This window comes from Lichenostomus cassidix, chromosome 2 (assembly GCF_008360975.1).
Source record: "Lichenostomus cassidix isolate B80296 chromosome 2, HeHo_3.0, whole genome shotgun sequence".
NCBI lineage: Eukaryota > Metazoa > Chordata > Aves > Passeriformes > Meliphagidae > Lichenostomus > Lichenostomus cassidix.
In genome coordinates, this window is record NC_139482.1 from 57,209,076 (window position 1) to 57,277,582 (window position 68,507).

Here is a 68,507-nt window from a genome sequence, read left to right on the forward strand (position 1 = left end):
CAAAAACGCCTCATCTTTCAATTGTACTATTCTAGACTTCAGATTTGACTTCAAGTCAAAAGACATTCTGTGGTTAAAACTGTAATACAATAGATAACACTAGAATGTGACCAGTGCTATCTGTGGGGGAAAAACCAAACAAACAAACAAAAAAAACCCTACACAATGAGAAGTGTGGGGTTTTCAACACAGAATTGACTGCATTATTGTCTCTGGAATACACATTACTTAAGTTCCACTATGTTTTATAAATTTTGCTTAATTAGCTGTGTTTGGTCTCTCAAATTTAATGTTGTTAAAACTTCTGAAACCCAGGACAATTAATCACAGCAATCCACACCAGGGCAAAAACATTTGACAGACTCAAATCAAACACTGTTTACCTTTAGGATACTTCAGCAGCTGATGCAGATCTGGGTCTTTGCTTTTGCAAGCATTCATCTAACTCTTTACCAGGGTTGGGGTTTGTTTATTTTTTAATGAAATCTCAACTGGCGTCATAAACTATTGTATTGGATGCTTTATGTATCTAAGCAAATACTGTAATGTTGATTTTTCCTCAGCAAAACCCTCCTGTTTCATTAGGACACTTTTGCAGCATTAGAAATGTGACCTATTGCTGTCCCTTATTCCTATTTCTAAACTGTTACCCTCAGGTATACATTGACAAGACTGCATATTACACAAAACACCATATCTCTCATTTTATAATCTACCAAAGGATGTAGCCAGAGCTAGAAGCATTCCCCTTCACCTTTTCAGCTAAATAAAAATTATTTTGTAATTATTTCAGATTATATAGAGCATGCAGATGGAAAAGATCCAGTAATCTATCACCACATCTGAAGTACTGAAATTATGCTTATTGGTTTGACTTTCTTTTGCTCTTTTCAGGAAAACTAAGTGGATGTGGTAGATTTATCAGAGTATTTTGTGTTAAGTATTAAAACTTCAGTTACTAGAAAGGACTGCCAGTTCTGCTACTATGCTCAAGAAAGTACTCCTAAAACATATTATTTTTGCTAGCAGTACTAAATTGTTGAAAGACAGAAAAAAATGGATAGTCTGCAGATATTTTCCAGTGTGATTGTCAAATATTGGTGTTTCTCCAAATGTTTTAAAAAGTAGTTTTAATGCCCAGATTAATTCCTAAAAAGGGCAACATTTACTGGCAGAGCTCTTCACTTTAAAATAAACTGGGACAAATTAGGCAGTCCAAAAGAACTGGGATTCACTCTCTGCTGACAGGAAAATTCATTGCAACCACCTCATAAATGTTATACTCCAAGCAAATATCCCTCCTTAGAGACTCAATCTCTTGGGAATGCATTTATTCAAAATCCCAGCATGGGGATCCCAGTGCACAGGTCTCTAAGATGCTGATCCTATAAAGTTTCTATAAACTGTGACCTCAATACTAATAGTTACTCTTAAAAATTATTCCCTTTGTCAAAACACGGTGAACTCGAGTCTTACCAGGTGAGGCATTTCAGTCAGCAGAGTAACTCTGGATAGCACCAAGCACTCCAACTACAGTGCTCCACCAGAACTAAGAAGGTTTCCTTTATAATCTGACTCAGCTATTCCCTCAGGTCTGCTGGCTCAGACCATGACCCTGACACAAATGTGCCCTGTATTTTCATCAAAAATAAAACAGAAAACAAGGCACCTACACTTCCAAAGTGGTCTATGTTGATATCATCATGCCTTTGAAATAGTATCCATGCTGACGTTAAAGAAAGTAATGTACTTTTATAAAAATAAAAATTGCTAAATAAACCCAAGTAATAAAAAATAAATAATTTATTTAAATAAATTAGCAAAATTCTTGATACTTCATAGAATAATTTTGCATTTCTATTTTTCTTCCTTACCCTTCTCTCTTCATTCAGGTTAAAATTCATGCAAAGGGTACAGACCAACTTGAAAATTAATGTGTAACTTTGCACACATTATTTTATCTAGAAGTAAATATTTAGATTGATTAGATTTCTACAGCTCACTCAAATCCAAGCCTCATTACAGAAATAAGAATGACTGAATGTGCTGTTGCTTTCAAATTTATTTCCTATCCAAGATCCTAACACAACAACCTCTTTTTTTTTAAATTCTCATAAGATTAACTGACCAAACATAAAAACATGACTGACCAAATGTAAAAATCCTAACAGCCCTCTTCAACTCTGTCAAAATCTGAATGTTTTGGTGTTGCAGACACAGGCATGCTCCAAGACTGTATCAGTTGGTCTCCCCAAGTGTCTTGGTTCTAATGAAGCTTGGCTCTGTGCTCTTGCTAAGGGCTGAAATGTGCTGAAATGGCATATGAGCCTCCAATGGCTTCTCACACACATGAACCAGTGGGATTTCCTCTTTGCGGTGACAGGCACACACGTAACTTTTTCTATTTTATGCTGAATGCCTTTATGCATCAAATGTTGAGCAGATATACCACTCACACACAGTCATGGAGTCTCCATAAGGTATACAAAAACATATTAGCTGGAAAATAGCAGCACATCCCCTTGCAGTTATGTTACAGTCCTGTTGAAGAGTAGGGAGAAATAAGATATATATTTATATATACAATTATATTCTCTACAGTTGTTTTAGAATGACAAGCTGAGGTTATTTTGACAAGGTGAGCAATTAAATGTACCATGATTTCCTAGGATTTAAAGTGATTTGTGCCAGTCGAATTATCCGTGTTCTTACTCATTGTCTATTCACTTATGTAGTTCCCTGATGTGCTCTCCAAAAGTAGTTTAGTTAGTTTCCAAGTCATTCAACATATTTTACTTTTAAGCAGCCTTGTGCTAAAAAGCTTCCACTGTTGTCATTCTGAATCTTTATTGGTATTGGAACTGTCAGGCAAAAATTGAATTCTCCTGCTGTTCTGAGCAGCATGAGAATGAAGATGACAAAAGACCTGTGTTAATGTTAATCATAGATGAGAAATACAATGGCATTTTTCAAAAACTTAGGGCTCTGCTTCAACAGGCACTGGCTCCTTATTTCTCTCTTCTAGTCTATTAATTTTAAAAAAGAATAACTGCAAATAAAAAAGTAACAACAAAGAAAAACAATTAGCCAAATGCACCGAATCTGGAAAATTCTCCCTGCATGTGTTTCCCATTGGATTTTTGATTGCTGTTGTTTCCAATCATTAGATTGTTTTCAGTATGTTCTATAACTCAGTATTAAACTTTAAGTAACTTGTGATCATTCACTTCCTTCTCCCCATAGCATTCTTCCAAGATTATTCCCTACTCAGACAGGGCACTGAAGAACAGAGGTCTAAGGTGCCTGGGAGCATGATTAACATCCTCCATAATTTAGATATTGACTCTGTAGCTGAGGCTACAGTGAAACTCACTCAGATCCATTTGATGGTTCCCACAGAGCATTTCTGACCATTAATCTCACCAAGTGTCTCCCTTAGAGTGTGATGAAAACGAGGTAAGAGAGCCTACTCTCACGTAGACATCTACACTCTAGATATAAAATCTTAAAAAGAAAAACTGCCCCACTCTGAAGGATTTAGACAGAATTCAGTTATATCTGAATGGTAAATCTTGAGGAGTAATTCCAGCTATGATGCTGCCAGCCTTGCAGGTTCCAAAAAACAAAATTAGTAATGTGCCTGGTAGTGTGGTCTCTATACACACACTCCCAGGAAACTCTACAAAGGCACATCTTTCACAAACCCATTTCAAGCTGTCTCCATTCCAGCAGTCAAGCCATCATATTAGTGAGGTTTTCTGTATAAGGCAAAAAAGGCACATCCCTCAAAGTCGAGTATGGCGCCATTTTGATGTGTCTCCAGACACTTCCAAGCAGAGTTAGCTCTCACAGCCAACTCTAAGCAGAGCAGTATCTCTATACTGCCTGTGACCACCTGGCTCTGCCTCCACTCTCTGAGTGTCTTGGCACAGTTGGTGCTGACAGATTATGCCCATTATGCACCATTACTATTTGTCTCCTTTCAAAATGTTCCGCTGAGAGTTTAGCCAAAGACAAGGTAGCAGCCTCAATGCTCCTTAGATTTCCTACTATGCAGAAAATTTGCTTTTCTTATCAAATCCACAGTTATTTGAGAGTCTCAGCTTAATATTTCAAAGTTCTGTTAGAGTAGCAGAAACACAGAATCTTTAAATTCAAGAGCTTTTTCTATGTCCTGAAGTACTTCTGAGTATTAAGACACCACTGCATGCTCTTAGGTATTTCTGTCAAAGCACATACAAAGCTCCATTCTTCTTCTTTTCAGAAGCAATGACAGTCATCAATTGTCCTTATTCTTCCAACACACCCATGAGATAAAAAAATACAATGTTTTCTTTATTTTTTCCCATGGAACTCAGACTCTGTAAATACAGGTCAGGACCTTTCATTTTCTATGACTGAAATACCCTCATACCTTTCATGATTGAAGCTTAAGCAAAATAATGTCCAGCACTGCAGCATTACATCTTGCTGCCTCGCAAAATTCCTACTTTGCTTCAGTTTCCAAAAGATCCAAACAATGTACTGGAGCAGGTAGGCACCTGCTGCCAGGATCCTACCATGACATTTAGACAGGAAGAGACACCACCTACACCAGTCAAAAAAGGAACCTGCTGAGTGTTCCTGTAAATTCATCAGGATGCCCAGTGTAGAAGGGCATTTACACCACTTACATTCATTTAATTGTGGGGATGCCAGAATTGAAAATGGCTGTTGATTCCCTCTGCATGAACTTTGGACAGAGGCAGAGAGCATGCAGGGTTTCCTCTCCATTCCTAACTAATGCACCAAGGAACATTTGCTACTAACCTGCTTATGGTGAGGTCATACTCTTGGAAGAAGTCGCAAATTATTTTGTGCTCTTGACCATCTTTTTCCTTGCCTTGCAGCTTTTTTCCTCCTTTGGCCTCCACTCCTGCTATCTTTCTTGAAAGAGATGACAGCCCTCTCTGCCTCCGTCTTGGTCCTGCCAGTCATAATATTCTGTCAACTCTTTGCTGAAGCTTTTATACCCCATGGAAATTCACACTTCCCCAGTTGATCCTGAATGCAAAAAACCCCACAACTCACGGCAATTAGCAATGTCAGTTAGCTGTCACTTTTTTTTTGGCCTAAACATTGCGGGGGCTCAACCATTTTACCAGTTCTAGGAAGGATTTTGAACAAGTAATTTTCTTTCTCTTTGAATATCTATTTTCTTGAGACTTTGTTGTAACATCAAATTAATTTGCAATTAATAAATGAACCACATTTTTGGTACCAAATGTGATTTTCTTGCCAATGGAAACATGCTTTGGGGGAGACGTAGCAAGGTCAATGCAGCAGACAATAACCACTAACTCTCATTAAACACATAGTACAACCTATGTCAAAAGATTCAACGATTATCATTTTGGGTCCCTAATAATGTACACAACTGGTAAGACTGAATACCTCAGCTGCTTTTTTCCTTAAAACACTATTTCTCAGATTTAAACCAGTAAGACTACACTCCAGTGTCATCTCCTATGCACTGTTTCAACATCTCTGCCCTTCCTCAGGTATATAAAAAGTAATGGAAGACCACACTTGGATGAGGAAGACACACAACAATGATTAAATTTTCACTTGCAAAGCACAGACCAGTGACAGCATCCTCTAACCCTACTCCAAAGCACATGAAGTAAAAGCTACTACTTCTATTTATTTTGATCTTACATTTCTTAGGAGTCTTTGAACTAGAGATTTTAAACATGGCATTCTTTTAAAGACAAAGTACACATCCCCTGGTATGAAGTCATCAAGCTTTCTTCTTCACTTAGTACCCAGGCCAATCTGTTTTATAAATTAAGTTTATGAATAAAGCTGACTACTGTTTCTCAGTAGATCTCTGCTGATCAGGTGAACACAATTTCAACTGAGTCAGAAATAGTCAGGAATTTGTCTCAAACACAGCAATTAGGTTGAAATGAATGTGTTTTTTTAAAAGTCAAAATTTCTGCTATGTGGTGTTATGATCCAAATATTAAGGTTCTTTAGAAATACCTCTGCCTCTGAATTATGGTGCAAATGGGACCATAGTATTAGTTTGACTCATAAATGAGTCAATAGTATGGGTTTTATTTGATAGCAAATATGGGAGAGAGAAAAGAGGGAGAAAAGGAGAAGTAGGAAAAGAGGTGGGGGGGACAGAAAGAGGGGGACAGAGACAGAATAAAGAAAATATAACTATCCATGGATCCCAACAATGTTGCATTGATCCTCTCCAGCTGGTCTTCTCAGTGATGATGGTCCCCCCAGAAGCATAGAATCCCATGGGTTAATATACCCTCAGGCCAGGGGCAATGTCCAGGCATGTCCCCCCGGGGGAGGGGCCGTCTCTTGCAGCAGACTCTGGATCTGTTGCATCACATGCAGTCCTGTCGTGTAAGGCCTCTGGGGAGTGCTCTGGGGAGTCTGTGATGGAATGTGACTCCCCCTCAGCTGCCTCTCACGTGAAAGTCCCATGGGTGTGGCCTGTGAAAGTCCCATGGATGTGGCTTGTGGGGTTGGGGGTTCCACAGCTGCGCTGGTTTGTGTAATGGAGGATGGGTTTTTATTGCATCTCACCAGAGGTTATACCACATCCCCAAACCTCATCCTCCCCCCCTCAGCAGAGGAGAAAGTCTGTGTAAACCTGGCTTCTGCAAGCTGTGCTCTCCCCTCACTCCAAACTCAGCCAGAGATGATGCTCAGTGCACCTGGTGGCTTTGGCCTTTGTGTATGCACACCTTTCCCTCAGCCTGAGGTGACTGAACAATAGGTTTCCCTTTATCTAATCTCAGCAGTTTGACTTCCAGTCCGAAGTCCCAGTCAGACATCTTCAAGGGAGGTTTCTTTGATTGTAGCTTCTCTATACAGTTTTTGTTATAATGACCCAAACTTATATCAATGTTTGAGGCATGAACTATTTCAGTCTCTGATATGTGGTTTCCGAACCAAAGTTTTGAAACTTGCTTTGAAGCTTGTTGAAGCTTAAGTAAAATGAAGATTAAAATGAAACTCCATGCAGAATATAAGATTATTTGGTTTTGGCCACACAAAATGCATAACCAAACAATATTTTAGATAAAATGAATGGGTTGGGTATTTTAATTGACCACTAGTTTTGGTGGTCCAATGCACTTTAACACAGAAAATAACAGTTAAAGAGAAAATTAATCCAAAATCCTCAGTACATTATTTCACTTTTTTTTTTTAAAGGAGCAATTTCTGCTTGCATCTAGAGAATGAAAAAGAGTCTTTGGAAAAACACACAGTAAACACTTTTGAAATTGAGTCATTCTAGCATTACGGTAATGAAAAAACAAGTTGGTGGCTTCAACCCTTGTGAAAGGATGTGAAAACAAACCAGTACAGCATATGCGGGTTATTTATTTATCTACATACAATGTAATTGTATCTACATACAGTGTATGTATTTATCTACATACAATGTATGTAGATAAATAATCTAGTAAATGGAGCAGTTCTAATTTGATTCAAGCATGGAAATGCTTTTCATACTCACAGACCTAAGTCTCAAACACAAAGCCACAATCCTAAAAAGGAAAATCTAACTATAAAATATACAAAACATAATTACTTGGTCATTCAACGGTATTTTATTTGTGTGCATAAAGTATGGAAAAATGAAGAGTCACTTGTAACAGACATTGAACACTTGTAATGAAGAACATTGGACTGAAAGGTGTTTTGTGAAAGGAAGGTTTGCAGCACAGAGTTGTTCTTTTGTTTTGAGCATATGATCTTTATTTCGACTATTACATAAGAATAACTTTATAGAATAAGATTTCTGAGTTGAATTTTTTCTTTCCTCCAACATCTGTTCCAAGTTTTGATGTTCATACTTTAGCTCCCACACACTTCACGGGACAAAGAATTATTTATGTACAATACTCTGAAAGGCACCTCAATCAACATGACACCTTTACATTTATTTGTAAGATATCATTGCACAAATTGAAGTGAGAGTGGAGAGTATAGAGAATAATAATTATAAAAGAGGAAAAATAAAGAGTCTGGCATATGAAAGTTTCTTCATTACTCCTTAGTGTATTTATAGTCAACCAATTTCCTCTCACATTTGCCAGCTCTGTAAAATAAGACCTGTACATGTTCCCAGAGTCTGTTTGTAAGATATACAATTCCAAGTAGCCATGCTTAAAGGAATTTTACAAACTATTTTATAATGTCGCATGGTAATTTCCCTGTGCGGGGAGTCACTGGACACATAAACTGTTTCTTTGCCAGAACAATATTTCTAGTTGTTGATAATGATGACTTTGACTAGCTTCTAGGCAAAGCTGCCACCTGGTTACATCCATGTTCAGTTCCTTTGCCAGTGATCTCTCCAAGTCACAGGGTTCACAGATGAAAATCTCAAGTGTCCTGCACAAAACCCCAAGAGATATCTCTTCCCCCACAGTCAATATTACACCATGCATACATACACTTACATACAGCTTTGCAAAACTTTACCAGCCAGCTTTACCCGTAGGAAAGTAATTTCACCCCTTTTGCAGACAAGGGGTTCGTTTGCCTGGGAACTCTGCTGTTTCTGGAAGATGCCTGTGAATTCCATGCTGATGAGGCTCGATGGAAGTAGAGTTTTGCACCAGCAACACCCATGCCCAAGACAGAAGCAGTGACTTTCATGGGCAGCAGCAGGCAGCTTTTCGTTCACAGGAGCATAGTCCCTGTCTCAATATCTCACTGGTTCCATTTCAGCAGATCTGAAATCTTTATGACAAGTTCCTCTCATCATCCTCCTTTCTTAGCTTTTAGGGAAGAAAGAAATGAAGGAAAAGAAAGCCCAGAGGAAGAATTTACACCAGGATATCACTTCTCTTGCTGCACCATACTACCAGTGTTATCATGGCACATGTCAACATGACTGGGATCAAGATCAGTGTTATGAGAATTTCATCCGGTGGATCTTCCCAGTGAACCTTTTCTGAAGTACAGTTTGAAAAGAATTGTTTATGAATTCCAGTGATAAAACCTTCTGCAAGAGGGTTTGGCCAAAAGCAACTTGCATTGTTGGCTTCACGTTCTGTGCACTGGGTAAAGTTGTCATAATACCTGGGAGAAGAAGAAAATTAAGAGAAGTTTAAATGGAATGTATACGCATATTACACTTAAGAGAAAGGTATGGAGTGTGCCATATGACATCTCTAAGAGTGTGTTTGTCATGCAGATACTCTGCTGAAGGACCCCTCATGGAAGCTGTGAGTACCTAATAACTACAAATCACTACACAGTGAGACAAAGACCTGACTCACAGGTACTAATGCAACTGAGAGATCTTATGTGAAATTCTGAGATCTTGGATGGACAATGGCCAAACCCTTGTCTTTTGGACCTCCTAATGCCACTTAAGTAGAATTCCCTCACTAGAGATATCTACAGATTCTTTAAAAAACATGCACACATATGCACCAAGAACCAGACATTTTGAACAAAATATGGACAATTCGCGCCTCAACTGCCACTGGACATGATGTTGTGGTGAAAATTAGGATGTGACACTACATGCAGTAGGACTAAACCGTAACACGCAGTACTGTGTAAAAATTTTGATTCTGTTGCGTCCTCAAGTAGTGAAAAAATAACTGGAAAATAAACGCACAGAAAGTTAGCTTTTGACAAAATTTCTCTTCTTTCCATCTCCAGCCGGTGCCCAGAAGGGAAAAAATAAATAAATAATGTCTAATTACATGTTTGACATGCTTATGAAAGGCTGGGAACTCCTTGTAATACCTAACACTTGATTTCAATGTTGCATGTGCTGAAATTTATCTGTACAGGAATAACTTCTATTTAAAGAATTGGCTACCTCTCAGGGAAAAAAAGGAAACAATAAGCCTAAATGACTAATCACATGGGTTTTGTGGTGTTATTATAAGCCAAAGAAATTCAGGAAGTGGATGGATATGGGGGAGGAGATCGGAAATTAGGAAGGTGAACAGTGTCTGGTCAGTGCATGAACAGGGCAAGAAATAAGGAAGTTGAATTATTGTCTGTTGCATTTCTTTTAGTCCTGTGTGACTCAATAAACTCACTTCAAAGGGGAATTAAAAACAGAAAGGAGAGAGCAAGAAACCACATGACACCTCCAGAGACAGCATCCTGTATTATTATTAAAGCATCTGAAGACCATAATCTCCCTTACAGTCCAATAAATATGGTAACTCCCGACAAATGACACGTTCTGACATTAAGTCCTACAGGATACTAATATTTATTCAATCCTTTGCTGTGAAGTAGAGGAGGGAGGTCATTCAGTGTTTGGGCCAAGAATGAAGTCTATTGTCTGGTGTGTCAGGGGAAATATCTCTTTGGTCATGCTACAAGCACACAGGTTGTGAACACAGACTGAGCATCTAAATTTTCAGGGCTGTGTTCACAGAGTAAGAAAAAGCCCCACAGAAATGCCCTTCTGCAAGTTCCTTGCAGTTCTCATTCTCAAGGAGTTTGAGCCAATACTGCTTCATTCATCAGCAAATATACCGGACAAAATAACAAAGCCAAACTGTGGCCTGAAGATGCATATATGCACAATGTATGTATATTTTAAGCAAAGTGACTGGAAAGGAAGTTTTTGTGACATCAGCAGCCACAGGAAAACAGGAAATAAGCTAAAAATAAAATACAAATATCAGCTGTTTGCTATTTTAATAGTGTAATTCTTCTCCGTGACCTGGTGGCACCTATTCTTTATGTCCTGGGACTAAATTAGAAGCTGGAGATGTCTATCCGAATGTGGGAGAGACAGTCCCAGAGGACCTGAGCAGTAACACATCTAAAGGCAGCACTACAAGGTTCGGCAGGCTACAATGCATAGATGGAGGAGCATCCAGCTGCCCAGACAGTTCAGTGCACATGGCACAGACACCAGGCAAAGCTCCAGATTTCTGGACTCTGCTCCAGCCTGCTCTGGGGCCATGTTCTCATGGGTACCCTTGTGCCATCTGTGGCTGCTGTTACAGCTACCTCAGTAAGTAAACCAAGAAATCCAGTTGATTTCAGCATAAAAATACCCTAAAATCAAAGATTTGATGATACAATTTTTTTTATTATTATTTTTTTCCTTGGTGTTTAAAATCCTATAGAAAATTCACTACTGTACGAAGAATTCTGTAGCTTTTTTTTCCTTAAATGTTAGATGGCATAAACAAAAATATTTTCCCACTGATATTTGATTTCAAATACAACACAACTAGAAAAAGCTTGTTAAGTGTTGCCAAAAGGCCAGATAAAAATAACTTTGGAGATACATTGTATTTGAAATACTGAATCCCTAGGAGCCAAAGTAGAATAAAAATGTTATCTTGATAGTTGGAATTCCTTACAATTTTCCCTTAAAACCCTTTCTCATGAAAATGAAGAAAAAGGAAAAAAAGCTACCTGCACTATAACTCTTTGTTCACGCAATTGTGAGAATGTAGATAAAGGAAAATCTCAACTATCAGAGAATTGCATGTTTGCCAGTAAAGCTGAATTCACTTAAGTATTTATGTAGTTTTAATAATTTAGAGTTTATGCAATTCAACAGAAAGTTCATGAAAAAAAAACAGATCCTCTTCATGTCACTGTAGAACACCTGCCTCATAAGGGAGCAACTGCAGCCTCATTACTACAGGATGGGTGTTTTGTAGTTGGTCAATTGGTTTGCAAGCTATTAGGCTTTTTTAATAGGGAGATGGGGTTAATAGCTGACTAATTCCAGTTCAATTCTCCTATGCTCAATTCTTTTATGCCTTACATAATCCTCTTTATTCAAATGGTAAAGGCTGGAGTAGGAAACCTTTTCATTCTGTTAAATAAAATGGCTATCACAAAGATGTCCTGGCCATTGACTGGAGATACTTCAAGAGAAGTGCATTGAAGTTAGACAGCTTGTGAAAGGAAAGAACAAAAAATTAAAGTTTCTACTTATTCCCAGAAAAAGTAATTGGAGAGCACATTGGAGCTAAAGCTCCTTCACATCTTGGATTATAAGAAGGTATGGGAATGTTCTTATTCTTTGTGTTGAGTCGCATTTTCATCTCTTTCAGGCTAGCTACAAGGAACCTAGGTAGTACTCAGGAAAGGGATATTCACTGGGAGCCAGTGAAGCTTTTCAAGCTTTCAAGCTTTGTGACAAGTGGGCCAAAGAATCACTGAGCTTCAACTCAGCTAAGTAGTCCAATACAAAAAACCCCAAAATCTAAGCATAGTCTGTGCAGCAAAATTCATATAAAAATGTGCTTTACCCTGATATGCTCAGGACAACTGTATTTTCTATTGAGGAACCAACTCCTTGGTCATACCACACATTATTGAAAATACTTTGAGAAAACAAGAAACAATTCCTTTCAGAGCAATCTCTGAGCTGTAACACAATTGTCAGAAAAACAATTTTCAGTATTCTAGACCAATATTTCATTTTCAGAGCACACACACTTTTTCTCCTGTACTTTATATTTCCACTAAACCAGATAATAACAACCACGTGGCTGGTTTTTTTTGTTATGACTGTGGAAAATTTTATTTTGGGAGTATTTTACCAATGAGAAAACATATTTTATGTATTATCTATAACCAAGAACCTGGACAACAGGCAGTTATTACGGAGAATGGTAGTGGACATATTTGCCTTAATGGGACAGTGTTTCATGGAGTGTCCACTCAAACTAGTTAAATAGACAGCTCTGTTTATTACATCTCATCCATCTCATGGTACACTGTTGCCTCTCACTCAGGGCACTTCTCCATCTAAGTGGGGGCTTGAATCTCGTCCACGGTTTCCCGCATCCAGGGAAAAATGTGGTAAATTCTTGCTCTTTCTTCCTCATCATCCCTGCACAGGAAAACTGCAGAAATGAGTGGTTTACAAAAACACAAAACCCACAACTCCTTCCTTCAAATTTTCATGAGACCAAGAAAACAAATAGATAGTTTAATTAAGAGGTTTAACAAATAAACATTTTCCAAAGCAAAATTGTTATTTGAAAGAATCCCAAACAATTTTCAAACAGCCAAATACCATATATAGCCTACTTAACACAAACATTTGAGGGCATTTTCTGAATGCAGGCAGTAGACTCACTGTCAGTGCCAATACGAGAACTTTTCCACCTCACCAGCACTCATGGATAGACCACCATGCAGAGACACTCAGCACACAAGCAGTCAGGAATGTTTTGCAATTCCTTAATAGGGAGGGCCAGGAATTAAAAAATCAAAACACCACACTTTCACTACCCCATTTTAAATAAATCAGTTTCATGATTACTGATATAATTATAGAAGTGTGGTGCAAGATACACATAATGCACTGCGAGTAATTTTTGTTATTTTGAGTTCACTAAGTACTCAGATAATGCAGTGAAAATCCTCTCTAGCATAATTGAACGATCTAGAGGCACTCCAAGTCATGTGGTGCATTTTAATAAATATGCTTTAAAACTATTTGCTTTCCCCCAGATGGTTTGACCAAAAATTTCTTTGTACACAGTCATATATTAAATTGAATTATCATCCTTGTTACCTCTACCCAGTCTGGAATGCAAAATGCTGAAATAATAATAATATTAACAAGAAATATCATATGATAAGAAAGCCTTTTCTTACAGCATTTCTAGATGAAGTGGAGGCAGGAAGTACCAAACAACCTCACAAAAATAAAAAGCCTGTTTTTATGTGAGATGCAGCCAGACTGTATGGAACTTTAGGTTGTAACTGTCTGGATGAACTTCAAATAAGAATCCAAACCTTAAGATGATAATTTCCTGAGGTTTCACCATCATGTTAAAAGGATAGTTTTAGTTTTATAGTGAGTTATGAGCATACAAATATGGTGGAATATTTCTGAGATTTTCTCACTCAGCAACTCTCCAAACAGATTTGTGTCTGTATCTCACCATTCCTTTAATCACATATCTTCTGCCAAGGTAAGTATTCTCAGTCACATTTTTACCATCCTCATCAGATCAGATCTACTGTTGTGCAGCTCCAATAAAGAATTCAGCCTGAAGAAAATAAATAATGGATATTGTGACAAATTTACTCACTTGGGTTGAAGATAATAAACAGATTCTGGTATCCTTTTAAGTAATTACAGATCTCTACCTTTACTTTCACATCAACAGCTGTCTGGAAAATGCAAAATGGTTGAATAAACCTAACTGAAAACCCTAAAATGCGCAACTATTAGTAAATAGTTGTTATTTCTCTAAAGATACAGCCAGAAAATGTAAATATAAAGAGCAACTGTAGATGTAGGCAGTTATTTTATAAGTCTAATATCCATCTCTAATGAACAACAGAAACCACTACAGTAAGCAAATGTAGAACAAGGAGATAAGTGTAGCCTGACAAGTGGTACTATGTTATTAAGATCAAATATTTAGTAGCATCAGAATTTTACCAAGCCAGAAATTTCAGCTGGAAAGCAGGCTTTGCCTTCCACCACTCCTGACCTATATTTTAATGATTACTTAATTGTAAACTAGGCCTGTTTTTGGAGAACACCAGGGGAAGTAGTCTCTGAAGCCATCACTACATCATGGCTACAGAAGCCAATCCCGTAACTCCCTTAAATGAGACAAAAATCAAAAGAGTAAGTGAAAGCAAATCCTAATCCCACAAACACTTAAGCATACATATCCAACTTCTCATAAGCACAGTATCTCATAAGTGGCCATTAGTGAAGATCTGTGGAAGAAGGCATTCTTCATATCATTAACAGAATCATTACATACCTACCCCTTACAGTCAAACACATCAGGCTTGTGATTCTCTCAGGGAAACACAAATTTTAAAACCTCTTACTTATGCATCAAGTTTCAAAGTTTGTCAAGTTGATCAGCTAGTGAAAGCCCTTCATCTTCTCGGGTTTCTCACAAAAAGAGACAGCATGTTTCTGGGGGCAAGCATTGAAACACATCACACGTTTTTGTGCACATCAATAGTTGAAATGTTACAACAAAAATTTTACACCTTGCACTAGAACATGTGCAGAGAAGAAGGAAGCATTCCAAAATTCAGATCCAAATGATAAAACCATCTTTTTATTTACAGTAAACACTTCTCAGTGCTGAAAATAACAGATGCACACTCTCTACTACCTCACCTGCTTTTTCTCTATTATAGTCAGTTATTTCTCTATTCAGTTCAGATTACTTCACAACAAGACGGCAAAGGCAATACCTGACTAAGATCTGAATTTTTTTCTTTCCCATCAGCTGTGCATCTCCCCTTAGTGTCATTAAGAAAACCATTAGCATTTTCTGGCACATATCCTCCTTCAAAGGCCTAGCATGACAGAGATGAGAGCCCTGAAAAGTCAATAATATAATTTGAAAGTGCATTCCTACTATTTATCGTCATGTTAGATTTCAAATCAAACTTCTGCATGCTTAGAAATTATGTTGGCTTTACAGTCAGTGGAAACACTGGAATAACTGTAGGGCATGATGTACAAGACAGCTTCCCTCAAGCTTCCCCTGCCAAGGAAGGGCGTCCAGGACAACTAGTAGCTTGGACATAAGAGTCCCACACCTGCTCTGCCTAGCAAAAAAAACCCTCACACAAAAAAAGCAAGATAGTCGACAATTACACTCAAATCTGCCTCTGTTAGTGACGGAGAGACATGCAAGCAGTACACTAGTATCTTTTTCAGCTCAACTCCTTCCCAAAAGCATTTCCACATGAGCCACCATGGATTTGCATAATTTTCACTCCAGTCAGCCTGAGTGCAAATGCTCTTAGTACATGCAGGCATTCAGGTCAGCCACTGGCACCAGTCAAGTCTTGAGGTGGCTCTACTTTCTCCCAAACACATCAACTTGTAAAGTTCATTCAGCTTGTAAAGTTTGCTACAAATAACAGGTTATTTGTCTCCACTTTCCTCAGAATGTTCCAACTCCATGATAAAACCATCATTCCACCACTGCTTCCCAAACTACATGCTCAGCCAGCTTCAGTCTAATTATCCAACACTTTGGGAGGAGCCAGAGTCAGGAGGGTCTGTAGTTACTATTAATAGTCCAGAGCTGCTCTGAGCTACTCATTCACACCTCATGCTGCATCCCTTCAGCAGCTCAAGGCTTTTCTTTCCATCTAGATTCTTTCTAAGCTAACAGGTGAACAGAGAAAATGTGGCTCTAATCCAGACTGGTGCTCCACAGCTGAGCCTCCAGATAGCCACTCAAAACAATCACCTGTGAAGATAATTTTTCTGACCAACAGACAAAAACTCATGGGGAAAGAAATAACAGAAGAGCCCTTCTTCGATCCATCTTACATCTACAAACAACTGCTTCATATTCCATTTTTATGAGGACATTAAAGGATATTAAAGTGTCACCTGCTGAGTGGAAGCTGTTATTTAGATTCCATTTAGTTCAAAGTAGCCTTTTATAATACCACAGCACCATTTCTTCAAGTGGAATGAGGGGAGAGAAATATCTGGTGAAATCCAGCTGTGAAATAGAAATCATCAATCAGGCTTACACTTTGAGAAACACTGACTGTAGCATCACCACGGATTGAAAAAAAAATTAAAAACCCCTGCAATTAATCTGCTTCTAAGTAGAACTTTTTATTATCATTTTAATACCTCGACTTACATATTTTTATGAGCATGTAAAGAATGTACATTTTTCCTGATTATTTATGGGAAATGGGTTTTATATACACTGGAAAAATTCCTGTAATTATAAAAGACACTTGCTTTGTGAAGAGACTGGCTGTTGTGTTCTGTTCCAAGCAGAACACAAACAATTGCAGTCAAAAACCAGTCAATTAATTACAGATCTTAAGTTTCAGATTATGTCAGGTACTGGACTAGTTAAAGAATAAATTATTTTTGCAGTCTTGCACAATAAATGTATTATGTGAAGTTGCAATCTAAGCATGGACAGTTCACAAATGAGACCAAAACTGATGAAAAATTACCCATAAAATCATAGGAATGGTAACAACATTACGATTTAAAATGTAGCATAAAGACCTCTTACAGGAGAAGCCTAATACAGAAAAGTCCTGCTTATCTACTATTCAAGAACTTTATTATGTTTTAGCATGACTTTGACAGGCCAGCATGTTCACATTGAATATGGGTTTTTTCCTTTCTCATGTCTTCCCCTTTTACTTGTGGTGGTAAAGACACATTCCCTCTCCTTATGTAACTTCTTGTTGTGCTTCATGGCTTCCTGAGACTGTTCCAACAACTCATGCACACAACAGAAGCAAATGGTGGGCAAAAAGGGCCTCCCTTCCTCCTTATCCACAGTTGTGTATGAAAGATTTGAGTGTTGCAACACTCCCTGGAATAGCTCAGGAGTAAGCCAGCAGCCTCCCAAGCAGGTGCAAAAAATATTATGTCAAGGTATTCTGGACAATGTCCAGCAAGACTGTCTGCAGATCAGAGGCAGAGAGACCCAGCATCTTGAAACTGTCTCCCAGGAAAGGTAGCTGTTTCTCATCTCCTGGATCTGCTGAGTTTACTCAACTTCTTCTTGGGCCCAACTAAACTCTATCTCAGTTTGAGAAAGAACAATGTAATATGGCGCTTCACCAGTGAAAGGTTACAAACCCTTGCCCTAAGAAGGCTGTTATGGGGTCTGATAATATTTAAGCACTGTGAGTAGCCAAGTAGTAGTTTTAATTGCTGAGCCTTGACCAAATTCCCTTTTGGCTGATGAAAACAATGATTATTTTCACAGTGATAGTTAAAAACCTGTATGTTTCCCTGCACAGAAATAGCCAAAAGCAGGAACAACGTTACATTTCTGAACCTATTTTTATAAGTAGTAAAACCAATATCTTATCCCAACATACTCCAAATCAGCCTAGATACATATTAGATATATTTACTCCCCAGTAACAAGAAGCAAAAATTCATGATAGACTGAAGTACAACATGATAAATTATACATAATATAGACCATCTTAAGACCATCTTGCTTCTTAACTAACCTTCCTGCTGACAAAATTCAGACTCAGCACCTCAGTGATAACTCCCAGCCCAACAGGCAGACACAGAACCCAGTTCTAGAAGCCAGAATGCTCATTTTAACATTTCTACATTTATGTTATAATCTGATACCTTAATATGAAATGGTACATTTTAGCAGTCAGTGGATGTATGAAATACATTTGAATATCTGAGAGAAACATAAAACATCAGTGTCTTGAAAGCTACAAAGAATTGTGTTCATAATTGCTCATCCATACACTATGCCTTGGCAACCATTGTCTTTCCAATTTCAGGTCTTATATAAAATTTTCAATTTTACAAAGCTGCCATATCTCTATTTTTTATAAGCACTACAGCTATTTCATACATTGCCACCAAGTTTGTCAATGCAGCCAGCAACTTCAATGTCTGCCTTTTGCAGGTTACACAAAAGGCTGATGAAGGCGACTTATCTATCTGCTTAAGAGTGCATAAGACTGCATTTTTTGGTTTGGAACTACTTTCCAACACTGAATTACATACTATTCTGTAAAGATAACGGAATGCCAGAGCCTTGGCAATTAACCCTGTAAAACCCGGGGTTTTTTAAGCATCATTACATAATAAACTACTATAATTGAAACAAGACCCTGAATACAGAACATAGTATTAATTCATACCTCATCTAGTTGTCAACAGTTAACCACATGACTAATATCATATGTAGCCAGGAGCAAGAAAATCTATTTTTTTGTCTCTGCTGAGTTAATCTCCATTATTTTATGTTCAGGGTTGATCCATTTAGAAAACAAGAATGTAGAAACTGTTTTGCAAACCAGAAGAGAAGAAACAGAAAATTTTGTATTAACTTTTCATTTTCATAATGCATTTATCTTTTCATTTTCACTGCCTCTAAAAATATACTGTCCATTTTATATGTATTACATAATTCATACCAGTCTATCAAGTTATACCGTATAATTTTACCACAAAGCAACTTTACAAAGAAATCTTATGCATTGCTTATTTTGAAATACAGCCCTTACTAATAAGCTCCATGAAGACTGTTTTCTATTACTGATCTTATCATAGAAAAATTAAAAAAAGGTCATGAAAGCTGTTGAAAGGCATATCAGCAGGCAGTCCTGAGATTTAACAGCAGAGTGCTTTCTAACAACACCTCTAAATTGCTTACATGATTTTTTCTAAGCAACTTGGAATTACTGTATCTTTAACTACTTGTTAGTTGACTTGGAAACATAAGCAATGACACACTGATGTCATCTCATGTGTGCAAGCTACCACCATTAGTCTGAGGCATCTGCTGAAGTACACATCAATTTGACTCACTGCACCCTTGGTAAAATATTGTAACTGGGGTCTTCTGGTGACCTTGACTTCACCAATGTTGAAAACTCTTTCAGAACTTTAGGAAGAAATATAGATATTTACATCAGTGACCTCTTGGCAAATCCAGCTTTCACTCTCTTTTGGAAAAAAAAATACTCAGGACAAATACATGTAACAGGTGCTAAACCTTGCTGAAAAAAGCACTTGAAAAACTGAAATCTGATATTAAAAATGGAAAAGTTTTCAAGTCTTGATAATGAAAAGGTAATTCTTCTCCTACTTAGCAGCAGGCTCAGAAGATCATTCTCTTTTTTCATGCTAACAGAACTCTCACAAAGATTTGCACAATTATTTGTAAATTGAAGAAAGAAAGATGTGAGCCCTTGAAAACCTTGAAAATATGGGGAATGGGCTGAAAAAGCACATTATTCTGGCATGATATGTTTTAATGGATGACCCAATATGTCCTGTGGTTTAACAAACAAAGAAACAGTTATTCCTGGTGAAGAACAAACTCCAGTTGTTTTCTCCCCATTCCACTGCCCTGGTATCCCTGAATCATGGCTTTTGTAGACTATGATTACAACATGTATTGTGGTATAAATAACAAATACACAGTTTTAGTTCATCAAATCTGAGTTCTTGGTATTTTGTGTATTTAATTCAGCAGCCTCCCAAAATATTGGCAAATTTCTCCTTCTCATCTACAATAAACCCATTTGCTGGTTTCAAGTGAGCTCTTCAAAGCAAGGGGTTTCTTGCAAAAAGCAAGGTTTTTCAGTGGCTAAAATGAAAACGCAAGAAATCTCCTTAGATGAAAAATTGATAAGGCTTTGCTAGTTTGTAGCATAGCTATGTCTATACGCTAAAAATTCAACATTCATGAATGTTTTTCAACACTCTTCTGCAGCATGTAAGATGGCCACAGCAAACACAGTTTTAGAAATGCATTGCTGTAATTCTGCACTAAAGAGGGAAAAAGTATTAGAAATGAGTATCCAAAGCCTTTCCAATACCTCACCTGGAATTATCAAATATAGATTTTATTTTCACAGCCATGCATTCATTACGTCTGTGCCTCTCCTTTGTAGTAAAGGTGGAAGTCATAACTGCACTAAGAAACTGTATTTCAGCCTCTGCATCTATCAGGAAGAAAGCAGTTATAAGGGAATGAAGTATTCCTGCTTCATGTCAAACCTTGATGTCTGAATTCAAACTAACCACTTTATTCATACTCATCAGGACCTATCCGTATCTACACAATATAAACTAAAGCCAATACATTTCATATGAAAGTAACGGAGATTCACCTGAAATACAGATCTTATGAGAGATATTCTACTATAGTCCCATTCAAGGGACCAGCTGTGCCTTTGCATTAACTTCACAGCAACTAGGATGGCCCCAAACAGCACGTGAATGTACACATTCTCAGCACAGCCCTGTACCTGGCTACTCCGTGAGACTTTAACTGCAGTTTCTTTCATTCCAAATTTTTTTAATAATAGATGGCAAGTACTATTTTTTCTGCAATGAAAAATTGCTATTGTCACCTACCAGCAGGATGGAAACACAAGTGCTCAAATATGACATTCTTTTCCATTGTTCTACTTGCTCACACCTAACTGATTTATAAGCTGCTTTGCTTTTCTTTTGAAAAGAAAGGCATGAGTCACAGAAAGAAAATAGTATGTTCTTGGGGTAACTATTACCAGCCTGGTTTTGCCAGTGCTGCCACAACCTCTAGGAATTTTTAGATGGCTTTTTGTAATACAAAGCTACTGTAAGTTTTGATATGTATAGAGGTGAAAGAAATACACAGGTAAAAAAGATTAAATATCAGCATCTTCTGCATTTCACTGAGAGCTTAAAAAAAATGCAGCAACTGTATTTGTATGAGAAGCTCAAAGGAAGACAATCCTACCAAAGAAGATGAAATGCTTGGTCTTGTCCACATCACTCTTTTTCTATACCCCACCAAACACTAAATGGTAAATCAGCTACACTGTCATGACGCCACACAAGGTGCAGGTTTATTCAGCCTTCCTTCACAGAGACAAGCTGACAAAGAGTATTTTCCTCTATAAATCCAACACAAATATAGACACCCTCCTTCTACACGACACAACAGAGGAGGAGTGGGACTCCGTCTGACCAGTACTGTTCTGGATCAAAAATCACATGTGCTGGTCACTCAAACATCCAGTTTCCAGCAGCCCCAGGTTGCCTTCCATGTGAGAAAATCACACACAAAAATCCAGAACTGAAACTTTTCTGATAACGTCTGAAAAAATGAACCAAAGGTGTCAGCTTTCTAATTGTGAGAACATTACTGTGCGAACATATTAGCGCACATGAATTAGTGCCCCACCTCAGCTGCAAAACAAACCCAGTGGTTTGTCTGAGATTTTCACTAGGGATTTGTACTGAGACTTGATACCAGGGAACATGTCGATCCCATCTGGAAGGAAATGGAAGAGGTGGTTACCCAGGAAATGAGAAGGCTGAGGTACTCAATGATGATTTTGCCTTGGTCTTCATTCGCAAATGCTCCAGTCAGACCCCTCAGCTTGCAGAAGGCAAAGCAGGAATTTGGAGAATGAAGAAGTATTCACAGTAGGAGATCAGGTTCAAATCCATGTAAGGAACCTGAAGGTCCGTGGGACCTGATGAGAGGCATTTGCAGGTGCTGAAAGAACTGGCAGAGGAAGTGGCTAAGCCACTATCCATCACATCTGAGAAGTCACAGCACTTCAGTGAAGTTCCCACTGACTGCAAAAAAGGAAACATAATTCCCAATTTTATAAAGGAAAATTTAAAAGGAGCACCTCTCCTCTGAAGACTGGCTGAGAGATTTAGGGTTGTTCAGCTTGTAGAAGAGGCTTAGTGAAGACCTTATAGCACCTTACAGTAGCTGAAGGGAGCTAAAGAGAGCTGAGAGGGACAGTAGTGACAGAACAAGGGGGAACGACTTTAAACTGAGAGTAGGTTTGGATTAGATATTAGAAAGAAATTCTTTACTGTCTTGAACAAGTTGCCCGGAAAAGCTGTGTATGCTCTATCCCTGGAAGTGTTCAAGGACAGCTTGTATGAGGCTTTGAGCAATCTGGTCTGGTGGAGGATGTTCCTGTCCACAGCTTGGAACCAAATGATTTTTAAGGTTCCTTCCAACCTCAACCATTCTGCGATTGTGTGGTTTTCACAGAACGCTCCTCTTCTGTAGAAGTTTTGTCATCAGCAGCTGGATACAATCACTGATCCGTGTCTAGATCAAGCTTCCTGCAGTGGTCAGCAGAGAAGACGAAAAACTTAGATAACTGACAAAAAAAAATTGCTCAGTTTGGAGGATCTTTACATACACACTCAGCCACCAGAGGTTCTTAGCTCCAAGCTTTGGGAAGTGGGGGCATATCATTTCATTTTGGGCTGCACATGTTTCTTCCAGAGTTTGCTTTCGCATTGATCTTAATGTGATCTGGCTTTCTTTTCCATAATATTTTACTAAGTTTCTTTGAAAACTCTGCACTTTTATGATTAGCTGAGCTGGGCCAAACTGTAACAGGCAAAACTCCCACTGACTTTAAAACTGAGCAAGAGGATTACTTTTCCAGATTACCTCAAATTTGGCTTTAGTCATACAGATTTTTTTCCCCAATTCTTTTTTCAAATCCACAGCATCTGTGCAGAACACATGGGTAGACTCCATCATCTCCAATGGGACAGAAACGGTTTACAGAATTAGTATTTCATGTAAAGTGGGTAAACTACACTAAGGCTGTAGAGAAAAAAAGAATAGTTATGTACAGTGCACACAGACCTTGGACCATGCTCACAGCAAATCAGGGAATTTAATCAGGTACACACATACCTGTAATGAATGTGCTTCAAACGTACAGTTAAAGAAAAAATTCACCCTCTCCTATTCTGCTATGAACTCAAATTTAAGACATTGGAAAAAATCAGACTTTCAACATCTTCCAGGTGTAATAAAGCAATATCACATAGCCATTGCCTCACAGCAAATTAGGGAGCTGTGAAAACAAGTAAAAAGAAATTGGAGGATTGGAGGAAGAAATTTGTTACAATCAGTTATTTTCCTGAAACAGAAAATCCAGATGTAATGTGTTACATGCACTACTCTGCTAGAACTCTCTTCCAAAACACAAACTGCTCTTTCACCCCTAGACTCTAAATCCACAGTTATTCCTTGGCTGGCAAACACAGAATGACCGACTGAGAGATCTCAAAGTAGCAGGTATGCAACCCTGGACACCTGTGAGATGAGTGCTGCAACAGTAGGACTGGCTCAAAATAAGAGAATGCCTCACCTGTAACAGATGACATAATCTGTTTATAGATGCAGTGGATCAATACTAATCTTTTAAATGAAAAGTTGACAAAGTCCCATAATCTATTTACTCACTCTTACAGTTTCAAATAGTGACTACTGGGCAGATTGCATGGCCTCTATTATTCAACAGTGCAGACCAGATGGCCACAGCCATCTCTCTGGCCTCAAAATTACTGAGATGCTAGTAACTACTCAAATATTTGGAAAATGGAGACCCAGAAGAAAGGAGAAGACTGGTGCTTGTGAGCAGGCCAAAAGCTTAACAAGCCACTGAGAATCAGTACATTTTGGTCCCACATTTCCATAGGGGTTAGGCCTAGAAGATACACGCAGATTTATTTAGAAATTGTTTGTTCTAGCCAAATTGTTTCCAGGATTCAGTCAGAAGTATTTGAAAAACTCTTTCATGAGCTAAGAATAGAAAGTAACCTAGCAATTACAATACGGAACATTTTTTCAGGTTCTGGGCACTCCCATCTTCATCTGGCCACTCGATTCAGGAATTAATCATACCTGGCCTCCCAACTGTAGTCCCACACCAAGATTTAGCACAGCACAGTAAAAAAAAGTCTGACTGTTAATAATGAACTTTGGCTTGTGCACAGTAGTTGATTTTATATATTCAGCTGCAGTTGCTAAATATTAAGCTGATAATACATTAATATAATATGTATATTATCATATGCAATGCAGCACTATTAACATACACGTTACTATAAGTAGCTATAACAGAAATATTAAACATGAAAAATAAAAACCTTTCTGCAATTTCCAGTCTTCTGGCAAATGAAAAGTATATTTGCTTTTGTTAATTCCCCATATAGTTTTCACCCACATTTTAGTCTCTGCTTATTCACTTGCCACATACCATAACTTCATGTCTTTTAAACAACCTCACTGTATTTTCATCTTCAGAGCTCCCTCTGGATAATCCAAAGGCCTCAGAGAAACTGTAACTAGGCAAACTCCTCCACTTGTGTCAATGAACACCTCCAGCTGTGTTTTGAAGGTTTTTACCATTCTTGTAACCTGTTTGTGGTTGGCCTTCATATTCTGATGTCCAAGCAAGAACCACTGCAACCCACAACACCTAAATGACTTACAATATTTTAAAATCCCTCTTTGATCCCTCATCATATTTAAGCTTTCACATAACTTTGGACAATTTGACCCAGAGTACTTGTATGTTAACTGCTGTGCAAATCCTCAGAGAAAAATGCAAAAATTAATAGGAAAACTTTCTCCTGATAGTGTTTCTGTAAAACTTTACCTGAGAATTTACTGTTTATATGTGATCATTTTACATTTCCAGGAGCAAGATCAATATCAGCTATGGAGGCTAAAGTTCTCATATTGGTTTGCAGTACCAGCTGCCACACACAGGAGCCTCATGTGCTCAAAGTCAATGAAAAGGCTGCTTTTTAAAGAACACAAGTTTGTTAAGAATGTCAGAGCTGTCAGAAAATCTTACAGTTTAATTAAGCCACAGCAAATTGGAGTCACTGCAATATCTCTCACAAATGTTTGGCGAAACAGTGAAGCAGGTAATTGCTACTTACAATCCCATAACCAAAGAACAGCCATTTACATTGAAAAGCTAAAACTCCTCCATGAAACAAGGAATTTAGAAAATACGCAGATTTCTGTTAACTGTTACATTTCAATATAAATTATGAAGATTTCATAAAATCTAAGTGAAAAACATCATGCAGAAATTACTGCATGAAGAAAGAGCTTCTTTTATAAAAATTCACCATTTTAACCCACTATCTAATTCAGGTTGATTAATTGTTACGCTGGAGGCTAGATATGAAATCAGCACAAACTAATACTACCAAGTTTCAATATCTGAATTTTAAGTGCCCATGGCTAGATATATCAGTTTTTCATTAATTTGTCAGGTTACTCCAAAGAAGAAGTGTTTCTGTCCTATCTTTCAGGCCTCCTCCAATGCGCCAGAAAAAAAATCAGCCTGTATGTGTCCCTGTATATGGCAGGGGGTTGGAACTAGAGAATCTTTAAGGTCACTTCCAATCCAGGCCATTTTGACATTCCATATGCTTCTTATATAAAGCATAACATCAAATAACAATGTCTGCTCTCAAAGGAGTAAACATCTTAAATGTAGATGCACGTCTGCTGCTTCTTCAGTGCAATGAACCCTTATAATAAGCTTGTAATCGTGCTTCTAATGCTTGGTTAATCCTTGATTCAGGAGATAAATTTCAAAACAAATTCCTCCTGCTACTCTCTTCTAAAGTAGAACTTGAAACATAAAAAATAATAAGTTTTTTTATGTTTGTTTGGTTTTTGGTTGTTTTTTTTAAATGTGAATTATGTAAAAATGTAAAATATTTTTCTTCTGTAAGAGCCTTGAATTCTTCAGGTACTGCTTCTGAGGGAAAATGAGCAAAGCCTCAGACTGACCAACTTCCTCAGAAAAATCTTCTTGTACAGGGAATCAAAATGACACCAAAGGGTGAGCACAACTGTAAACTACAAAATCAAGGTGGATTCTTAATTCTAATGAAAAATCAGGAAAACTCAGAGATTCCAATCATCTCCAAACCTTGAAAACTTATTGCAACTAAATGTGTAAATTATTGAAAAACTTTTAGCACAAGTCTTGCAAAAAGCTGCCTGTTTTTTCACCTTCATAGCCTAGTACTTTGGCTCCTACAGGTGCCCTTCTCTGCTGCAAGTAATCCCATTAGCTGAGGTCATTTATCAATACAAATCAGCAAAGAATTCTTGTGATTATAATACAATTGTAATGAACATAAAATGGAGCAAAATTACAGTGCTTCCTTCAAAATAAAAAAAGCATCTTGTACCTAGATGAAGTATAAAACTAAATTTATTGCTCCAAAACATACAGATATTTATCAAATAAATGTTGCAGTACCAGCGCCACAAGGATTTTCTTTTTCTTTGTATACACACACTTCTCTGTCAGATTTTAATGCAATTTCTGCAAGCTGGTTTAGAAGAGCTAACCTTCTCTTGCTCCTCCCCACAGCTGGAGAGAGCTGCATGAGTGCATCTTTCACTCCAGTGCTGTAAGATTTATGAATCTTTTAACAGATCGCAAAATTTTAGTCATCTATGTGTGCAAATAAATGTGCTAAGAAGGAATAGCACCCAAATTGTTAATATGCTGTCAGATTATGAACCATTATCAACAGATGGGACATTTCAACACAGGTGTCAGCAGAAAGGGAGCCATGGGAAGCTGCTGCAACACAGCACTGTAGTCCAACATCTGTTGCGTCTGTCGGTGATCAGCTAGTTAAAATCTTGCATCACATGACACAACACTAACCAGGAGACAAGACCAATGATCCTATGAGACAAGAACATACCTAGGGCTCAATGACACTGTAACAGGTGTGGTGACAGCTGGCTTGAGGCTACTCTGCCTCCATAGCAGCCTCCAGAAACAGCATCAGTGTAGTTTCAAATCCAGGAAGATTTTTGTCGGGGGTTGAGAATTTCTTCCCATTCCTGTTACTAAGCAACAAATAGTTAGATGTTTAGAGTGATCAAGTCTTTTGTAAAAGAAAAAAGCTGGGCTTGGGCAGGGCAGGGTAAGGGTAGAGCCAGCCCTTGGAACTCCCTCTCGTGGTTCAGACGCTGAGGAGAGAGGCTGCTCTTTTTTTTTGCTCTTCGCCTGGGACCAGAGGGAATCCAACTGTGCCCTGTTTTTTTCTCTTCTCCTGGCTGGGTGAGCTTTGATTCAACCTTTCTCCCCACGGGGAAGGGCACGTTTTCCCCCCGGGCTGCGCTTTCCCGCAGCTGCTGCCGGGAGAGTCCCGCGGCCCCTGCTGTGTGCCCTCACCCTCTGCCGCACGAGACCGCGGCGTCTGCTGTGACTGCAGAAATCCTCGCTGCCTCGCTGGCCGGGGAGAGAGAGAGAGAGAGCCGGCGCCCGCCCCTGCTGCCCTGCTTTCTCACTGCTCCGAGCTGCTTTCGCTGCCCTGCGTGCTTCTCAGCCTGCCCGCCATTGCAGCTGCCGGACACTGACCTGACCCTGCGCCACAGCGCCACCTGCAGCCGCTCGGCAGTCATCGCACCTGCCCTGCCCGGCCGGGAGCTCAACAGCGCCCCTGCTGCTTGCAACCGTGATTACACCACACAGGAAAAGGCTCAGCAGCTCACAAGTCATCTGCTATTGGTTTTCTGGTTCTAGTTGTGGTTGCTATTATTGTTATTGTTTGTTTATAGATACTAGTAAAGAACTGATATTCCTTTTTTCCCATACCTTTGCCTGAAAGCCTTTGATTTACAAAATTAAATAATTCGGAGGGAGGGGAAAAAAAAAAATCACATTCTCTGTTATAAGGGAGGGTTCAAACTCTCTTGGCAGACACCTGTCTTTCAAACCAAGACAGATCTTGGTGCCCAACGTGGGGCTCGAGGGCATTGGAAGAAAAAGGAATAACAGTTTCTGTGAGACCTATCTTAGTGTGGTGAACATGAAAACCTCATTAAGTGGTACTATGTTGAGTATACCCTGGTTTGGTTGGCACATTATTGTGACCACATTTTTCCCCATTTGCAGCTCCCTACCTAAACATGGGTCCTATAACTAAGGTTATTGTGGCTGTCATCCAGTTTGCACAATGGGCCAATAGGGTGAAGAACTTCTGGATCTTTCAGTTCATTTTAACGGCAGGCACATGGTTACAGTTTTTTGACACCATCAGTACATGTTTTTGGAGTTTGTTTGGTAATGGTACCTTTTGTGAGGAGATAACACCAGGAGAAGGTTTTTCTCAACCTTTTATTCATTATTTGGGCCTACCCAACTAATGCTCGAAAGGTTTGGAAACTCTCTAAATGCTTATGATATCATACAGTGCCTGGTGTTGCTGTGGCTGATAGGTCTATCCTACTTTGCATTCCGGGATAAGGTGAAAATTCCCTGGGTAACCATTCCAACACCTGTGCCAGGGAATAGGGATGCAGCCACAGAGCCCAAGGCTGTCCCAGAGCCTGGGGATACCCCACAGCCTGACCCTGTCCAACAGACTGCCTCAGAAACAAACCATCCAGAATGGGTGGGGGTGCTAGTGGAGGAGATGATACACAGAACTCACCAGCTGCTGAAGGAATACATCTCCCTAGCAGGTGTAAAACCCTCTCCTCGCCCCAAAGGGAAAGAGTCTGATGGTGCAGCAGTGGAACCCACAGATGTTACGACCATCTAGGTTCCAGCTGAATCCCAAGAGCAGCCACAGCCAGCAGCAGTTGCCCCTGTGGTGTGTACAAAGTATAAGACCAAATCAGTACGCCCAGTTAATGATGATGGGGAGCCATTGCCCTCACAACCAGCAGTAGAATCTGAGCCCATAATCATCACTGAGTCCTTCCACTTCAATACTCTCCGTAATCTGTGAGATGATGTTAAGAGACGGGCGCACGAAGCTTTCCTAACCTGGTTACTTCGGGTTTGGGACCTTATGGGCCCAGGTGTGCAGCTGGATAATAATGAAGCAAGGAATTTGGGACCCTTGGCCCAAGACCCGGCTGTTGACAAAGTGTTCGCGAGGGAGACAGGGCCCCTTTCTCTCTGGGAGAGGCTTTTAATGGGTGTAAGAGAGAAGTTTGCCAACAGAGACAGAATGCAGGATCCCCACCGTAAATTGTCCTGGAAGACCATTGAGGAAAGGATCCAACGGCTGAGAGAAGCAGCCATAATGGAGGTGCTCTTTGGGAGGGATGGACAGCACGAAAATGACCCTGATAAGGTCAGGCGCACCGGGCAAATGTTGTGGAGCCTTGCAAGGCAAGGGCCAGACCATCATGCCACCTTCCTTGCAACTATTAATGCTGATGGCAATCGAGAGACGGTGGGTTCAATAGCTGACAGGCTCAGGTATTATGCAAGTGTGATCAGTGACCCAATGCAGGCTCAGGTCTCTGCTGTGGTTAAAGACCTCAGGGAGGAGATGAAAGAGGAGATGAAGGACCTGAGGGAGGAGATTAGGGACGAGATGAGGAGGATCAATGTGGCACCAGTGAGAGTCACAGGCCCCAATACCAGAGCCCGACGTCCCCCAGCTAGGGAGAGAGGGTACACCCCATGAGCTGAGTTGTGGTTTTTTCTGCATGACCATGGGGAAGACATGAGGAGGTGGGATGGGAAGCCCACTACTGCCCTGGCAGCACGGGTGCGTCAGCTTAAGGAGGGAAACGCTGGCCGAGGGGGTTCTGCTAAAGCGAAGGTAGCCTCAGCTTCCTGTGGCCAACCTGCTAGGTACAATAGAAGGGAAGATGACGGGTCAGATCCCCTTGAAGGAACCTCTAGAATGTATGACCAGGAAGGAAATGATAACCAGTGCTAGAGGGGCCCTGCCTCTAGCCAGGTAGAGGTATGGGAAAACTGTGTTTTTTGGACTGTGTGGATTCGATGGCCTGGCGCATCAGAGCCACAAAAATATGAAGCACTAGTTGATACAGGTGCGCAGTGTACCCTAATGCCATCGGGACTTGCAGGAGCAGAATCCATTTCTATTGCTGGGGTGACGGGGGGATCACAGCAGTTGACCCTGGTTGAAGCCGAGGTGAGCCTGACTGGGCAGGAGTGGCAAAAACATCCCATTGTGACTGGTCCAGAGGCTCCATGTATTCTGGGCATAGACTTCCTCCGTAACGGCTATTTCAAAGACCCAAAAGGACTCAAATGGGCTTTTGGAATAGCTGCTGTCGAGGCAGAGGGCGTGAGGCAATTGAACACCTTGCCTGGACTATCAGAGAACCCTTCTGCAGTCGGACTTTTGAAGGTGGAGGACCAAAAAGTACCAATTGCCACCTCGACAGTGCACCGCCGGCAATACAGGACTAATCGAGATGCTGTGGTTCCCATCCACAAGATGATCCGTGAGCTGGAGAGCCAAGGGGTGGTCAGCAAGGCCCACTCATCCTTTAACAGCCCCATCTGGCCTGTGCGAAAATCTGACGGAGAATGGAGATTGACTGTGGACTACCGTGCCTTGAATGAGGTGACTCCACCTCTGAGTGCTGCTGTGCCAGACATGCTGGAGCTCCAGTATGAGCTAGAGTCCAAGGCAGCAAAGTGGTATGCCACTATTGACATTGCAAATGCATTTTTCTCCATCCCTCTGGCCGCAGAGTGCAGACCTCAGTTTGCTTTCACCTGGAGGGGAGTGCAGTATACCTGGAACCGACTGCCCCAGGGGTGGAAGCACAGTCCCACCATCTGCCATGGACTGATCCAGGCTGCTCTGGAAAAGGGTGAGGCTCCGGAACATCTGCAGTACATCGACAACATCATTGTGTGGGGGAGCACAGCGGAAGAAGTGTTTGAGAAAGGAGAGAAAATCATCCAAATTCTCCTGGAAGCTGGCTTCACTATCAAAAAGAGCAAGGTCAAGGGGCCTGCCAAAGAGATCCAGTTCCTAGGAGTGAGGTGGCAAGATGGCCGACGTCAGATTCCTACCGAAGTCATCAACAAGATCACAGCGATGTCCCCACCAACCAACAAGAAGGAGACGCAAGCCTTCCTAGGCGCCATAGGTTTCTGGAGGATGCATATCCCCAAGTACAGCCAGATTGTGAGTCCTCTCTACCTGGTGACACGCAAGAAGAACGATTTCCACTGGGGCCCTGAACAGCAACAAGCCTTTGCTCAGATCAAGCAGGAGATCGCTCATGCAGTAGCCCTTGGCCCAGTCAGGACAGGACCAGAAGTGAAGAATGTGCTCTACTCTGCAGCCGGGGGAAATGGTCTGTCCTGGAGCCTGTGGCAGAAGGTGCCTGGCGAGACTCGAGGACGACCACTGGGATTCTGGAGCCGAAGTTACAGAGGGTCCGAAGCCAACTATACTCCCACCGAGAAGGAAATCCTAGCAGCCTATGAAGGAGTCGAAGCCGCCTCAGAGGTAATTGGTACGGAAGCACAACTTCTCCTTGCACCCCGACTGCCAGTGCTGGGGTGGATGTTCAAGGGAAAGGTTCCCTCTACCCGCCACGCCACCGATGCCATGTGGAGCAAATGGATTGCTCTCATCACACAGCGCACCCGTATTGGAAACCCGAATCGCCCTGGAATCTTAGAAATAATTACAAACTGGCCCGAAGGTGAAGACTTTGGCCTCACGGATGAAGAGGAGCAGGAACAAGTGACTCGTGCAGAGGAAGCTCCACCTTACAACCAACTGCCACAAGATGAAACACGCTACGCTCTGTTCACTGATGGTTCCTGTCGTATTGTGGGGGCAAATAGGAAGTGGAAAGCAGCTGTATGGAGCCCCACACAATGGGTCGCAGAGGCTACAGAAGGAGAGGGGGGATCGAGTCAACTTGCTGAACTCAAAGCTGTCCAGCTGGCCCTGGACATTGCTGAAAGAGAGAAGTGGCCAAAGCTTTACCTCTACACTGATTCATGGATGGTAGCCAATGCTCTATGGGGTTGGTTGGAAAGGTGGAAAACAGCCAGCTGGCAGCGTAGAGGAAGACCAATCTGGGCTGCTGATGAGTGGCGGGACATTTCCACTAGGGTGGAGAAACTACCTGTGAAAGTCCGTCATGTAGATGCCCATGTCCCCAAGAGCCGAGCTAATGAGGAACACCGAAACAACAGGTGGATAAAGCTGCAAAGATAAAAGTGTCACAAATAGATTTGGATTGGCAACACAAGGGGGAGCTGTTTCTAGCTCGATGGGCCCATGATGCCTTTGGCCATCAGGGCAGAGATGCCACCTACAAGTGGGCACGAGACCGAGGGGTGGATCTAACCATGGACTGTATCTCCCAGGTAATCCATAATTGCGAGACTTGTGCGGCCATCAAGCAAGCCAAGCGGGTGAAACCCCTGTGGTATGGTGGGAGGTGGTCTAAATATAAGTATGGGGAGGCCTGGCAGATTGATTACATCACACTGCCTCAAACCCGCCATGGCAAGCGCTACGTGCTCACAATGGTAGAAGCCACCACGGGGTGGTTGGAAACCTACCCTGTGCCTCATGCCACTGCTCGTAACACCATCCTGGGCCTTGAAAACCAAGTCCTGTGGAGGCATGGTACCCCTGAGAGAATTGAGTCAGACAACGGGACTAATTTTAAAAATAGCCTCATAAACACCTGGGCTAGGGAACATGGCATTGAGTGGGTGTACCACATTCCTTATCACGCACCTGCTGCTGGCAAAGTGGAGCGATGCAATGGTCTGCTAAAAACCACCTTGAAAGCTTTAGGCGGGGGGACTTTTAAAGGTTGGGAACAGCATTTAGCCAAGGCCACCTGGCTAGTTAACACCCAAGGTTCCACCAACCGAGCTGGCCCTGCCCAATCTGAACCCCTGCAAACAGCAGACGGGGATAAAGTTCCAGTGGTACACATGAGAGGCATGCTAGGGAAAACTGTTTGGATTGATTCTGCCTCAGGCAAAGACAAACCCACCCATGGGGTTGTTTTCGCTCAGGGACCAAGGCGTACCTGGTGGGTGATGCAAAAGGATGGAGAAGCACGATGCATACCTCAGGGAGACCTTAGTTGGGGTTGAATTGCCCATAACACTGTGCCTGTATCCATATCTGTATGTGTATATGTATATAATTAGAGTAATGCATGTGTGTATATAATTTAAATGTTTAAGCTCAATGTAACATGTTGGAATGGGAAAAAATTTGGGGTGGATTATGTCGGGGGTTGAGAATTTCTTCCCATTCCTGTTACTAAGCAAAAAATAGATGTTTAGAGCGATCAAGTCTTTTGTAAAAGAAAAAAGCTGGGCTTGGGCAGGGCAAGGTAAGGGTAGAGCCAGCCCTTGGAACTCTCTCTCTCGTGGTTCGGACGCTGAGGGGAGAGGCTGCTCTTTTTTGCTCTTCGCCTGGGACCAGAGGGAAACCAACTGTGCCCTGTTTTTTCTCTTCTCCTGGCTGGGTGAGCTTTGATTCAACCTTTCTCCCCACGGGGAAGGGCACGTTTTCCCCCCGGGCTGCGCTTTCCCGCAGCTGCTGCCGGGAGAGTCCCGCGGCCCCTGCTGTGTGCCCTCACCCTCTGCCGCACGAGACCGCGGCGTCTGCTGTGACTGCAGAAATCCTCGCTGCCTCGCTGGCCGGGGAGAGAGAGAGAGAGAGCCGGCGCCCGCCCCTGCTGCCCTGCTTTCTCACTGCTCCGAGCTGCTTTCGCTGCCCTGCGTGCTTCTCAGCCTGCCCGCCATTGCAGCTGCCGGACACTGACCTGACCCTGCGCCACAGCGCCACCTGCAGCCGCTCGGCAGTCATCGCACCTGCCCTGCCCGGCCGGGAGCTCAACAGCGCCCCTGCTGCTTGCAACCGTGATTACACCACACAGGAAAAGGCTCAGCAGCTCACAAGTCATCTGCTATTGGTTTTCTGGTTCTAGTTGTGGTTGCTATTATTGTTATTGTTTGTTTATAGATACTAGTAAAGAACTGATATTCCTTTTTTCCCATACCTTTGCCTGAAAGCCCTTGATTTACAAAATTAAATAATTCGGAGGGAGGGGAAAAAAAAAATCACATTCTCTGTTATAAGGGAGGGTTCAACCTCTCTTGGCAGACACCTGTCTTTCAAACCAAGACAATTTTCTACTTCAGGCTGGCTGGTGCAACACCAACTCTAGCTCGCTTGAGTCTCGTTTTCTGAAGTGCTGAACACCTGCAGTTTCATCTCATTTCAGCTGGTATAGAGGCTACTCAGCACTTCTGAAAACCAGGCATTATGCATGAGCAGACACAGTCTTAAGAAGCAGATGATCCACAAAGCCAAAAATGTCACCAGTTTCACAAGCCCTGTGAGTTTTCTCCAGATCAGAATTTGAAGTGTGCAGCTTTATAGAGAGGTGTTTAAATATCTCCAGTAACTACAGAACAGGAAAAGAGATTAGAGAATAATAATGCTACCCTCACTACTATCAGTCTTGCAGTATTTTAGACATCCAAACAGAATGGGTGGTGCTCACTCACTCCATATTATCTGGCAGGCAAAGAAAAAAATGACAGCAGGTCCAAAATAATTTTTAATTTGTTTAGGGCAATTTCACATAAGGTGAATTTCTGAAACAGTGTCATCTTACTGAAAAAAAAAAAGGAAATCAGAGGAGGGAACTGCACTGCTGTCAAGAGAGAAAACAGAACAGCATGAACACAAAAGCATTATTGCTTTAGTGGTTTTAAAGAGAAGAATTACTTAGGGAACATTTGCCTAAAATGCACAGAAATACAGATTTCATGTAAACGCAACTGTCCAAGGTAAAGGCAACAGATGCTAGTATTAATTAGCCCATTGATTAGTTTTCATTAAAATGGACTCTTTTGCACACTCTTTGAGTTAAGAGCTGGGTGTCTCTGTGTGCACATGGCGTTACTGCTGGGACATAAGAGCTACAACTTAGCCCTCTGAAAGCGGCAACAAAATACAGGAGGTTTTCAATTTCCTGGAACAAAAGTATTTCATGACCATTAGGGGAGAACTATTAAAACCAAAATTAATGCTTACATGATAAACTCTGTCAGGTTGCACCACTTTTTTGAGTCCACCTTCTTCATCATCTCTTCAAAGGATTTTCCACAGGTAGGCAAGTTTTCTAACATGAGAGATTCATTGCAGAGCTCAGTCTGTTGCCATGCACCTAGGAAACATCAGAAGCACCTTTAATCACAAACACTGAAATAGAAGCACAAACACATCACTCAAATTTGTTCACACAGTTCAGCTTGCCACTTAGATTCTCATAAGCATAGCATTTAATTTTCTAGGCAATTTTAGAAAATAGATAAAATGTATCTTTACATAAATATATCAAAAACATAGTATAAAAAACTAAAGATTACAACATGTAGCATTGCCTTTTAAACCTAGCATAGAACAACCCATATAATCACTTTTCTAATCTTACTTAGCTTCTGCTCATACTGCCCATAACTTATTACTGCCCATTTGCATTTTTAGTTAAAAGCTAACTGGATCTCCCAATCACACATTTCAGTGTAGAAAGCACTTTTCAAGCTTACACAGATGCATCCCATTTAATTAACTATATTAATCATGGAATTACTTTAACATTGGAAACATTTGCATGTCTTACCAGCTAAAGGGTGTGAATTTCAACAATCACAGCTTTTTCTTTAGTATATCCACTAAAGGAATTGTCTAAAGATCAAGTCCCATGAGGAGCAGCTAAGGGAGCTGGGGTTGTTTAGCCTGGAGAAAAGGAGGCTCAGAGGGACCTTATCACTCTCTACAACTGCTTCACAATGGTCCTCACGACCAGCAGAGGATTGTTGGCTCCTGGAGCACCTCCTCACCCACCTTCTCCACTGGCCTTGGTTGTCTCCTTGTTGTTTTTACCTCAAATATTCTCACCTCTTCCTTCTCCCCTGGCTAAAAAGAAGTGCATGCTCACATTGTTTTGATTTCTTCTCAAATATGTTATCACAGAGGTGTAACCAACATCTCTAATTGGCCCAGGCTTCACCAGCAGCATGTCCATCATCTTCAGAGCCATCAGAGATTGGCTCTGCTGGACATGGTGAAAACTTCCAGAACCTTCACACAGACACACAGAACACACAGGAACTACCTTTGTGTCTGCCCCCCCCCCCCAACACTAGCAAAAATTGGTCTAAGCAAAACCAACACACTTATATAATCTAATAAGAACTAAATAATACTACTCATAATTAGTATTAAATTAGTCAGAAAAAACCCTCCAGAATTTCTTCCCTTCACAGCAGCTCAAATCTGAGAAAGGTATTTAACTGAACAAAACTGCAACCCTAACAAACTGGTATATCAGGGTATCCTCCTGAGAACACTGGAGGAGCAGCTTTTTTAAAGAATGTAGCCGAGGAGAACAGACCATTTACTCCTAAGAAAAAATTTCACTGAAAACCTATTTACACCAGACAGAAGAGGTATTTCTTTCACTTCTGTTAGTTTACTTTGAAAGGAGGATCCTATTACTGATGAAAAGAGCTGGGGGTTCTAATTTTGTGTGGTAACAGCCAAACACATTGCCAGATGAACTGAGGTCAAAACCATGCAGGACTTTGCTGAGAAGTAGAGAGAAGTACTCAAGGCCACTTTCCTTAATATCTAGTAAAAAAACCCCTAAACTCTAAGGCAAGATGGCTGGTTTCAGGCTTCACGTCTGTCTTGGTTTGAAAGACAGGTGTCTGCCAAGAGAGGTTGAACCCTCCCTTATAACAGAAAATGTGATTTCTTTTTTCCCTCCCTCCGAATTATTTAATTTCGTAAATCAAGGGCTTTCAGGCAAAGGTATGGGAAAAAGGAATATCAGTTCTTTACTAGTATCTATAAACAAACAATAACAATAATAGCAACCACAACTAGAACCAGAAAACCAATAGCAGATGACTTGTGAGCTGCTGAGCCTTTTCCCGTGTGGTGTAATCACGGTTGCAAGCAGCAGGGGTGCTGTTGAGCTCCCGGCAGGGCAGGGCAGGTGCGATGACTGCCGAGCGGCTGCAGGTGGCGCTGTGGCGCAGGGTCAGGTCAGTGTCCGGCAGCTGCAATGGCGAGCAGGCTGAGAAGCGCGCAGGGCGGCGAAGCAGCTCGGAGCAGCGAGAAAGCAGGGCAGCAGGGGTGGGTGCCAGCTCTCTCTCTCTCCCCGGCCAGCGAGGCAGCGAGGATTTTCTGCAGTCACAGCAGACGCCGCGGTCTCATGCGGCAGAGGGCGGGGGCAGGCAGCAGGGGCCGCGGGACTCTCCTGGCAGCAGCCGCGAAGAAACGCAGCCCGGGGGAAAACGTGCCTTTCCCCATGGGGAGAAAGGTTGAATCAAAGCTCACCCAGCCAGGAGAAGAGAAAAAACAGGGCACAGTTGGATTCCCTCTGGTCCCAGGCGAAGAGCAAAAAAGAGCAGCCTCTCCCCTCAGCGTCTGAACCACGAGAGAGAGAGTTCCAAGGGCTGGCTCTACCCTTACCCTGCCCTGCCCAAGCCCAGCTTTTGTCTTTTAGAAAAGACTTGATCGCTCTAAACATCTATTTGTTGCTTAGTAACAGGAATGGGAAGAAATTCTCAACCCCCGACAATGTCATAACCCAGCCATCACTCAGAAACCTGAACACCTCCATTTGAAATGAGGCATGTGATTGTAGAACAGGCTTGAGAGCACATCATGTCAACCACCATGGAGCTGGCTCCTTTGGAGCCTGAGAAGGAGCACCTTGCAATTCAGCTATCACAGCTGACTCTTCAGCTGGTGGCCCCTGTCTCCATGATGCTGTATGAAAACTGAGCCATCTCACCTGGCTAAATAAACACTTTGCTTTCACACACTTTCCAAGAGCAGCAGGCCCATAATGGGACAGCCTATGCTTCACCTGTGGCCGTAAGTCTACAACTTCCTACGGACCACAAACCTCTCAAGGTGTATGGATGACTCACTGGGACCTAGTCCTTGCTCCTTCATCATGTCTTTCAGTGCTCCTAAAGCTGACATAAAGCCTTCATCCACATCAGCAAAAAGCCAGAACTACAATAAATCACCAGTGATAGAACTGGGGAAAATTACCAAACAGGGTCAGCATAATTTTTTCCTTGGGATTTTAACATGATAGCATGGATCCTGCCTACTTAATTGTTCCCGTCAATTGATCTGGCAGCTGCAGCAGTTATCAGTTATAATTTCTACAGCTAGATCTGCAGATGAATGCTAGAGCTGTACAAAATTCAAAACCAGATATGAAAATTGCATACCTGGCAACTTAAATCCTGCACTGACGCAAAGCTACTTTTTCTAGCAGGATATTCTAAACAGCTAGCTATCATTTGATTTATAACCAAACCCAACAGAGTACAAGTTTTTCTTCCACTATGTCATGTGTGCTGACAATTTACTCCAGCCCTTTCCCAGCAGGGTGTTTAAATGGATTTTCCATGGCCTTGGTATTTTTGGCTGTCTCTCTTTAAACTTCAGTATTTTGCAGGGTCATAGAAAAAAGACTCTTATCTGAGTCATTTGACTGCAATCTGATGACACAAGAATTTCTGTCTAAATCCCTGACCAAAGGAGTTCAAAATCATGGACAATTCTTTAGTTTCACCACCACTATTGAGGACAATTCTATGGTTTCACCACCACCTTTACAAGAAACTACAACACTCTCTTTTCATACAGCCAGTGGGCAAGACTAGTTATAAAAAATGCATGACAGTTGACTAATTGAGATGAGATAGGATGGAAGTATTTCTCAAACTGCAGCCATTAACAAAACAGAAACAGAAGTTTGAATTTTTGAAAAAAAACTCACCTGCAAATCCAAGCATCATTAGGCCATTAACTAGGAAGGGAAAAAGAAGAGACGAGTTAGATACCTCCACACTCTTATATAAAAGAATTAGTGCAATTAAAAGCCAACTAGAGAATAATTATGTTTCAACAGAATATTCAAAATGCTCAAACATTAGTTTCAGTTTTCATAAAGAGTGTGTCTGAATGAAATAATGACCATTTAGAGAACATTTATGTTGTTAAGTTCCGTTTTATCTATCCTTTAAATGGCTGAGTCAGACTTGTTATGGGTCTGTCTATACCACTCCTTCTTCTAGTTTCTAATATTAAGGATTAGGGACAGGGCAATTTTTACTTTAAGCTTCTTAAGGGTGAAGAAGTTCAGAAGATAACACGTACACTCAAAACATAGGTGTACTGCACATTCTAACATGCAGAGAAAAAAAATCCTTTTGATGTTAAGCAAACACAACCATATGTAAGTGTGCACTCTCTCCTCATTTAGAGGCATAATGCTGTGTTTAGGCCTCCACCTCTTGCACAGTGAGGTCACACATTTTGAAAAACATTACATTCCAAACCTATAAGCTTCTTATGAAGAAGTTATGCTAACACAGGTATGTCAGAAGAGAATCCAAATGGAAACACAGACTACATCAATAGAAGTAGCCACCTGATTAGCAATTTGCAGTTTATCCAGATGGATTCAATTAACAGAAGCCCACTGTGTTTGCACAGTTCCAGTTACACTTAAGATTTTGTAAATATAGCTAAGAGGGACATGGCTTCAATTATTTTTGATGTCCCACTGAAAAAAACAATTGCTGACAATCTTTGTAGTGTTAACCTTGCATCAGAAATTAAATTAACGATTTCATGCAGATAGGTGCCTCCTTGTTTATACAATACATGGCACCGCAGTAAAATGAATCAAGATATATGTAGCAGAATATCAGTACCAACCATTGAGCCAGACCATTGTCACTAGGATGTGCCAAGCTGTCAACTGAGTTAACTGAAAATTATGGTGTACATGCATGCAAGAAGAATTTAGATCCTTCTAAGGAACATATTTTTCTTCCAGACAAGCATTAATCTCTGTGTTAGTTACTAATGAGCCAGAATGTACTGTGAAGAGCAGGAATCTACACGTCAGAAAATTGTGTTGCATCCAAACACACAGAGATGAAACTCCCTAATACACTCAGATGGCTGTATCTCTTCCACAAATGGAGCACTTTTCTTTCCAGGCTATTAGCTGTTGGACTAATAAATACACTTCATTCCCTCGGTATGTTTTCTTTGGATCCACATTTGAAAATGTGCCTTATCAACCGCATAAAACTGAAGATCAAATTAAAAGCACACACTTTATGATGAACCCAAACCCACCCATTCTGAGTAAACAGTGTAGGGCGCACATAGATACCCTAAATACTCCCCTGGAATATCATAGACTCCAATTCTTCTTCTATCAAATCCTATCACTGTGGTCTAGATCTTTCACAGTTATGGCTACAGTAATCCTCACAAGACCACAGCAATACAAATAAAAAGAGGGTTTACAGCTAGAAAGAACTACATTGTACCAAGTGTCCATGAGGAAAGCTGTGAAAAACCAAAAATTGAATAAAGGCTTACTGGTTAGTGTTCACAAAACCTCCAGCCCACAAGAAAATGTGCTTTTTGCATTTTTTTATCTGCTCATAATAAAGTGACACAGGATGTTTTTCACCTATTCTCAACCAAAAGAGTCCAGATACATTCAGAGAAGGGTGAAACAACAATTCAGATTACCATGCACCACACCTCTATTTTCTTTGCTCTGAGGTACTCAACTCATAACAAAGATTTAATCAGGAGACTACAGCATGCTGGCCATGACAATTTATACAAAAAGTATGATCTTTCCAGCAGCTCTTTTCAGATGGGGCAAGTTCAGCTCATTTCTTGAAAGGCTGATGCCATGATGTCTCTCATTAGAAGACACACAGAGGAAGCAAAATGGGTCACAGTGTTGCCATGATCCCAAAATAAAATAGTTGTCATACACTCCTAACATTTAGGGAGAGCAAAGGAGGTTCAGTTTAACTGTACTAGCTGCGTGAACTAGCTGCTCACTTTTTTTTCCCCTACATGGTAGCAGCATGTATGATCGTCCCTAGCATCAGCTGAATCAGATGGGAAAGGAACAACCAGGTTAGAGCCAGAGCAAGAGGTGAAGCAAGGTATCAGCAAATGAAGGATAAGGAAAATAGGTTTCAAGGATTTTGGGGGGGGAAAAAAAGAGAGAAGATAAAACAGGAGAAACGGAAAATAAGAAAACTGAGAAAAAAAACCCCACATTTTTTATTCACAACCTACTTCAAAATCTTGTATATGAAAAGTTGGAAAATCTGATGCTAGACGTTCACTAGCACCTCTTATTATCTACTCTCTACTCTCCTTTTGTAAAAAGACATCATTCTGACACTAAAAAGAGAGTTCAAAATGAGATTCACAGCAATATGTAAATTCACAACTGGGATACACAGCAGGGTAACTGTCCTGTAATTTTGTCAAGTATATAAGCCTTTTCTGTGAAATGGAAAAATATTTCTCAATGTTTATTTTTCTCCTGTACTGTTATTATTCTTTGATATTTTTCCCAGAGTCTTAAAAGAAGCACTGAATGTCTGTCTTGCAACTACTTCATTAAATCTGAAGCAGCATATGAACTACTATGTGTTTTCCCTACTCCACCTTTCTCCAAACGTTTTAAGAATAATTCTGAAAAGCTTGTGTAAGTATATGAGTGAAATGTTAAAATTTCCTCTTGTCTAAATGTTTCTTCTAGATGCTGCTATTACTGACAAGATAGTAAGATTTTTGAGTGGCTCCCATACTTTCTCAGAACAATTCTTATTTTAACTGATAAAATTGCTGTATGCACCTTTTAACCAGAAATCACAGCAGTGTAATACTGTGCATATTCTTCAAAAATTGAAATGTTTATTCAAAACCTCATTTTTATCAATCATAATTTTAATAAGAAAATAAGAACATACAAGGACCTCAAGTTAAACTTCATGTCAAGAGCCTACTTCTGTATCTCTTTGTAAAAGCAATCCTGCCAATTCTGATCATCTAGTCTTTATATACATCAGGACATCAGATCTCCAATGGAAAATATGCACCAACCAAACAGCTGTCTCTCTGCAGAACTTGAAGTTTCATTGATGGCAGCACACAATTGTGCAAGAACTGTCCTGACATACTGTTCACAGTAAGTAAAACCGGAGTTTGAAATGGGAACTGTTGCTCTGCAATCATGCATCTATGATTTCCTGAAAACATAGGTGAGAGATAATACTCTATTGATATAATTTTGTCATACTGATCAAATCTCAATGCTCACATTTTTTATAAACCTGATTTTAAATACTGAACAAGCCAATCATACAGCAGTCTAGTGCTTCTACAGGTATTTAAATGTTGAATGAAGCTACCTGTTGCAGAGGTGCTATTAAAGATCATGTTAAATTCAACAATCTTTTATGCAAATCCCAAGCCTTACCATTGCAGGTGCTCTAGCAGAAATGCATTGACACTTCAGGATATCTAATACAAAAGAAATTTCCATGGAAATTACTTCTCTTATGCTCCCACACAATGTCAAGAGGCATCCTACTACATCAGAAAAACACTGGTTACAATTGGGGTAGTGTTTCTTTATTATCTGTTTCCTGGGCATTCATAAGTTCAGGAGATTCATTTCACTAGGGTCTGTCTGAATACAGAAGGACGCCATGAGCATCATGTGGCTGCCTTTCCTAAAAGTCCTGTATTGGGGTCAAGTCAAATGTACATGGCCAAAACACCACACACTCTGAATAGGCTAAGAAATCCTGCAACTTGATTGGAAAGCCCAGAAAGGTCCCTGTTTAGAGGCCACTATAAAAGTGGAAGGAAAGGAAAAATAATACTATTGGTACAAAAATGAAACCACCTGTCACTCTTTAAATAGCTCTCTGCACAACATACATGGCTCAGAAGGTCATCTATTTGTTCTCAGCTACGAACTGTCCTTTTGACACTTCTTCATAAGAGGAGTGGGATGGGGAGAGGATGCAAGAACACCACCACATAGTGTGAGAGCAGCCAAGGAAATGAGGCAACTGAAGTTCACAGAGACAGGCAATGACAGGAACTCTACACAAAGGAAGGATGCCAGGAATAAACAGAGGCATGCAATAGAGTGCTTGAAAGAAGTGTTACATCCAAAAATGCCCCAGAAAGAAACTTGTCTCAGCATGTGGAGTTGCAGGAGCAAGGTAAACCTGTTGGCAGGGTGCATCAATGTCTCTCTGAGTCCAAGAGGTTTTCTAGAGAGCTAGCATAACATGGAACTCAGCTTTGCATTATCTCCTGCTTTGATGCTGAATTCTTTCTAATACTCTTTTTATCCCCTTGCATCAACGGTATGGAAGATGCATATACAGCCATGAAAATGTAATATCCAAAACTAAAAGTGCAGTTCAATGCTTATTTTATCACTGTTTGAGACAATACATTATTGCTTTTGAATTGTGAAGGTAATTTCAGACTGTTAACTATTCTGGACATTAGAGCTTCTTCCTGCAGAGCAAGAAAAGCATGAAAGGAAGCAATTTAGCCTTTTCATTTCATCAGTACAAATCAACAGGGAATGCTACTGAGGGCATCAACTGTTCAGACCCATGCTGGTTCAGAGCTCCCCAGCTTTCCAGTAATGACAAGGAAGGAAATGTGACCATTATTCTGAGCTCATGCTTCAACAGAGAATCTTTCAGAACAGAAATACAAATTATTGTCCTCTACATTGTTTCGTAAAGTTCTTAAATCACTGCTGGCAGCATATTAATAATGCTCCACAATTTCTGAACAGTCTGTCTATTTCCAGAAATGTTGGATGGGTTTTTCTACTGCTTTGAAACTGGCATGATTTATTTAAATATACAACCAGTATTTTTAATAAAATATTTATTTCTCTATTAAAAATAATAATTTATCAAATAAATAAGTAAATTAACCATACGAGTTCAACAACAGACTTGTGAGGGGATTTCTTAGCTGTACACTAAGATCTGTATTATACTGGAAGTTGCATGGCTCAGCTTAAAATTTAACAATGTTTTCTTCCAGTCTTTTCTGTCCCATTACATTTTTGATGAGGCAGTGTGTAACTGAAATATAAAACATTTTTTTAATAGCCACCAACTTTCATACAGTGAATAAACTAAATACTCCAACACCAGAATCAACTGCTTGAAGTAAACACTCTTCTCACTTTTATAAAAGTGGCATACATAAATGTGATCCTTGACTTGAGATCCACCATTCCAGAAAGTAAAACTGAGGATGAGTAAGAGGAGAACATTTGTTTCTAGACTAGAAAGAAATCTGTGGCATTAGAAACTGTTTAAAGGTGACATTTAGCAACAACCACAGCATCACCAGCTGGTCCAGGGGGGTGATTGTCCCACTCTACTCTGTGCTGGTGTGGCCTCATCTCAAGTTCTGTGTGCAGTTTTGGATACCACAACGTCAAAAATTACATTAAACTATTAGAGAGCATCCAACGGAGGGCTACAAAGATAACGGAATCAATTAAATAGGAAAAGACCTCTGAGATTATCAGGTCCGACCTATGACCAAACACCACCTTGTCCACAAGACCATGGCACTGAGTGCCACATCCAGTCTTTCCTTAAACACTTCCAAGGACAGTGACTCCACCACCTCCCTGAGGTGACTCTACCACCTCCTTTTAGGCAATTGTAGAGTAGTAAGGTCTCCCCTGGGCCTCCTTTTTTCCAGGCTAAACACCCCCAGCTCCCTCAGCCATTCTTCATAGGACTTACCCACTAGACCCTTCATCAGTTCCACTGCCCTTCTCTGGACATGTTCCAGAAACTCAATGACCTTCTTGAAATGAGAGGCCCAAAACTGCACACACCACTTGAGGTGTGGCCTCAAAAGTGCTGAGTAGAGGGGAACAACCACTGCCCATCATCTGCTGGCCACACTACTTCTGATATAGGCCAAGATGCCATTGGCCTTCTTGGCCACCCTGGCTCATGTTCAGCTTCTCACCAGCATCCCCAAGTCCTTTTCCACCAGGCAGTTCCAACCACTCTGTCCCCAGCCTGCAGCACTGCATGAGGTTGTTGTGGCCAAAGTGTAGGACATGGCACCTGGTCTTGTTGAACCCCAGACCTATTGATACAGCCTGCCCAGATTCCTCTGCAGAGCCTTCTATCCTCCACCAGATCAATATTTGCATCCAACATGGTGCCATCCACAAATTTACTAAGTGTAGACTTGATCCCTCTCAGCCAGATCATCAATAAAGATACTAAACTGGGCCCAACACTGATCCCTGAGGAACCTCACTAGAACCAGACACCAGCTGGAGGCAGCACCACTCACCACCACTCTCTGGGCCCAGCCATTCAGACAGTTCTTAACCCAGTGAAGGGTGCACCCGTCCAAGCCATGGGCTTCCAGCTTCTCCAGGAACATGCTGTGTGAGACAGTGTCGAAGGCTTTGCTGAAATCCAGATGGTGAAGAGACAAGCCATACAAGAAGCTGCTTAGACCACTTGTCTTGTTCAGCCTAGAAAAGACTGAGGGGTGACCTCATTGTGGTCTACAACTTCCTCATGAGTGGAAGCAGAGGGGCTGGCATTGATCTCTTCTCTGTGGTGAGCGGTGACAGGACCCAAAGGGATGGCCTGAGGCTGTGTTAGGGAAGATTTAGGCTGGATATTAGGAAAAGGTTCTACACCTAGAGGATAGCTGAGTGCTAGAACAGGCTCCCCAGGGAAGTGGTCACAGCACCAAGCCTGACAGAGTTCAAGAAGCCTTTGGACAATACCCTCAGGTGCACGGTATGGCTCTTGGGTGTCCCATGCAAAGCCAGGAGCTGGACTTCAGTGATCCTTGTGGGTCACTTCCAACTCAGGATATTCTATGATATAAGGTAGCAGGAAGAGAGTTCTGGAGGACTACACAGATCAGGAGGTGCCTGCAGTCAGCAGAGGTAAGCACAACAGCTTTCCTAACAAACCCAAATTCACTGAATTAACTTGTGTGTGTGTTACCCAGGACCTAAGGCAAAGACTGTTATTCACCTGCCAAAGGCTTTGTGCTCCTTGTTTTCATCTAACTTCTGCCTTCAAGACCTGGTCTTCTGCGTCTTGGCAGACAGGAATTGCCACATAAGTGTATAAGATCTAAAACAACCAGATCATAGCTCTTCTTAATTTATGACTACGGATAAATACACTTCTAGCAAATAGACATGAAAAATCTTTTTTTCACCCCCTAAACTTCTTCAGGTTCACTACAGCCTTGTGAGGTACTGCTACTGAGGTCTCCATTTTACCTGAACTATAGAAATAACAACAGAACTAGTAAGAAATTTGTCTAAGGTCACAAGCAGGAACCAGCATCACACTTAACTACAGCATGAGCCAGCGGCAGTCTGGTGCCAGTACCTATTTCACCACTATCTCCTCTCAGAAAACGTTACCAAAGCTACTGAAGAATATGATCTCTCTGCCCAAAAAATAAATGCAAACTATGTCAGTTGTGCAATTTATGGGAAAGGTACATCAACTAATGAGGCAGCATAATTCTGATTCATTCCCCTCAACAGTGAGATAGCTTGCAATTACTGCTGAGAGATACACACACTCCAGAGCACATGAGAACTGTGATAGCCCCTGAAGCTGGCCATCTGCATCCAGGACCTCACTTTGACACTGTACCATCTGATAACCTGGAAGCACATATGTGATCTAATAGCTGCTCATTATTGCAACCCAGCTGCCTGTCATTAGTCAAAAAGGCAGGAAAACACAAAAGAAAATGCATGACATAAGGTATCCCTATAATAAGGAAAAAAGTCAGCACAATACAGACTTTATTCCATACCTAACCACCTGTGAAAGAGTGTAAAACACCAGTCCCTCAAGGTCAATACAGGCTCCAGTTTGCTCCTGTAGAGTCAAGCAACCTTTTTTGTCTTTTTTTTTTTTATTTAGTAACTCTGGGAAGGGGAAATGACCCATGAAGATTTCACAGACAAGGGTCACTGCACACTCCCTCCTGAGGAAGTGTTTAAAACCATGAGGTACTTGAAGACATTAAAAGTTCCTTCTTCCCTTGACAGGCAGAACATTTAAATCAAGGCACTACCACCACAGAAGGCCTGGGAAAATGTTTTTTTTTCCTTTTCTGACCAGACAACAAAAATCCCCACCCTGCACATCCACTTTCTCTTGATGCTGCACATACTCCTCTCACAGATTCCTAATGCTGTTGCATACCACATTGAGGCATTACATCAACATGATTCCAGTGAAGTCATGTTTTCTTTCAATTCAATGCCCACCACGAAAAATTAAGCTGGCCTGACCATTCAAATGTGGGTTATTTTTCTTCAGTAGCCCAGTTCGACTACCAGGGTAGTCAAGCCCTGGATACTCACCTAAATGACCACAAAATATTTTAAATGACATGTTGCCATGAAGAACTTATAAGAACAACAAAACACTAAGAAAATTTCAGAGCTTCACATGTCTACTTATACTGCAATATATGTACCTGCTCATAGTAGGAGTGAGTTACTCTTTACAAGTGCATCTTTGCTCCAAGGAAAAAAACACTGAAAACAGATCCTTGCATGGCAGCATAATTCCTACACACCATAATTTTTCCTAGGTATATATAGGTGAATGGAAAACTACAAAGCAACAAATTCTGGCATGGGAAATTACTTAGGTCAATCTACTGGAGTAAATAATTCCACCAGGCGCCCATCAAGCCGCTCTACCACAGCCCTCCTCAGCTGGACCGGGGAGAGAAAGTATAATGAAAAGCTCATGGATCAAGGACAGTGAGAAATCACTTAACAGCTACCATCATGGGCAAAACAGACTCAATATGGTAAAATTAATTTAATTTATTGCCAAATAAAATCAGAGTAGGGCAATGAAAAATAAAACCAATTCTAAAAATGTGTTCCCCCTACCTCTCTCTTCTTCCCAAGGTTAATTTCAGTTCCAATTTCTCTACCTCCTCCTCCTGGAGCAGTGCAGGGAGATGGGGATTGGGGGCTGTAGTCAGTTCATCACACATTGTCACTCCTCTCTGCTCAGGAAGAGGACTCCTCACACTTTTCCTCTGCTCCAGTGCTGTGTCCCTCCCACAGGAGACAGCCCTCCACAAATTTCTCCAACATGAGTCGTCCCCACAGGCTGCAGTTCTTTATGAACTGCTCCAGTGTCGGTCCTTCCACAGAGTCTCAGGTCCTGCCAGGAGCCTGCTTCAGTGCAAACTTCCCACAGGGTCACAGCCTCCTTTGAGCATCCTCATGTTTGGGAGTAGGGGCTGTAGGTGAATCTCTGCTCCTTCATGGTCTTCCATGGGCTGCAGGGGCACAGCTGCCTCACCCTGGTCTTTACAGGCTGCAGGGGAATCTCAGCTCTGGCTTCTGGAGCACCTCCTCCCTTTCCTTCTGCACTGACTGGTGTTGCTTCTCTCACATGTTCTCACTCCTCTCTTACAGCTGCTGTTCTGCAGCACGTTTTTTTCCCATCTTAACTATGCAGTCCAAGAGGTGCTCCCACCATCACTGATGGGCTCGGCCTTGGCCAGCAGCAGATTCGACTGAACAATATTGGTTATTCTCTATTCATAATCTACAGAACATCAGAGTTTGTTTAGTTCCAGCATCAGCAGTGGGCCTGCAAAACAGGTTACCTAAACCTGCCTGCTTTCACAGTCTCAGAGATGTTCTTAGGCTGATACTTCCTGTGGCTTTGCTCCCATATGGCAGGCAAACTTTTTCACCTAATGCTTGAGGAAAACCCTCCTAAGGATTTTAGAGTCATGCGAGAAATAAGTAGAAAGGGTAGTAGATAAGAATGAGTACTCTCCTCCCTCTAGTTTTGCTAATGTGTCAACAATTCTTCTACTCATGCAGTTATAAAGACCCTAATTTATTTAAACAGCTGTGGAGTGGTACAGTCTGAGGCCAGAAGGAATCCCTCACATCTTCCAGATCTTTCGTAGCATGAGGTAAAGAAGGTCTTACAATAATTTCTGTACTAAGCCTAGAACATCTACTCAAAAGACAGTTATTCTTCATAAACATTTCCAGTGTAGATTTCAAGACTGAAAGAATCCCTTGTTTCCTACAAGAGGTGATTATTTTACATTGTTCCTACCAACACTTCCTATTTCTTTGACAAGTTTGGTTGTTTTATTTTTCTAAATAACTGCATGACAAAGTATGAAGCAGCTGGGAGAAAAGGAAAAGCTAAATATTGTTCAGGCATATTCAGCATGGAACAGCATGAGCCATATGGCATCAAGCATCCTTATGGCATTGCAGTGCACATTCCACCTGTTCTGTACTGCTCCACTAGAAAGGTAAGACAAAGAGGAGATAGAACCTACTTTAACTAAAACTCACTGAAAAAAAGAGCTCTAAAATGTCACATTACTACAGAGAGGAAGATTACCCTCCCCATTTTTAAAAATATTTAAATCCAAGAAAAGAGCAGTAACATTTATTTCCAAAAACTTTAAAATAAAGAAAGAAAACAAGCATTTTGAGGAGCTCAATTTCCTTTTGACCTTTACTTTGCATTGCTCTGACTTTTTTGCTGTTTCTGGTTTACACTGCAGCCAGTTAAACTGAAACTGGACTGATGGTTATTCCAGCAGCACTATCTCTATTTCATTGTGCATCACTAAGTGTTTCATGGTAAAAAATTCCCATCCCAAACATGGCCCTGGAACTGGGTTCAGCAGCCACATTTGCTAATGGCAAAGGTTACCTTTCCTGAATGCAAATCCAGTCTAGGCCCACTGGTCAAAAATAAGAGAGTTACATTATTTTTTAACACAGTATAGTAAGTTCTGACTTTGAGTTAGCTTGAAATACATACTTAGCTTGTAAAAAAACTATATATTTATCTGCTTTTCTAAAAATAAAATGGAAATAGAGAAGATTTCACATATACTGAATTACAGTTGATGACTCCATGGAAATATAAGTTTTGAGCATCTCATTGAAAGCCAAAACAAGTTTATTTTTTCTATTTCTCTTGAAAACATAAGATTAATGCTTAATGTTAACAACACACAGTGCTAAATGCACTTAAACCTCTTCTAACATTATATTGGACAAGTTATATTCTTGGTACATGGAGATCCATGAGGAGTAAAGCCAAAGCAGCTCATGAACCCAAGAGATGGTGAAGGACAGCATTACATTTGCAGCCACTCGTCAAAAACAAGCATGAAGAGGAAATCTCTTCCACAGCCCCATGTGGCTACCAGACAGCAAAACCCTGACGCAAAGTCTGAGATCCCCTTCAGGCAAAGGGCCACATCCACTCCAAAGCTACAGAATGTGTGTCTGGGTATCCCTGAGACAGCCATGGGTCTTCAGATGATGAGACAACTGCAAGCAGCCGCACAGCCTTCACACCGCCACATCAGAGGGACAACTTCCCCACAGCCCTGAGGACAACTCTCCAGTCACAGAGGGCGAGCAAGAGAAAAGATTACAGACCAAACTTAAGTCCACGTGTTGAAGTCTTGGCTGAAACCTGAGCTTTGTGTCCTATTGATGACCACATGAATGACTTCTGTAAGGTTCATTTACTGTCCCAGTATCTCCCCATCTCTTCACATTACTCTGTTGCTGTGAAATCTCTTTCCCTTTCAGCTAAAGGCAGGAGGGCCACACAGACCAAAGACTGCACACCCTGTCAAATCTCAAACTATGTATTTTGAGACAACAACGCAATAATATTTTATAATTATTAGAGTCTCTGGCATCAATCTCTCTGGACACAAACAGATGCAAAAGAAATCTGTCACTTGTGACATTTGAAAACAAAATTATTTCACATGAGAAGTGACAATCATTACTGGCCAATGTTAATTATACTACTTATTCTGGCACTGCCCACAGAATGTTTTTCCCCAGATAATGCTCTACAAAACAAAGGCAAATTAGTCACATTTATTAGAGTGTGAAAATATTAAGACAGATGCTTTATTGTAGGACCCAGTGCTTCTGCACAAATCCTTTGCTGACCCAGCTTAACCTGGTTAGATGCAAACAAGATGTGCTTTCATCAGCTTGGTGCTCTGCTAGGGCCCCAGCAGTGCCTTCCACATCTTCCTCTTCAGATCAGAGTCCCCCTGGTTCAGAGCACTGGAGGAGCAAGTGACATCCCATCTGCAGAATGCCATCAATCTGTCTCCATACAGGCAAAAATCTGTATTCCTGGAGATAAATTGAGTCCACAGGCTGTTATGCAGACATGCTCCTTGTCCAAGACAATATGGTAGATCATGTTAAGCTTCTCTGAAGACAAAGAGGGATCCTCTCCAGCTTTCAGATCATTTCTAACAGTGCAACTGCCTTTCTCCTCTTTACAGACTGGTTTCAGGGAAGCCAACATACGAAGGGAGTTTAAGTCTAAAAATGTCTGAAAGTGCACCCTTCTCCCATTCCACTTTGCTCATTTCTTTGCTCTTTCCACTCCTTTCTTTCCTCATACCTGCACATGACCCAAGAGTCCTTCAAACAGCTTGTAGGTTGCTCTACATATACAGTCACATTAAAATAATGTCATTTTTTTCCATTTATATTTTCCAGTTTATCTCAATGCAAATGTGGCTGTGAAGAGATTCTTATTTTAGAGAAAACACAGGCCGTTTTCATAAAACACAAAATAATACACTTCTACAATCCTATTCTGAAATAAAACGGTTCATTTGACAGCTTTCACTAAACTAAAAAGGTGTGAACTAAAACAGGTTTCTTTGTTTGTGAAAATTAATCTCTCTCTGAGCCCTAAATGAGAGCACAATTTGCTTTCTTCATGTGTCTCTCAAGTACTAATTTCAATAGCCAAGACACAGATGGTAGCAAATGATGTTTTGAAAGGGACCACACACTGCATTTTTTCCCTTAGTAAGACAAACTGCAAATTGATTCACTTGTCTGCAATTCAAGCCATGAATCAGCTCACTTACCAGTACATAGGTGGGAGAAACTGAAACACAAACTACACAAAAACTACTGGCAGTGCAATGCTGAAACACAACTCAATTGACAAAACCTCCCATAGCTCCCCTTCAGCTCATGCTCAAGACCCTTTCTTTAAAATCGTGTGTTTGTGTGTATGTGCACCTACAGCAGTACCTGTCTATCTGAGTGTAGAATTCTATTTCCACTTCACAGCCTCTGGTGATTTGCCTCACAAGTTTGACTAAAATACACCTTAAGGCAAAGCCCTGAGACACCAAAGGCATTTGAAATATTAACTACGATGTAGATAGCAAGATCTTACTAAGGAGCAAGAGTTTACTAGCTAAATAGTTTCCATGATTAGATCTCCTTGCTGTGAATCAGGTTTAAAGAGCCCCTTCTCCATACTTTCAACCTGCAGTTACTTTCAAAGATGGAGTGCCATTCCTCCTGGGGGCTGGGACCTAACCAGCTGGAGGTGGCATTCGATGCTCTGTGCTACCACCTGCAGTCCACTTGCCGCAAGACAGACAGTGCAGCCATTCACCCTCTCCAGGGCACTGCTATGAACCTGTGTCCTGGTGAACGTGCAGACCTTAGGAAAGAGGCAACACCTTCCAGAATAAAAGAATCAGGAGACACAAAAGGGTGAAGGGTGATGGGGAGAATGCCTGGATCCAACAGCAAGTTGGAACAGAAGCTGCATTTACACCAGACACTTTGCTTTCAGGATGGATGTTGGTGGGGTCTGCTGCCTGCCTTCCTCTGGAAAATCATGTCTTTAGAAAGTGAAGCATGGTTTTGGTAGAGAAGTGTTTTTGTTAGAACTCTGTGGTCTGTCTCAGAATAAGATGTTCTGCTTTGCAAAGGTTTATTTGTTTTACACAGACACACACTCACCTGCGTCTATTAAATTCAGAACTCCTACGACAGTATTCCCTTTCTTTGTTCCACCCTTTGCAGCTGCAGAACAGCACGATATGTTCATAAGAAAATAATGGAAAAAAAAACCCCTTGATTTGGTTTTCAAACTTTAGTCCACTAAAATTGTTTCCTGTTGGGTTGGGTTTTTTTCATCATTGGAATCCAAACTCTCCAGGAGTTACAGATGCCATGTTCCCCACAAGGGGAGCTCAGGACCTTACAGAATTTGGATTTTTATACACTGCTTTTTCATTATTGCTTGCAGATGAGGTATAGTCTTTAAAATAGAAACTAAAATTGTAATTGGGACCAGGCTCTGTTTTCAACTTTCCAACTGTCTAGTTGAAAGATTACTCTAAAATTAGAGAAAGATTACACTAGAATCTTAAAAAATACCCAGCTTTACTCTGGTAGCATCTTTTAACTCAAATACAAATTTCAAACACTGAAATACAGGTGTTACACAAAGAATGAAGGAGAAATGTTTGGCCAGGGGTACCAAAACAATGACTTGTATAAAAGACCCACTTGGCCTGTTGAAAGTCATGATCGAGCCCTTAAGTTTCTTCTTACCTCAGTTTCCCTACATAGAAGTAGAATACGAGAATTTGGTATGATGGTGAATACATTATTTCTTAGATTATTTCTTAGGTGTTTAGATTCCACAGTTAGTAGATGTCTTCTAAGTATCTACAGCTCTACTAAGCAAAACAGAGGGTTTCACTATCAGCTGGTGTTCCAGCTCTGCCCCATACTGGATATAATCAGCACTTCATAGGGAAGCAGAACTGAAGACACGCCTGTGTACCAGGCACCTCAGCCAATGCATTCTTTCCCCTGCACACACACACAACCCCCACACATAGCAAATCCAACTTCTCCTACAATCACTGAGTGAACACACTGCCTTCTAGTTCTGCACAGTGATAGTGTGTCAAGAGTCTTAAGAAGAAGGCTACACAAAGTAGTGGTCTGAGGATTACAGAAGTACAGTCCCAGTGCCCCCCCCAGATGGGCTTCCCCCTTCACTCAGTGAGATAACACTGAGGAATCATGGCAAGAGTTTTACCTTAACAAGAGAGGTCACAGAGGTCTCTGGTTAATCAAAAGAAGCCATTAGGAATGACCATTCAGTTAAAGTAAAAATCCTTCCAAAATAACTGGTATTAAAACTGAGTGTTCTCAAAAAAGAAAATTTAGTTTTCTAATACTTTAGGCTTTTCTTATTTAAAAACCTGATTTCATGTCATAGAACTTTGAGGTGTTTTCTACTAGGAAATCAGTCTCATTTCATTAGTTCTTGATTATATCTACCCTTTCCAATTCTAAGCAAAACTAATGCATTATCAGTTAACAGATATCTTTAAAATCTTGTGTGTGTGTGTGTGTGTGTTATTCTATTACAAATGGAACTAGCTGAAAATGTCTGGCACAATTGATTTATCTGTGCCTCTCTGGTGAAAAATGTTTTTCTGTAGCTTCCTGAGCCACAGGAACACTGTCCTTCACTCTACTCAACCTCTGAAAATAAATCTCCAGTGAGCAATTTTGCGTTGCAAAAATCACAGTAACATTAGGATATCTCCCCACAGAAAAAGAATACTACCTAGTTCCTTAAGTTCATGATTGCATAAATCTTTCATGTGTCAAGACAAGTGTTGGCCATCCTTTCATTCCTTCTCAGCTGGGGAATAACAGAAATCTGAGCAACTAAGGTAAGATTTTCGCCGTCCTCAGGCCACAGAGAATCAGAAAACTTATGCATATGACATGTCATTCTTCTGACAGACCATGTAAGGATGCTGCTACTAAACACTGTCGGTACAACTGTTCATTTATTTGTGAGTCTTTTCATAGAAACACGTGCAGTGTTTACCAGTTTTGTACTTTGGAAGGGGTATAAAATAGCAAACAAACTTCTGAAGCCCTCAGATATATCTTTTAAGGTACCAGGCCTGATTTTTTGTTCTTTAAGTGTGACTCACAGGGAATCAATTACATCTCTGAGTTTACTGTTGAGTAAGATCGAAACTGACTTCTGGCAACTTTTGACGACCACAACACATTAAATCTGAGAGCCCTGAAACACTCTACCTGACAAGGAACAATAAAATAGTTTTTTCTAGCAGCTGAGGCACTCTAAGAGTTGAAGGATACCTGTGCTTGATAACTATGTGCTTGGAGCTCAACTGCTCTAACAGGAATCAGCCCCTCAGCCTGCAGGAAAAAACTTTCCCCAAGAGCCAAACACACCTCCCCAGAATTTACGTGAGATCCAAGACGGAAAGCCTGACTAACGCTATAAGTTTGTGAGATCGTTTTTCCTGGGGCCTGCGCGCCCTGTGCCGTGACTGGGGGCTCCCCTCGGCAATGGGCAGCTGCCCCCAGCGCGATGCTGGAGGGGACCAGCGGCCCTGACGCTGCGCCTGGCCCCGCCGCCCGCCCGGCGCTGCCGAAACGCTCCCTCGGCGAAGCTGCCGCTCTGCTCGGGATGGAGCGCCCTGGAGGGAAAGCAATCCCCACTGCCTCCCGACCCGCCGGCAAGGAACGCCCAGAGACCCCCTCCCAAAGGGATGCTCTAGCCAAAGTGGAGGCGCTCTCGCCTTTCCCGAGCTTCAGCCCCGCGCCCCGGCAGAAAGCACTGCCCTCGGCGGCCACGCAGCAGACCTGAGGCGGTAGCGGCGAGCCCCGCCGCACGTTGCCGGGACGCCCCCGGCCAGCCCCGCCAGCCACTTACCCCAGAGCAGCAAGACTGGGAGCTGCCGCCGGCGGCTGCCCTGCGCCTCCATCCCGGCGCGGGCGGCAGCGGCGGCGAGCGGCCGCGGGTGACGGAGCCCGCATGGGGCGGCCGGTCCGCAGCCGCACAGGGCCAGAGCCCGCCTCAGCCCCCCCGCCGGGGAGGCTCCTCTTCATGCCTCGGCGTCCAGCCCCGGGTGGCGGCGGAGCGGGGGCGGGCGCGTAGGGGAGCAGCTCCCCCGCCTCCGGATGCTCCCAGCGCCGTCGGGGCGGACCCGGCGGCCGGGCCGGGCGGAGCGGGGGCGGGCATGGGTGAGGGTGGTCTGTGTGCAGGCTCTCAAGGGCGCCCGTGCCTCCCGGTCCTCCTAAAGCCATGGCAGGAAGGATGCCGCTCCTAACCCACCAGTCTGCGTGGGTGTTTAGGGGAAAGGCACCTACCCCGCACGAGGAAGCTTCTGGTCTTAAGTGTCCGAGGGATTCAGGGACTCTTCACCCCTTGCTCTGGGAGCCAGAGCAGCTTCTCCCGTCCTAGCACAACATCCTGGCGATGGGGGTGAAGGCATCCTAGCGGAGGAGCTGGAGGGCCACCTGTGTTAGCCCACCTGCAGTCCTTGCATGGCACCGACGTGTTGGCGTGGCCAATATTTGCAGCTGAACATGGGCAGTGGGCTGGCCTGGCCCCACACCGACCCGGAGCAGCTTGCAGTTCTGAGATGCTAAGTGTATTTTTATGTTGCCATTTCATCTTTGCCTGGCTCTTTTCAGAGATGGTACAGCTCCTGTTTTTCATCAATATTTAAAGGCTGTGTTCCTGGAGCTCTCTCTCTAGGAAGCTAGCATCTCCATCAAGAAACACCACACTGGGAAGCTGCTAAAGAAGGCTTTTCTTATCTAAAAATAATTGTATTGCTCAGTAACAAAGAGCCAGAGTGTTCTTCTAGGTACATGGACGCTCCACCTCAACAACTGCCTTTCAGTGGAACATTAAATCACTGCCATAATTAAAGGTCAAATGTACCATAAAATTCCAAATTTCAAAAGAGATTTTCAAGCCACACACAACAAAGGGTACTTTTATGTATCAGTCAGGTTGTTTCCATTGATTTTGTATGCTTGTATAGCACAGTGCTGCCAAACACTTTTGGAGAGTGGGACCCCAACACAGTAGCAGAATTATGTATTGCATGTGCCTTTGTAACAATTGTATTCAGACCCTTGGTCTGATTTGTGCTGTTATCTAGGCTAAAGGAAATGGAAAACTTTGGAAACCACAGAGAACGCTGGGAATCCAATGATGAAATGGCTCTGCAGACATTTAACTGTGTCAGTTAGAAAGAACATCCTATCACTTCTGTGCCCCTTTTTCCACTTAGCTGAAAGCAAATCTTGTAAAATACCATAAACCATAAATAAACCATAGCTCAGGGAGGTCATCCTTCAGCAGAGGGGCTGCTATTTCTGCTTTGTAAGGAGTGTTTGCAAGCTGCCCATGCCTGAAGGAACTGCAGTGAAGTGACAAGCGTGAAGGCACATACACCACAGACTTGTTATACCATCTACAGCATCCTTTCTAACAGTAAGATCTTATTTCCATCACAAATTCTGTTCCTGGCAAATCTGAAAATACAGTTCGTATTTTCAATTATTTAGTCTGATCTCCATGAGGTTTAGCATGTATCATGCTTTATATACAATATTATATTTTTTTAAAATGACAGTATATTATACAGTATAAACACTTTTTTTTGTGACACACATGGAGATAATGCTGACAGGTTTTTTTAGATCGGTTGTATTTGTTTTCTTTGCCTGTTTCAGATGAGAAACTGGCAAAGTGAATGTTACTTCTTCCAACTCCCAAGATTCAGCAAGCACTTCCCATTTTGTGCTTGCAGCACATAGTTTGAAGGTGCAAGCTGTATCTCTGAGGTAGAACAAATAGATAGAATTTACAGGTAAATGTATTAATTCAGCACGTTGTACTGGATCACAAGCCAGATATGCTAGGTGATATCTTCAGCAAGGCAGTCTAAAATGAGTAAGTCTGATTCACATTTGAACAAAACTGTGACAGCATTAGAATGGTGAGCAAGATGGTCCAAAAAACTTAGGCTGTTCTCAGTTTTTCACTAAGACTGCCCCCCCCCAGCCCCCTTTATTGCAGTAATGCAAACAGATTCATATCAGAATGACTGCAAACCTTTCTGTTCTGCAAATCTGCCTTGGCAGCATCACAACCTCCAGAGGTCACAGTAGCCCTTTTTCAGGTACCCTGAAGACAGTGCTGCAATCACATTACTTCAGGTATTGTTTTAAAATGCTGAAATCTGCTCACAAGACAATGACTAAAAGAAAGCATAGCGACAGACATGTAGGTAGTTGTTTCAGTATGGAAAGTTCCTGAGGAGTCTATGGTGAGAAGAGATGGAAGAAGTCAAGCCACCCAGGACAGGTATTATTGCCAGCACTAGAGTGCTCAGAATGGTGCAAGATAATGTGATAAACTTTACTGCTCCAAAGTTTAACTGATTCGACAGAAACTGAAAAATAATTTAAAAATTAAGAAAAAGCTGAAGACATTATGCTACAGAAAGCAACACTGCCTTTCCTTGTTGCCTCAAGAACTGGCCCAGAAAGAGCTGCTACTTGCCTGTATGGAGAGACTTTGCCCAGAGGCAGATGGAAAGCTTTCTTCATCTCTTCCTAACACAGCAATTTTGTATAAAAGACACATTAAGATTTCAAGACCACGTTTTAATGGGATTGCTCACTGAACTAAGGTTTGAAAAAGTAGGTTCAGTTCGCCTGTGGTTTTAAACTAAAGTAGGTCATCCTTCCCATTCAGTGCTCCTAGGAGCACGCCTTTCCTGCTCCAAAAATTTAAAAAAAAAAAAAAAGATCTGCAGATCATTAAAATAATTCTTGTCCTTTTACCATCAATATAGGAAATGTAAAAACATGCTAAACCACCCCTCCCCCATCGTTAAAAAACAGCTTCTTCCTGTGACTCAAAGGCCTCTCTGTGGTATACTGACTTCACATAATAGCCGAATTGAGTTTACATCAGTCAAATCTGATGAGCTGAAATTCTTTATGCTTATATTACCTGAACTGAAGGAGGAGAAAAAAGAACATTTTTGCATGTAAAGACCCTAGAGTTTTTTACATAAGAGCAGTCATGGAATAGAAAAGCACACAAATATCTTACCAGCCTTCTAAAGCTTGAATTTTACACCATGTGTAGATGTGCTCTGTGTTTTCAGCAGGGTTTCCATGTTCAGAGCAAAGCCTCTAGGCAGTGTTTACATGTTCCAAACTGCACTCTGTTTCAGAGGTGCCGAGCTGTGAGTATTTAGCACCTCTAAGACCTCTATGCACCGCTTATTTTACATACCTAGCTACGACATGACAGTATTCCCACGGCACAGCATGTGGGCTATGTTTGAAGGAAGTGAAATATTCAATTACTTTGTTTCCATACTGTAAATTGTCTTGATAAAAAAAAAAAAATCAAGGTACTTCTGTACCCTGCAACATCAACACCAATACCTACCAAATAAAAATTAAAAACTCCACAAGTGTCATGATACAGATCAAGAGAAAGCAGACAGGTTTTCTGGAATGATAGCAAATGCCATCTTCCCTCTCTCTGGAGGGAAGCATCCCAGTCAAGGGTCTTCCACTAAGGTACCTGCCCTTTGTTTTACAGCCAGCAGTGCAAAACGCTCCCATCAAAGCACCCAAGTGCAAATCTGTAGGAACCAGGATGTCTTGCTCATTCCCATCCGTTGTTCTAGTACCAAAAGGAGTATCCCCAGACCACTGGTGACTGTATGTCATGCACATCATTATCTTCTCTTCCTGTTGTGCCCAGTTATTCTTTTTCCACAGCAGCCAGAAGCTTTGCTATAACAGATAAATCTTTGTCATTTGGCCCAAGGATGGGAAACAAATCATGCCTAATTTTTAATGTAAATGTAAACATTAGCAAAAGGCACACAATGATTCCTTCTAGACTAAATAAAGCGAAAACTAATTTAAGAGGTTTTAAACACTTCACTGTCAGTTATGTTCTAGAGGCCCTTACTTTTTACTCAGAAATTAATTTACTTTTTCATGACAGGCTGGCTGAACAGTTTGGAAAATGCCAGGGAAGAATATATAGACCGTCTCCCATACATGGTTGTGTAGAGATACATGGTTGTATCTCTGAGACATAACTCAGCTTGGAAAATCAGGGAGAAAGATACAAGAAGAGAAATGGAAACACACACTGTTGAGTTTTTTTTCCTTTTAGAAATAATAACACCACTAGAATTTATTTTCATACAAAACCTTACAGAGCTGAAGGCTGAGCTATATGTGAAGGAACATTCAAGGATCATTTTATAACCATCAGAACTCAGCTGACTCCACAGAGATTGGTGAGACAGCAACACAACCAACTTGCAAAAGAAAGCAGCAAAGCCTATTGGAGTTCACTCTGACCACAGGATTTCTGATTCCGCATGTGGGCTCTGATCAGTCCAGTTATGAACCAGCATCTCCTTAGCATGAAAACAGAATAACTGTGCTTCCTAGGTGTATGAATGACTAGCTTAGGGCTGAGCAAGACAGATCCTAGGACACTTCTTAAATGAGAAATTCCATAAATTTCCATTCCATGGAAAAATGCAGCACTATATAAAATGGAAAATATTACCATAGTAAATATAATGTTATTTGGCAGCACAAAATGAGTACAACACATAACATTTCTAATTATCCAGTCCAAATTCTTAGTATAGTTGTCCTTCTAAAGTAAAATAGAAAATAAAAAATCATAACATGTTTTCATTAAGACTGAGTTCAACCTGCTATTGTATTCACACATATTTCTATCATAATAAATTATCCTATATTAGTCTTGTCATCTTTACAGCCCTAAGACAACCCCAGTTCATGCACAGATCACTTACGCCTCTTTCACTGACGCATCTCACAGCATTTGCTACGAGTTCTATTAAAAAAGCAGGCCCAAATATTACCTTGTGGTGTTTTATTTGACCAAATTCCCTTGAAGTGCCATGGTGCAGAGCCCCAGTTCCATTACTTGAGAAGACCCAGAGTGTTCCCCCTCAGTCATGCATTCACTCTAGCAGCACTACGTCCCTGTTGTGTTCAGGCACTGGCTGTGGCACTGATGAGCAGCACAGAGACCCCAGGCATGTGCAAAGAGGAGCTGTTTATTGCAAAAAAACTGGCCTTTTTAAGCAGTTAGCTGGTTATCAGTTTACATAGTTTTAAGGCACAACAAGCCCAAGTTAACCAACCACCATACACCATGAGGTGGACATGCGACCATCACGCAGCAGTCTCTCAGTTTCTCATGTTTCTTTATTCCAGCTGAATCATTCTCCCATAGTTCCCCTCTACTTAGCCTAAGTAACAGGCAGAAGCCATGTTACAAGGCCTTTTCCTTTACAAAGCCTTACCTATCAGTAACACCTCCCTTTCTCCTGACTGAGAAGGAATGCACAGTAAATATATTTACTTATTAATGAGAAATTTGGAGAAAATTTGTTGGCAGTGTGCCTGAAGAACATCGCTGATTGTCACTGCCATTGAAAAAGGGGAACGGAGGAAAGAAAGGTGCTGTGTCAGAAAACACAATTGCTTTTGTTTTCCATCTCTTTCATAGATCTGTCCAGGGATTGCAAATGCATCCATTCACAAGGGTTCTTTCACCATTTGACCACATACTTTCATGTCTTGGGATTCCCTCCAAATGAGGTAAAGGAAACCAATTATTTCCCCCACATAAGGATGAAACTACCATTTGCATTTATGAGTGCATCAATTAAAGGTTTCACTGAGTTTATTGCACTTGCAGAAAGGAAAACATCTGCTCAGGTTCTGCTAACCTCAAATGACAGAGAGTATCTCAATGTGATAAGTGACCATACCTCTCATTTGAAAAAATGACATTTCTCATACATCTGCGGCAGCACAAAAATAAGAACAGGACATAGGTGGAAACAGTGGGTGGAAGATTTATCTTGGTAGCACTCCCTATATTTGTCCTATATCAAACAGCAGTGTATGCTGCTGAGACTGGTGTGCTCAATCTCTGATTCACTGAGAATTAACCTAAATTTTAAGGAAATTCCTGCTATTATTAAGAAAAGTAAAATGAGTATTTATGCATTAGTTAACATGGAATAATAACAATCCTCAAATAAACTATAGAAAGAAATAATATCTTTTCAAATGTTTACTTTTTATGAAAGGTTTTTTTCATCAAAAATTTACTTTTAACAGAATATGTAGCCCTTCATATTTAATTGAATTGCTATAAAAATGTCTCAGTTTTTGACTCTAATAGTAAAATGATCTGCGTCTCATGGAAGTACCAGTTAAGTCTTACTCAGGATCTCTTACCATCACTTCTTTTTGTTTTGGATTTAGAAAGATCAAAAACAACAAAATGAGATCACAATAGTTCCCATTGCAAGTTAAATTTACTAGATACTAAATTGTTCCATGGAAGGGAACAAATAATATAGATAAGTAAAAGTGTTTTAAATAATCTAGATTAACTGACATAGGCAGCTATTTTGTTGGTAGACACAGATATAAAATATTACAAAGGCAAGCTATCTTTATCATTGTCTCCAGAGATTTCGAAATCAAAGGAAGGATGTAAATGGATGACAGGCACAGCAGGTGGTGTACCACTGGCACGCACGCACACTTGCCATTTCCAACTCCTATATCAGCTGGTTGATTCATTAGTGGCAACTCAGTGATTTCAGGTGGAATTTACTGCTTGACCTTAGCAGGCATAGCACCATACTGCACTAGAGGAAGTGAGAGGTATCAGAAAATATGAAATCTCCCCCAGCCCAAAAGTCAAACCAAGATTTAAAGTTCACAGTAAAGTCAAAAAGTGTTGAACATGTCAAAGGTAGGGGGTTTTTTTGCACTGCTGTTGCAAGTGTGTCATTTGTCTTAATCATACACCAGAGCTTCAAAAAATGTGAGTTTCAAAACCAACTCCATAGAATAACCCAGAACAAAAATAATTATAATATTGCATAATTATAATTCCCCAAAAGTAGCTTAGAGTGCATGTTCGGAGAAAAAGGGAATCCTGAATATTTAATCAAAAAACCAAAACCTGTTCACACTGTAAATGAGTCAACTACTTTTAAAAGACAGTATTACCTCCAAATATTTTGAACTTGCTCTGTCTTCTACACATATGTCCCAACTCTTCCTCTATCAGAATCATCGCTGTTTATTTTTTTGTCTACTCTTCAGAGCACTGCAACTTTAATTCTGGATAAAGGCCTATGACTGAGCTTGTGATGAAAGCTGTGTTCATAGCTTGAGACAGAAATTTCGTTTCATAAATGAATTAATTTCCTTGAACAGATTCCTTGTAATATTTTTTCCTTTCTGGAAGAAATAAATAAAATTATGTCCTGGCTCCAGCCAGGATAGAGTTAATTTTCCCACTAGCCAGTACCATGTGATGATTTGAATTCATTATGAGACTGATGTTGATAACACACTGATGGCTCAATTGTTGCTCAGCAGTGCTTACCCTGAGCCAGGGGCTTTTCAGGTTCCTGTGCTCTGCCAGTGAGGAGCTGCACAAGGAGCTGGGAGGGAGCATGGCCAGGACAGCTGACCCAAACTGACCAAAGGGACATTCCAGACCACAAAACACCATGCCCAGCACATAAACTGGAGGGAGGTGGCTGGGAGGGGCCAACTGCTGCTGGGAGATGGGCTGGGCATCAGTCAGTGGGTGGTGAGCAGTGGTATTGTGCATCAGTTGTTTCTATTAGATTTTGTTGCTCCTTTTCTCTCTTCCATTGCAATTGTCAGTAGCAGTAGTAGTATATTTTATTTTATTTTATTTTGACTATTAAACTGTTCTCATCTCAACCCATGATCTCTGCCTCTTCTTTCTGATTCTCTTCCCACTGGGGTGAGGGTAGTGAGGTAGCAGCTGCATGGCTTTCAGTTGCTGGCTGGGGTTAAACCACAACAGACATTTTTGATGCCCAATGTAGGGCCCAGAGGATTGAGATAACAACAGATTTGATCAGAGCTTGTTAAAACAAACTCATTATAAGGAGCCATTTGGTTTAACACTTGCCAATCATCATGTTATTTCATTTTCTCTCTGTGTGTGTGCTCAGAGGCACATTATAGAACACTGTTCTTGATGCACATGTTTCCTGTGGTGATGCTTATCGTCGATGGGGTCTGGACTAAAGCTCTAGCTCTGTTGTTCTTTGCAGTAGTGGTTTATTACACGATAGAATCGCTGGTGGTGAGCCTAATCCTGTCTGCGCTCGGCACTGCATCACCTCTGAACCTCGGGAGCCATCTGGTGGGAGCTATTAACAATCACATCTTTTAGCCGTTCCTCGTAGAGCCAAAAGAACCTCAATTTCCTGAACATTTTTTAATTTGTCTGTTTTGCTGAGGGTGAATGTGACAGTTTGCAAGATGAGCTCAGAAAGCCCGAGCAGGAGATTGTTCCTCAGATAAACAGTCCCAAGGATTTACATTAAATCTGTCTCTGTAAGAGATGGGCAGAGATGTTTCCTGCAATAATAACACATAGATTTACTTCTCTCAAATATTTTTTTCCCCTGGAACCTAAAAACAATTAATTAATTGAAAGTAGAGCATCCATTAAACTCCAAAGATGCTGATCTTCCTTAAGAAACTATGGGAAAATGTGCTGTTCAAACAGTCAATGAGAAGACTCAAGCAGAGAAGCATCAATACTATCTAGACATCATATTAATGAATTTACTTAATCAAAGAAATCTTTTGAAGGGAATTTTCTTCACCAGATAAGAGAAAGTAATTATTGGACGGGAGAGGATATGGGTCACAGCAGAAAGGACGCCATAATCTACCAGGGAGAGACACCACGTGGCAACAGCCTGAACTGCCATTCCTGCAGTCACCTGAAAAGGAATAGCAGAATGAATCACACTGTGATTAAATAATTGCCTATGAAGCCATCTCTTTTAATAATACAGGTAACAACAGGACAGATCTGATGCAAAAGTGGCAATTCCTGTTTCCAAAATGCCAGTCACAAAATTAAGTTCATCTTTAAACTCATAAATCAAAGCGTTGATCTTTTTCACGCCTTCCTCTCCTCTTGCTTGAGGTGTGACTGTCCATGCAGCTAGAGCTCTCATTCTATCACATCCTCTATTAACTTAATTCACAATAAACAGTTTTGCCATCAGTACCAGGCACCCCCACCAGCTCATAACATTAAGAAAATCCTACTGCTTGAAGTTGTTTTTTTCAAATTTCTTGTCTTCACTTAAAAGGTCCTTCAAAGCCCTCCCCTCCTCTGCCTTTTGCTGACACCTTCGTACACTTACATTTGTACACTAGACCTCCTAATTCCCAGACAAAGGATATGAAGGAAAAGCGAGGCTTCCTTGACTGTTAAGAACCACAAGAACTCATGGCCACAGAGGGCACTGCAGCTTTGGCCAGGTGTGGTAATGTGATGTTCCCAAGCTGCCTGTTGAGGTCTCCTCAGCTCATTTGCTCTACTCTGCTGCTCCCACACAGGGGAGGCCATGTAGGGGAGGCCTAAAAAAGACAGCATCTTAACTGGTTCCTTTCTGCAATTAAGACAGCAGCTGGACCCCAGCCAAATTGCTCAAAAGAAGTTCTGCCCTCATCAGAGTAGAGGTGCTGTTCCACACTTCTCTGCAGGTGTTCAGAGATGCCTCTGAAACAGGAGGATCAAGTAGGGCTGCTACGAGATGGGTGATTTTTCTCATCCAGTCAGAGGAGGAAAATGGGGCATTTTATTCTTTAGAGGGTTTCCTGATGATTCCGATGTGTGTTGGAAATAAACACTGATTGAAGGACTTTTCATTATGATGTGCCTGGTACCTGTAGCTCTGGGAAGACAAAAGATAACACTGGTTTACATTTCCTTCCAAATCTACCGGGCCAGCTTGTCCCGTTCCGCTCTAAATGGGGACTTGGGAAGGATTCCTTTAATGGACTTCTCAGACAAAAAATGAAGTGCAAACGCGGCAATATTATATCTGAGAACTGTTTATTGATAAAGAAAGGGTAAGTGTTCCTACCAGAGGGAGATAGAAAAAGGAACAAAGACGGGAAAAGAGAAGGAGAGAGAGAGGGAGAGGGAGAGGGAGAGGGAGAGGGAGAGGGAGAGGGAGAGGGAGAGGGAGAGGGAGAGGGAGAGGGAGAGGGAGAGAATACTGGACAGATCACTACTGCTGTACTCCGGGCGCCCCATCGGTGAGTTTGGCAGATGGAGCTGTGTGCTGCAAACTGCGAGAGTCTGCGTGGCTCCCGTGGCAGCTGGGCGCAATTTCCGAACAGCAGCAGCTGCGTGTCCCTGCGGTGGGAGAAGAGCAGGAACAGGACACGAGGCGGCCAGGGTCAGAACACGGTTGCTGCGGGCGGCTGCAGTGGCTCTGTCATCAGAGAAGCAGCGAGTACGAGGTTGTTGCGGCGACGGAGCTGACTCAGGGAAGCAGCGAAGCAGAGCAGGACTCGGGGGCAGTCAGGGCAGCCAGGAAAGGAGTGGATTGCAGGGAGGAAAATGTGAAGGGGACGAGGGGGGCAGAGCTGACCCTCCGGGCTAGCCTCTGCTCCCTCCAAGAAGCCCAAAGAAAATGCCCCCCCGTTGTGACGCAGCTAACTGCTTTTTATGCGCTTGGCCCTCCTACAGTATGCCTTCCCGCGCATTTTTGCCGTGCGTTTTTTCCCAGGCATCCAGGAATCTGCCCCACCAGCAAGGAGAGGTCGCTTGCAGAGCAGCAGTGGAAGTTTTCTCTTTCCTGATTGGCTGCCAGGCGAAGCCTCTCGGGGGACAGAGCTCCCCGCATGCATACAGACCCTAAGGTAATTTTTTCACCTCATGTATAACATATGTTGAGGCATAAATAAAAATTAGATTGGGCTCTCACACAGCTAAGCATGCAGCCACTCCCTTGCTAAGCCATCAAAATGGGCTTAGCATAAATAGTTTAATCTAATGGAGATGGGAGAAAGAGAGGTTAACCTGGATTGTGTTCACAGAAACAGGCTCAAGGACAAGTGCACGTGTCTTTATATTGGGAGGTCCATTGGACTGAATTTCAGGCTCAACTAAAACCAGTTTGATGGCAACTGAAATACACAGAGGAAAAAACCTCACACATAATCTGGAATGATTAATTCTCAAAGCATTAAAAAGGTAACTGAAAGCCTAGAAGCCCAGAATTAATGTAAGAAAATACTTACAAGTTAATTTTTGTTTTCCCCTCTGTTGAGCAGCTAGGTTGTGAACTTGTTCTGTGCTGATATCCAGGAATCAGGCATTATGAACCTAATCATAAATTACCCTAGAGCAAACATCATGATAGAGGAAGTGGCCATGCCTCACTGTATACTCCTTTAAAAACTCAGTAGAATGCACTGGACTTGAATACTTAAAGAACTTCATGCAGCACTGTGGCAGGACGTTCCCCCGTTCTCTCTCTCTTTGCTCGGTCACAAAAGATGGATGGTTCAGATTAGGTTGATAGCCTAATCAGGGTCACCTGGTGGCATCTGAAAGTCTGAAAAGACACTGCCCTGTGGAATGTAGAGAGAATGTGAAAAATTTTTCGACCCCAAAAGCCACAGTTTTTTCATCATATAAAAGCTCAGGAAATCTCAGAAAAGGAAGAAGCTTTTTTACATGGACACTGAGCATGAAGAAGACTTTTCCCCAGGGGTCTGGACGTAGCCCTGTGGTAACTTCTTGCAAGATTGAGGGAGGATTCTAATGTATCCCAGCTCCAAAATTGGATTTTGGTAAGATCCTTGGTTTCCTAAATTGTATTATTCGGGCTAACTTATAGGTACCTTTCTTAACTTGCATTATATTTCAAGCAAGCATTTCTTAACATGCAATTTTAACCATTTTTATAGTTCAAGCAAGCATTTACCCCATAATTCCATTTTAGCTATTATAGTTTTGGAATTATGTGTTTATTATGTGTGTATGTATGCCAATCTGTTCTATGTTGTATGTTTGTTATCTTCTATGTCTAATAAATTGTATTTTTAGACTAATCGACCAATTATCAAAGAACCTTCTGAAAGGGACAGAGTGCTGGGGAGCTACCTACCCTAACCTGTTGTCAGACGCCTGGCAAACTGAAGAAACACATAAGGCTCCTGTCTCCCATGCAAGACAAAGCCGCACAGCAGACTGCTGAAGAGTTCCATGTGAACTTGGCCCAAGTGCACCAGAAAGCTGCTTTGCAGGTAGAATTTGCTCAGAATGCTTGTTTCTTCTTCAGTAAGCATCTGGCAGCATTTGCACTGAGGGGCATAAGGTGCAGCTAAAAGGAGCAAAAAGGAGCTTGCCACGATTTCAGATATGCATATCTGCAGGAGATATAGCTGTCCCAGTAAGAAGCCGGTGAAGAGAAGGCTTTCTTCCAGTACCCCCCTCCGCAAGCAACCTTCCCCGGCTGAAGTGAGCCCTTCGCGGCTTTCTCGCCCTAAAGCGCGCTTTAGCTCCGGACAAGCTCTGCTGCTCTCCGGCTGTGCGCAGAAAGCGAGCAAACCAGCGGCTGAACACACTGCAGCAGGATTCGCACATAACTTTTTCAAATTTCACCAGAAATGCTGCTTTTCAGCCACGATGTGCTCAGAATGCTTGTTTCTTCTTCAGCAAGCTCCTGGCAGCATTTGCACTGAGGGGCATAAGGTGCAGCTAAAAGGAACGAAAAGGAGCTTGCCACGACTTCAGATATGCATATCTGCAGGAGATATAGCTGTCCCAGAAGGAAGCAGGTGAAGATA

The 68,507-nt window shown here is 41.5% G+C and overlaps 1 protein-coding gene across 4 annotated transcripts; it reads right to left on the reverse strand.

The window, feature by feature from the left end:
• Nucleotides 1-7,604: 7,604 nt before the first annotated feature.
• On the reverse strand, nt 7,605-56,132 carry RAMP3 (receptor activity modifying protein 3). 4 transcript variants are annotated; one of them, XM_085051679.1, is made up of 6 exons: nt 55,657-55,947; nt 51,054-51,245; nt 38,931-38,960; nt 35,153-35,285; nt 21,687-21,776; nt 7,605-9,102 (listed from the first exon to the last, which is right to left on the reverse strand). In XM_085051679.1, the coding sequence occupies exons 3-6, from the start codon at nt 38,947-38,949 to the stop codon at nt 8,847-8,849; spliced, it is 498 nt and encodes a 165-aa protein (XP_084907805.1). In that variant the 5' UTR covers nt 38,950-38,960; nt 51,054-51,245; nt 55,657-55,947; the 3' UTR covers nt 7,605-8,846. The 4 variants fall into 4 exon arrangements, 3 of the variants coding, with proteins under 3 accessions (XP_084907805.1, XP_084907804.1, XP_084907806.1); XM_085051678.1 differs by lacking the exon at nt 51,054-51,245 and having other exon boundaries at nt 55,657-55,945; XM_085051680.1 differs by lacking the exons at nt 21,687-21,776; nt 51,054-51,245 and having other exon boundaries at nt 55,657-55,921.
• Nucleotides 56,133-68,507: the final 12,375 nt, after the last annotated feature.

Coding starts and splice junctions, on each gene's coding strand:
- RAMP3 (XM_085051678.1), bottom strand. CDS start 55,708: ATGGAGGCGCAGGGCAGCCGCCGGCGGCAGCTCCCAGTCTTGCTGCTC. Junction 35,286..38,930: donor AATGATGCTTGGATTTGCAG/GTGAGTTTTTTT, acceptor GATGTTTCCTAG/GTGCATGGCAACAGACTGAG. Junction 9,103..21,686: donor GGGTTTGTTTTGCAGCTGAG/GTGGGGCACTAA, acceptor TTCTTCTCCCAG/GTATTATGACAACTTTACCC.